Raw genomic sequence first — 72089 nt, 5'->3', positions numbered from 1 at the left:
TCTTTTTGCTTTGCTTCCTTGAGGACCAGGAACATATTCCAGTATTTCTATAGATCACAGTCTATTCACCTCTTTATGACACCTAAGTTTTTGTCACATATATCCTACCAAATGGTAAGACCAATAATGTTATGTAATTGCAATTTTATTTTAAAGTCTATTTCTACAATGTAAAAACATCTAATTACTTATTTTTTTATTTTAGTTTTCATTTATCACATTTTTACTTGGATGGAATTTAGATCTCTATAAATGAAGTTAACAAAATGTTCTCAAAAGAATAATTATTTTAACATGTGAAAAGGAGCATATGCTGTTGTAAACTTCTAACTATAAATTCCTCCAGCTAAAAAGAAATAATTGAGTATGAAATATAAGTAATAATTAAACTGACATAATAGAGTGATTAGTGTGCATAGCTCTTATGATGAGGTCAGAACTTTGAAGAAGATGTAAGCAGTTTCTCAACAATTGGGAAAAAAATAGTATGCACAATTTTAAACGTATTTGTGCAGTGGTGCAGTGGGTGCAGTAGCTCACACCTGTAATCTCAGCACTTTGGGAGGCCGAGATGGGTGGATCACGAGGTCAGTAGATCAAGACCATCCTGGCTAACACGGCGAAACCCCATCTCTACTGAAAATATAAACAATTAGCCGGGCTTGGTGGCGGGCGCCTGTAGTCCCAGCTACTAGGGGGACTGGGGCAGGAGAATGGCGTGAACCTGGAAGGCGGAGTTTGCAGTGAGCAGAGATCATGCCACTGCACTCCAGCCTGGGCGACAGAGAGAGACTCCGTCTCAAATAAATAAATAAATAAATAAAACAAAAAATATTTGTGAATATCCCAACTAGAGGAGATCAGAATCTAGAGACGTTACCTGGCCACTTAACATTTCATGGATTTCAGGGGATTACGACACATAATTGTTATGAACTCCATGTTCGTGTTTCTCTAAAATTCGTATGGCGAAACCCTACCTTCTAATGGGATAGTATTAGGAGGTGGGACCTTTGAGATGTAATTATGTTTAGATGAGATCATGAGAGTACAGCCCCAGGATGGAATGAGTACCCTTACGAGAAGGGAAGGAGACTTGAGCTTGCTCTCTTGACCGTATAAAATATTACAAGAGAGCAGCTGCCTACAAAAAGTTTGAAAAAGTTTTATATACCTCTAGTAGTCAACCAATGAATATATTGATGTCTGCATTATAATATCCAGGAGCTGTTCAAAACAAATGTTTAAATATTTTACAAGAATCTTATAGAAAATTTCCATGTTTGTCTTTCAAGGGAGTAGTTTTATCTACCATCGTAAAGAGAGATTCAAAAAGCAAATATTGTGAATCTAGAATAAAAAAGACAGTCGACAATGATCTACATCTGTCCAATAATAACTTGTGTCTTTATTTTTCTATTGTTGTTTCAAAGCCTTATCTCCATAATGACTATCTAAAACCTAAACATAGTAACCCCGCTTTGGGAGGCTGAGGCGGGCTGATCATGAGGTCAGGAGATGGAAACCATCCTGGCTAACACGGTGAAACCCCGTCTCTACTAAAAGTACAAAAACAAATTAGCCGAGCGTGGTGGTGGGTGCCTGCAGTCCCAGCTACTCGGGAGGTTGAGGCAGGAGAATGACGTGAACCCGGGAGGCAGAGCTTGCAGTGAGCAGAGATCGTGCCACTGCGCTTCAGCCTGGGAGACAGAGCGAGACTCCTCTCAAAAAAAAAAAAAAAAAAAAAAAAAGAAAGAAAGAAATTTAACCTGTTTTCATCAAGTTCTCTTAGTAATCCTCTGTTCTGCAGTTCTTCATCCTTGTTATTCTCTTGGTGGGTTTAATTTACAGTGGTTTTCCATTTTCACTCTGGGTTTGGAATATTGAAACTTTTATGGCAGAAACAGAATTGCTTTTGAATGCCCCTCATAAGCAGAAAGAACAGAGAATGATACAAAATAGCCATTGGTAAAAGAAGTCGAAAACAAAATATCTACCTCCTAAATCTACTTCCTAAATTCTGAAGGTAGATATTGCTCCAACCTTTGTTATATATGCACCCCAGTACATTGAGAATTCTTAGTGAACTTTAGTAATGGCAACAACGTCGTAAGTGCAGAATGCCTATGTTTTATTTCTTCTTGGTAAATTCATCCTTATATTTTTATGGCTAAAATAATTTGCTCTTAGATTAAATCTTTCTCCTTTGATTGGAAGAGTATTAAATCTTTATTTTTTTCAGCAGTTTGTGCCTATTAGCATATTTGAAATGAAAGAGAACTGTGTGTTGTTTCCTCTGATATTGTAAAAGGTAGATGATTTACTAAGAAATAAGAAATTACTCTTACAAATTAACTCTGTTCATGGTTATTATTTTTCCCTTCAGCAGAACTGAACTCTTTTAATGGGCTTCCATATAAAACATATACAAATTCTATGGCAGAATGATTCAATGTTTGTACAAGTAAAACTTTAGAAACCGAGGGACAGTTATATATGAATTTCTGGAAATTGAAATTCTAGGAAAAATCCTCATCTTAAATTATCCTCATTATTTATAGGGTGCTGCAGTTCTCCTGTGGTGTGAAAGGATGTAGATTTTTATTAGCTCTCTAAACTGAGAGTGAGATGCCATCCATACAGGGACATTGACAGAATATTATTGATTCTGTCTGTAATAAAGCCAAGTCAGGGCAACTATTGTGTGCTGAGCCACCTTACTCTTCCACTGCTGCCAATTGTTTTCCTAGAGAATTGGGGTATAAAGTTGATCCTTATTAAGATTTCAAATTAGTGTAGGCTTTTTTTTTTCACTTGTTAAAACAAACTGCCTCTGTGTCTTCCACACTAGCCTTCTTGACCTGACCATGTTTTGCCCTTCTTTTTCTGCTAAACATATGAAATCATTTTAAAATGAACCATTTTCATAATTATGCAAGAGAGCAAAATCCCTTTACATTCATAAAAATATGTACTATTCCTTGGGGTGGAATAGTGAAACTGAACCCAGGTCCTGCGCAACCAATGCCTACCGCAACTGTGAGATGTTGGTGGAAGATGTCTGGATTTTTCCTGAGTAGCTGATATTGCAGAAGTGTCCGGTTGCTTCTAGGATTTTAAGTATAAACTTAGCTTCAGGAGTACAAGCATTGAAAAACTGATGTTAGCAGGGTGTCTTCCTAAGATGTGTCATCAGTCTTAACATTTTGGTCTTCCTAGTGTTGTCTGTGGATTAACAACTTGGCTTCTAGGTAGACATGGCTTTAAAAATATAGGTGTCTTCATACACACATTTTCCTCCTGTGCTTATTTCACTCTCTAACCCTTCAGCATAATTCAAAGTATATTATGCTAGCTTATGAGAGATTTTATGGATTTGGATGGGAGTAAATATAAAGCTTAGTGTTATTTACCTTCTCACTTTGATACTTTTTTTTGACTGCCATGCAGAGGTGTGGGTGACATTTAAAGTACAGTTAACTGATTTGGAAGAATCTTTTTTAATATAATTCTAGAGGCTTTTAAAAGTATGAGTGGGCTTTGCATAGCAGGTGGTGAATGACAGCTGTTTGGGCAGAATACAAATGAGAATATGAGACACCTCCACATTATAAAAGTTTCAGAAACAAAATATGTTGGGTCTGATATGCGACAATGCATGTAAAATTATATTTGCTTTTTTCCTTTCTTTTTTAAGTTCTGGTTATTTTTTCTTTAGTTTTAATTTAATATAAAAATAAAATGGTTTAAATAAAATTAACCATTTGAATTGCAAACCCTATACGATGTTTCACCAATAATGTAATTGTAGTTTTAACTATTTCAAATTTTGTGCATCTTTTTTGTTGTTTTTGTAAGAAAATAGGCGGAAAACATTGTAATTAGAACACCTGAATTTAACGTTTGGATCTGACTTCTGATCTCATTTCAATTAGTACCATTTTAAGGGAGTTAACAGATGTGAATACTTAAAACTGTTTTTAGTATAAAGTCTTAAAATCAATTTCTTCTTTTCAGCTGACATTTATTCATTCATTGATTTTTTTCCAATTTCTGAATATATATGAGACCCCTTGTATCTAACATATGGTCATATATATGATTTATATATCATGTTAACATTTTCAATGAACTTTCCATCCTTGGAGAGTGATACTGTGTGATATGTTTCACTCTGTGTCCCCACCCGAATCTTATTTCAAATTGTAATTTCCAAGTTCGGGGAGGAAACTGGTGGGAGGTGATTGGATCATGGGGAGCAGATTTCCCCTTTGCTCTACTCATGATAATGAGTGAGTTCTCATGAGATCTGGTTGTTTTAAAATGTGTAGCATGTCCCCTACGTGTAAAGACATGATCACTTCCCCTTTGCCTTCTGCCATGATTGTACTTTTCCTGAGGCTTCCCTGAGCCATGCTTCCGATAGAGCCTATGGAACCATGAGCCAATTAAACCTCTTTAAGAAAAAGAAAATTACCAAGTCTCAGGTAGTTCTGTGTAGCAATTTGAGAACAGACTAACACAGTATGTAATGTAAATAACTGTAAATATATGTAGAGGATGATTGCATCATAATGTGGTCATTATGTTTTTAGAATTTGGAGCATTTCTAATTGCCTGTAGTTGAAGTGTGGAATTGGGAATATATCTGTACTGTATTTTGAGGAATGGCCAATATTTCTACAAAAGAAGAGTTGGGAATCTTCAAAGAATGGTTTGAGCAAATATTTGAACAGTGGAAAGTATTGAGTATGTGCAGAGCACTAAAAGATGCTTAGCTCAGCAACAGCGATTATTTAACAAAGGGCGGTTGATATGGTTTGGCTGTGCCCCACCCAAATCTCAACTTGAACTATAGTTCCCATAATCCCTACGTGTCATGGGAGGGACCCTGTGGGAGGTAATTGAATCACCGGAGCAGTTACCCCCCATGCTGTTCTCACGATAGTGAGTGAACTCTCACAAGATACGATGGTTGTTTTTTTGTTTGTTTTTGTTTGTTTGTTTGTTTTTTGAGATAGAGTCTCACTCAGTCACCCAAGCTGGAATGCAGTGACAAAATCTCTGCTCACTGAAACCTCCACCCCCAGGTTCAAGCAATTTGCCTGCCTCAGACTCTCAAGTAGCTGGGACTACAGATGCCTGCCACCATGCCCAGCTAATTTTTGTATTTTACTAGATATGGTGTTTCACCATGTTGGCCAGGCTGATCCTGAACCCCTGACCTCAAGTAATTCACCCACCTCGGCCTCCCAAAGTGCTGGGATTACAGGCATGAACCACCGCGCCTGACCAAGATCTAATGGTTTTATAAGGGGCTTTTCCCCCTTTGATCAGCACTTTTCTCTCCTGCTGCCTTGGGAAGAAGGATGTGTTTGCTTCTCCTGCCCTGATTGTAAGTTTCCTGAGACCATCCCAGCCATGTGAAACTGTGTGTCCATTAAACTTCTTTCCTTTATAAATTACCCAGTCTCATGTATTTCTTCATAGATGCGTGAGATGCACTAACACAGTAAATAGGTATGGCAGAGTGAGACACTACTGTAAAGATACCTGAAAATGCGGAAGTGACTTTGGAACTGGGTAACAAGCAGAGGCTGGACTAGTTTGGAGGGCTCAGAAGAAGACAGGAAAATGTGGGAATGTTTGGAATAATCTAGAGACTTGGAGCATCAGAAGACCAGAACATGTGGGTAAGTTTGAAACCTCCTAGAGACTTGTTGAATGGCTTTGACCAAAATGCTGATAGTGATATGGACAATGAAGTTCAGGCTGAGGTGGTCTCAGATGGAGATGAGGAACTTGTCAGAAACTGAAGTAAAGGTGACATTTGCTATGCAAAGAGACTGGTGGCATTTTGCCCCACCCTAGAGATCTGTGGAACTTTGAACTTGAGAGAGATGATTTAGGATACCTGGTGGAAGAAATGTCTAAGCAGCAAAGCATTCAAGAGGAAGCACAGGATAAAAGTTTGGAAAATTTGTAGCCTGATAGATGTAATAAAAAGCAAAACTCCATTTTCTGGGGAGAAATTCCAGCCAGCTGCAGAAATTTGCATAAATAATGAGGAGCCAAGAAAATATATCCAGGGAATGTCAGAGACCATCATGGGAGCACCTCCCATCACAGGCCCAGAGGCCTAGGAGGGAAAAATGGTTTCCTGGACTGGGCCCAGGGCCCCCCTCTTCTATGCAGCCTCGGGACATAGTACCCTGCCTACCAGCTGCTTCAGCTCCAGCTGTAGCTAAAAGGCACCAATGTACAGCTCAGTTCGTTGCTTCAGAGGATGCAAACCCCAAGCCTTGGTGACTTGCACATAGTGTTGAGGCTGCGAGTTCACAGGAGTCAATAATGGACATTTGGAAACCTCTGTCTGGATTTCTGAAGATGTGTGGAAACACCTGGATGTCTAGACAGAATTTTGCTGCATGGGCAGAGCCAATGTGGAGAAACTCTGCTAAGGCAGTGTAGAAAGGAAGTGCCCTAGCAGAGCCCCCACACAGAATCCCCACTGGACCACTGCCTAGAGGAGCTGTGAGAAGAAAGCCACCATCCTTCAGACCACAGAATGGTAGATCCATCAACAGCTTGCACTGTGTGTCTGGAACTGCCACAGGCATTCAATGCCAGAATTTGAAAACAACCAGGAGGGGGACTATACCTTGCAAAACCACAGGGGCAGAGCTGCCCAAGACTGTGGGAGCCCACCTCTTGCATCAGTGTGACCTGGATGTGAGATATGTAGTCAAAGGAGATCATTTTGGAACTTTAAGTTTTACTGACTATTCTGTTGGATTGCGGACATGCATGGGACCGCCCCTTTCTTTTGGCCAATTTCTCCAATTTGGAACAGACATATTTACCCAGTGCCTGTACCCCCATTGTGTCTAGGAAGTAACTAACTTGCTTTTGATTTTACAGGCTCAGAGGTGGAAGGGACTTGCCTTGTCTCAGGTAAGACTTTGGACTTAGACTTCTAGGTTAATGCTGGAATGAGCTAAGACTTTGGGGGACTGTTGGAAAGTCATGATTGTGTTTTGAAATGTGAAGACATGAGATTTGGGAGGGGCCAGGGGCAGAATGATATGGTTTGGCTGTGTCCCTACCCAAATCTCATCTTGAATGATAGTTCCCATAATCCATACATGTCATGTGAGGGATCCATTGAGAGGGAATTGAATCATGAAGGTGGTTACCCCCTTGCTGTTCTAGTGATAGTGAGCAAGTTCTCATGAGATTTGATGGCTGTATAAAAGGCTTTTCTCCCTTTGTTCAGCACTTCTTTCTCCTCCTACCTTGTGAAGAAGTTTATGTTCACTTCCCCTTCTGCCATGATTGGAAGTTTCCTGAGGTCTCCCAGTCATGTGAAACTGTTAGTCAATTAAACTTTTTTCATTTATAAATTTTCCAGTCTTGGGTATTTCTTCATAGTAGTGTGAGAATGGATTAATACAATAGGACTGATATAAAGGCTAGGAAAATAGGGGAGTTCCAGCAGTACATGGCAAACACAAAAATCAAGAGATGAGAGATAGTCAAGACAATTAAAAATGATTATGATAAAATTAAAAAGCTTCCTTTTACTAAGAGTACTTTGACTCTTCAACAGGGCAGATATCAAATATGTATTAATTGGAGAAATGTGTTCTTATTTACTCAACCATTTACATGTGGTAGAAATAATTATTTTTATTGTATATGGAAAACTGATAAGTGAAAAACAATTAGCAACTTGAGCACATCCTAAATTTAAAATAGCTGTTAAGTTTTAGAACTCAGATTTAAAGTCATCTCATTAGACTCCAGTTTTTATGCTTATAACCAACATACAATCCTGTGTATTCCAGGAAGGGAATTCAAATACAGACACTCATAGGCTCTAAGATGTACTTGTCATTAAATAACTAGAGTCCAAGCAGAGAAACGATTTGAGGGAAGTGATGTTCCAAATTCAATGTCAGATCTACCACAAGAGTGGCTTGCTGCAGAGTTGATAATTCACTGATCTGAGGTAGCCGTTCCACCTATTAGTCATAGCTAAACTCTGGGGTAGGAACAATAAACGAGATAGGCAATTGTAATATCCACCACTGTTACAAAAAAACTTCACACTATGTTCATTAAATGTGTTAATTTACATAGAAATAAAAGCTTGAGTCATTATTCCCTAGTGGATTCTTCTTACCTGGTCTGTTCAATCTACTCTTAACTGGTCTGTGAGAATCCACCTCATCTAGGTATAAACCTATTATTTCATCCTGACTCATGACTTTCAGAACACAACAAAAAGGTAAACTGAGATAAATAGAAGCCATGTTTTGAATAAAAAACTAGTCTATTTAAACAGTTAAATACACATAAAAATGTATGTATATACCATATATAATTATTGTGCAAATGAGAGATTATTCATAAACGTATGTATAAAATCTCAATATATACATCTCAAGCCACCCCCCGCCCCATCTGAATGTGGGTCATTTTAACTCAGTTAGCAATAGCTCAATACAACATGTTCATAATTCTCTTGATATTATTCAATTATATTAATGCCAAATAGAAGCATGCGTATTTTGTTTTAAATAGGCTACTCAATGAAATATATGATTGGGAAAATCTTCTTAGTTCTAAACATTGAGCACAAATGAGCTGCTAAAATTCAAACCACATTCCTGATTCTGATCCCCCACACCAATAAAACAGCAACAACAACAGCAACAACGACAACAACAACACTATTTCAGCAAATGCTTTTATTTCTATATAAATATATTCTGTGTACTCAGGTGACTGTTATTTACTTTTTGTCGGTATGAGTTTTAGGCACTATGGTAAACTTTTTATATATATTATATCATTTAATTGTCATCCATTTTAAAATTATAAATTTGAAATCTCAGTATCCTCTGAAGCAACCTGTGGCCATATAACACAGTTTTGGCCAATGTGGTCAGGCAGAAGTCCCTTGGGAGGAGTCTGTTCAGAAAAGAGGGCAGTGCTTCAATAGAAAGCCATCTTTTCCACTTTTTAATCAACTCTCCTGTCTGTTGTGAAAGCAGACATCATGCCTATAGTTGATGCAACCCATTTCAATCATGAGAACAAAAGGCACACAGGAAGAAAAATAAAGCAAAAACATTAAAGGCATCCAGGCCACTGATGTCATATGATGCTAACAGAGCAACCCTGGCCTGCTTATTATGTGAGAAAAGTGATGCTGTAAATTTTTAAAGTCACTGTTAATTTTTGGTTAATAAAATTACCACACAGACAGGAAGTTAAGGGCTAGGATAAAACATGAGTATTAGTGACTACAAAGCCAGTATTTTTTTCCTATTTTGCCGAAACTGTCTGGGTTCATATCCTTAAGGAACACATGGATTTCATGGAAAGGTCAATAAACAGCTAAAGTAATAGTAGCTTGGATATCACTACAATAATAAGTATAGCTTCATTAACACTTTATGTCATGTAATTCTTCTTGACAGTGTCCTGGATTTTGGAGAGCTAACCGTGGCAGAATTAATTTGCCCTTCCACCACCTTTTGATCTCTCTGCACTCATCCTCCTAGAACGTGTCTCCTAGAATGTAGGAGAAAATGTTTTTCACAAAGCAGGAAAATGTTAAAAAGAAAAACTAGAGAAAACTTTGGGCATTACATGAAAGATATTTTCTTTCTAAATTAATGTTTGTTTATATTCTCAGAGGTCATAAAATTATTTAAAATTTTAATATGTATTAAAGAGTTGTTCAGAAGTTTAAGTATTTAGTGTCACACAAACTGCTTATAAAACAGTTTTTACTCTGCATCAATCTGCAAATCACAGTGGCAGTAAATGTTTCTGGAAATGTCAAATACTTTCTGGTTTAAAATCACTCCAGAACACCAATAGTAGCTCCTCATTGACATTTTACTATTCTGCTTCAAGCTAAAGACAGATGGCTCTTTATATGTGTGATATGAAAAGCAATATTCTTTTTAAAATCAAGTCATAGTAAGGTTTCACTAAACTTTTTGAAAAGGTGTGTGACTTCTTGTTTACATGTTTTCCATTCTGAATTGCCCTATAACTCAACAGTTTTGCTTCTTTCAGTCTTGAAGTATGGCAGAAAGCAATTAGAAATAAGAATTTCAATATAAACATTATCTCTTTTGGAGGCCCATTGGAGTTAGTGGTAAAGCAATAATAATGATTAGGTTAAACAATACTCCAGTCTGTCACCTGTCCGGGGAATTCTAAATTTGAATATTAAAGTTTGTATTTTAACGTACTACACATGCTACTTGAAATTATAAAACTATAATTAGCTGTAAGTGTGACACCTATTGAAATTAAGGTTAAAACAATGCTTATAAAATGTCGTTATTATCCATTTTTAAGCACAAGTCATTGCCTAGCATGTTTCAAAAGATGGGGGAAGCTATTTGATCTGGTAAAGTAACTAAAAGTTGTCAGTTTTTAAATAAATAGGACACCATGGCAGTGTATTTGGAGAGGAGTGATTTTGTAAGTATGATCATTAAAGTGGCTTTGTTAATACCAATCCTCTTTTGCATTTGCAAAGTATGCTTCCTTCGAGAGGCTTAGAGTGCTTTTTTAATATCTTTGTACTGCTTCACAGTAACTGTAAAAAATGAAACAAATCTCCTCTCTAAAAATGTCATTGCATAAAGAATTTTCTCTATGGGAATAAATGACCTAACATTGAATAAATAACCAAAAAAATCTATTGCTACCTTTATCTGTCTCAAAGTGTGTAGTCAGATCAATGATCCCATTGAACTTTGCATTAGTCTGAAATCATTTGATATATTTGATCAATTTAGGGTGTAATATTTTGAAAAGGAGTTGTCGATTGTGTTTAATTTATCAGTTTGTGTATTCTCAGTACTGCTTATATGCACGTGATATATAAGAGTTGTTTAATACCTGAATTAAAATCAGATGTTGACTATATACACGCAGTGAAAGATGCAGAGGTTTTGAGGTTTAAAATGTATTAGTTTTCTTTTTATTGCTGTGTAACAAATTAATACAAACTTAGAGGTGGGCCAGAATTCTGGAGAGGGCTCAATTTGGTTCTCTGCTCAGGGTCTCATCAGGCTGAAATCAAGTTACTGGCCGGGGTTGTGTAACTATGGGAGTTAATATCCCATCACACTTTGCTATGTAATATGACCTAAGTAAGCAAGCGAGTGACTACTGAAATATGAACATGTTAAGCCTACACTCAAAGATACATGGTTGTAAGTCCTATAAACCAGGGAGTGAGCATCCTGGGAAACTTGGACGCCATCTTGGAATTCGGCCTACTGTAAGAAGGACACACACACACTCACACACACACACGAAGGCAGCATCAAGGGAAAACCTCATTTGAATTTTTTTGTTGTTGTTGTTTCTTCACTGTTATCTCCTATCAGGAATAGAGATAAGGGAGAGGATTAAACATTCTCTGCTAGTTGTAGTTCAGCTATCTGAAAACTGACATGTTTGATGAAATAACAGCTAACATGGATTGAATGCTTATGTGCCAGACACTCTTAAATTTTAGCTACATTAGCTCATTTAATCCTACAAAAACTGTGTAGAAAAGGTAACATTATTGTAACCTTTTTCATAGTTGAAAGATGTGAGGCACAAAAAGATTAAGTTGTTTATCAGGTTCAGAATGCTGGTGAGTGGCAATGATAGGATAATATGCCAAATATTTATTATATGCTCAATAAATGTAGTCATTAATTTGATTGACTATTATTTAGGATCATTAGAAAAGGAAATAGTATAGAATAACCTAAAGCACGCATACATTTTGCTAACTAGCACTGTTGGTCTTTCATATTAGAACTAGTGGAGGATTGTAGCCATCCTCATGCCAGAGAAGTACAAAATCAAATTTGAAAGAACTTCTAATTCAAAATCACTTCTGTTTAGCAGTGCCCATGACTTCTGTTTAGAAGTTCCAGCACTGCCCACCTTCTCAGTGTATGGACCAAGGAAATGCAGGGAAAAAAAAGACAAAATCTTATAATGATCATAAAAATTAAAACAGAATGGCCAACCACCACCGGGTAGAATCTTCATTATATTGAAGAAAGAAGATCGATGATGAAGAGCATTCAGCCCAGGTTTGATTCAGTGGCATAACCTGACTTTGACCTCATGGAAAAAAGCTAACAAAAATAACGTGAGATGTGTTGTTTCTCTCAAAGCTTGATTTTGGCTTTTCCAAAATAAATAGCCACAGTACTGTTTCTTTTCTTTGACTTCTACCCCGCTGTCCTCTGCCCTCAAATACCGATTGTATCAACATATTATGTTCATCTAAGCAGAGGTAACAAAGCCCAGCAAACAGCTAGGATTTGGAATCTGAATCAGAGTTGCTCTAGGGGGTGAAGGTGGTTGTGGAAGGAGAAAAGAAGCTGCAGCAGACAGAGGTGTAAGAAATTTAATGCCAAGACCCAATGCTACAGGAAGAAATCTGAGAGCAGAATATTACTTGCAATGTGGTTTTTCATACATTGCAGCAATTCAGATCAGCAGGGAAACATGCTCACGTCCATGAATTATTATTTTGTAGGACTCATCATAAAATTTTAAGACACTCTTTTACATGCTCAATATGGTTTCAGAAAATCTGACTTTCTTTGTTAGGAAATGTAGAGAATTACTGTTTATTTTGATTTCAAGAGAATAGGCCAGGTATCAGTTGAGACTGTAATTCTATGACAATTTTACTAAAATAATTTTATTTTAAGATAAACAATGATTCAGCAGATGTCTGCCACACTATTGTGAATAACAACGAAATTTTAATCTTGTTCAAATAGGTAAGCATGGGACATAGTCAATAGAGAAGTATGTCTTGGTTGCCAGAGTTAAAAAATATTACTTATACAATTGATGAGATGCAAAGAGATAGCGTAATTATAAAGTTGACTTGGAATTACTGGATTAGTAGAACTATTGGAACTGTGTTTGAAGTTGAAAACTTGCATTGATACATTTTCTGAAGGCAATGAACATATTAATAAGGTAATACAAAGGACTGCTAATTCTTAGAGTTTGTTATTATTCTGCAGAACTGTCTCTTCATGTCTCTCAGAATGAGAGCATATTAGTTGACATCATCAAAGAAAAAGTTTGTTGTAATCGTTGAGTCATTCCTTATAATAATTGCTTTTAAAGTCCTGAGGTTGGCTTTAGAAGCTTGAATTATGAATATTTCATATTATGTTATTTTCATATTCCATGTGCATAGCTCATGCAAATTAATTTTCTTATAGCTTCATACTGACCTTTACTTCATTGAAGGAAATTAAATTGTAAAATGAATCTGCTTGGGAAAATCTTTTTCAGGAAATATCCTTTCCTCTATTTTGTTGAGGTTTAAAAGAAGCCTTTAGCATTCCAGGTTATTGATCTTATTATATAATATAATGAAATAAAAATTTAGATATTTAATAAAAATTATTTGTTTAAAGTTTAAAATAAAATGCTAATGTTTAAAATGTTGGAATACAGCAGAAATGAAATGTAGCTGTTACAATTACCTCCTAATATTTTTAGGATATGAGGGTAATTTTCACATCATATAGTGGTTTATTTGATGTTTTTCCAGACTGTTTGAAATTGATAAAATACACATTAAGACATAGATATTCCATAAATATCTAAAAATCTTTAATTTGTATGTCCGATAATATAGTTACCATGAAGAAATTAAAATATACCTTAAACACCTAGAAACAAAGCAGATGCGTTTTTTACATGTAGTTATACACAATAAGCTGTTTTTTGTTTTATCTGAGGATGGCTTTGAAGAATTTTTTACATCTTTGATGATCTCAGATAGAAAATAGACTGAGGATTGTGTATTTTCTCTTCATAATATCTCAACTACCTCCAAAAATTCACAAATGTAACCTTACAATGGCTGGTGACACTGATGTTTTGTATACAAAAGAAGGGGAAAAACTTTGAGCTTCCCATGCATCATTTATTTTAAATTCACATTGCATTTTATTTTCAAAACTCTAAAATCATATTACATGGACATTACCTCCTTTATCTAAACATTATGATTCAATTTTCATATTAAAGTGTTTTTCAATGTAACATTATGCATGGAATCAAAAATAGAACTTTGGTGTTTATTCTTACACCAAAGAATAGTTTTGTTTATAAGACAAATTTAAAGAGAATATATTTATAAAGAGAGAGTCTATGGACTTTAGAATAATCTCAATAAACAATTAGTTTGGGAAGATGAAGCCTGAGAGATAAAATAACCAAATCCATAAAATCACGAGTATGAACACAGACTTGTTCACTGAATCCAAAGTAAAACAAAGACCTAATTAGTTCTTTAAGAAATTTCAGTTTTAGAAGAAGTAAAAGAAAGAATAATAATGTCTGAGGTAGTAAAACTATTAAGCTTGTTAACTTGAGGAGCTGTCAAATACAAAATATAAACAGATCTAATAATGGTTTAATAAAGTCTATGATGTCAGTTACATAAAATGTACTAAGACACGTACAAAATTCTTTCTTATTTGAACACATTTTCATAGGGATTATGACTTACATTCAAATACTATGCCAACTCTCTGGTTCTCCCAAAACCTCCCATTCCTACCCCACCCCCACTGTAGTATTTCTGTCAAAGCTTAAATTTTCTTCTCTATAATTCACTGTTTTGCTATATTTTTATAATTCTTTTTTTATGTAGCACAATTTAAACTTTAAAAAAGAATGTTTATAAAAACCTGTAAACGTGTCATCATAATTTTAAATTTGATATCAACCTTTTTTGTTGTTGTTGATGTCAAGTCTGGTCTAAATCATTGCTTACCTTTTGAAGGAACTTGATCAACCAAACCATTCTGTATCTTTGCCAAAGAGTCAGCCATATAATGTGGAAGGGAAAAATTATCCTCTGTGCTCAAACTTACTAATATAATTTAAATGTTCACCTTTTATACTATCGATTTTAATCAGTATTAGTAATTCTAGTATTTATTTTATAGATGAACTAGAATCTTGGAAACAAGCAAATACTAGGTATTTTTCAATATTTCAGTATATGTAGCATATATAAAACATTAAAGAGAAGCAATGAGGCATTTTATAAAACAAAAAAATAGATTAGCAGTGCTCATTGTTATAAAAGTATTTAACCTAATATCTAAAAATGAAGGTAGCTTGTAGTTATAAATGAACATAATAGACATAGGAATACATATCTTTGGCTTTTGAAGCCAAAGACAGAAATAACTTGGTGTTTAATAATTGAATATTTATTCAATTAAATATGCAATTTTAACATAAAACATATTATTAAGTATCTAAGTTCTTATAAAACTCTGAAACTCTGAAATTATATACACAGGATATATGTGTACATATATGACTAACATTTTAATATGGATACGTGTCATGCATTATGTCTTACATTCAAATTTATGCTAATAAATATAATTAATGTACTTCATTTCTTTCGTGAAATAAAATTCTCTAAATGTTCACTCTCCCAAAGATTAGCATTCAGTTAAATGGTAGTGTCCTTAGTGTTTTATACGTAAAGTTTAAAAATATCAATTTTAATATAGCTTTCATTTCTTTCAACCATTATGTATGTGCATGTTTATGAACATATGTAAGCATAACATTAGCAAAAGTAAATTTCAAGGAAATATGTAGTTTTATATTGAGTTTTGATTAATGTTTAATTCCCATGAAAGTAAATGAGATAACTCTTGTGGCAGAATAATGAACATACCTAACATTTTGCTTTATTAGAAGATAATCTTGATACTTTGTAGTTACTAATAAATTAATGGTCGATGAGAGGAATACATAAATGATATTGGTTGATATCTGAGTGACATTTTTGCTAAAATTCCTTCTTTATTAATGTTTTAAATTAGTCTAGAAATGACTTCCTTATTCTACTCTACAAAATGTGAAGGTTTGTTGGGACATGAGCTCTAATTTCTTTCCAGCACCAGTGTTTAAAGATCAAATGAAATTTTAAAAATCTGCAGAGTGTCTTATTCAGACTCCCAGTAATGAAGTAGATTTCCCTTATTAGAACAGTGTCATGCTTTTAATAGACAATTCAAATATTGCAAATGTTTTATTATTCAAAATATATCACAACATGCATTATTTGTAACGAAACACTGCATTTTAGAATCATTACTGTATCAATATTGTCTGGTTTTGGACTCTATTTTTTCTCATTCTTTACCTTCATATCTTTTATAATCCAAGTTTTTAATATACTCTGTCTAGGATTTACCTCAAATATATAATCACTTTTCCATTTTGAGATTTGAATATATTTTATTCTTAACTTCAATCTAGTTCTAGTTCATATTGATACCATACAATACATTTGAAAAATTAAGTATTTTTTCACACATTAATACTAGCTTAAAAACTTGATTTTTGTAATTAATATAATTCTATAAAAATTGATATTCATATTCATAATCCATTATTTCAATGACAAAAATTTGTAGATTTTTGAAATATTAGAAGAATATAAATGTTAAAATGTTTATTTTTGGAATGAAAAATTAGACTTATTTTTTATTCAACTTATGCTCCTCACATGTTGTTTTAATTTATCTTTAAGTGATATGTAGAATTAATCATGTTAAATCTTCAATATGTACACTCTATAACCCTTTATAGAAACCATGGTATGATTTTAAAGTAGAGATGGTGGTTCAGAATATTATAATTTTCACTTTTCTGTAATCATTTTTCCAGAATATATACATTGTTTTTATTGGCAATATATATGTCCTTGAAATGAAAGAATTTCCCCCATGTAACCTTTTTTTGTTATGTTAAAGATAATTTAGACATGTGTCAATCATTTGTTGAAAAATTAGGTTTGAAATATTATAATATGCTATAATAATTACTGAACTCTGTCTCTAGAGATATGTTTGTTGACTCAGCCATTCAAGAAAATGGGACTTTCTATCTAAAATATTTTTAAGTTTCTGAAGGCCTCAGAGACTCTGTATGAAAAATGAGAAAAATGAATGTGAAATACTCTCTTTTTTCCTCAGAAAGATAATGGCAGTTGCTAGAGTGAACTCCATCAATAATTTGCAATATTCAGTGATCAAAATAATGCTTAGTTTTACGTGATTTTAAAATCACTACAACTACTATTTCGTTGATTTCTCCAATTACTATTATCAGTTATTTATAATCCCAGTTTTCTCATAAAAGTCTTCTGAATGATATAAGTGTTGTCTTATTACATCACTCCAAACACTTCCCTAAAGATTTCTTCAATGAGGAGGAAATACTGATATTCCACAGCAGAGAAAATACACTCTACCCAATTGACTGAAAAATGATTGTAATAATTATACATTTCCTTTTAAAAATCAAAGTGTGTGTGTGTGCATGCGTACACATGTTACTACATGTGTAACACGCTGAAAACTTCTTTTATTTACAAATTTTTGTCAAAGTAGCTGCCTGGAGAAAGGATAAAACAGACAAAAAACAACAGAATAAAATATATGGTGAGGTTATTACCAAAGAAAAAAATATGTAATGGGACCAAACTGTAAGATTAGTGTTCTCTTCATGATCATGTGAACTTTTTAGATAATGTGTTTATTACATTTTTCAATAGAAGTGTTGAAGAATAATACAAATAAATAGAATTTCATGGGTTGAATCATGATTTTCCAGTGAACTTATTTAGTTGTCTCAGTTATCATACATGTATGATCTTTTGGTTGATACTCATTTATCAGTATCTCTTAACATTTTTTCACAATTCCACCAAAAATTTACTTCCAAATCCTCTGTGTTAAATAATTTTCCATTAATATAGCTCGAATACATTTCTGGAAGCTTACATTCTAATGTGAGTGATGCCCATTTATGAGATCAGTTTAGGTTTCTAGAGATTGAGGTTTTAAAGCAGATTTCAGTATGAATATAGCAATTTAATACCTAATCCCATACTATAAAATATACTCAGACATATGGTGAAGGCACAGGGGCATGACTCTGCTGTTTAGCTACCTTGTGTGAAATTGTCTTGCCATTTTTTAGATATAAGGAGTCAAGATATATATGTGAATGTTTCACACGTCATAGTAAAACAACTGATTTTTGTGTTTGCCTACATAGGAACACCATTCATTGTAACACTACATTGATAGCCTTTACATTATTTTATTTGTCTTTGTATCGCTACTGTTCCATATAGTGACTGGGACAGAGGTGAAGCATGGCAAACATTTGTTGAACTACAGGACTCTATGATTAAATAACAATAAATGAAGTATAAGATATTCCAAACTATGGGTTGTTAAATACATTTATTCCTGCTATCATTGATACTGATTTGATCTCACTTGGATTCATGTTTCAATATTTCAGTTTCTTTACATGTAACAACAATTCCACATTGAAAAAAGTGATTGCTGGGTTTTACATGTTGATGTCAATCTTTCCAAATGTTTTTTATTCACTTTCTTGCTCTAGTAAATAGCATCTAACAAAAAGAATTTTGACATTTTTTAGTGGATCAAAATATAACAATGATTCAGTCTTCATTTTTCTCACAATTATCTTTTTGTTACAGTTAGATAACAAAATCAGAAATAATAAGATTGTAGACAAAATATCTAAAATTTAATATTGTTATTTTAGCAAATGTCTGACATTTAAAATAGTTGCTTTGCTTATTACTTCTAAAAGTTTCATTTTGACTCTATAAAATTTAATTAGTAGGTAAGATTCCAGGTAAATATATATATTTACTGTTAAATAATTACGTCTTTAAAAACACAGCTTAATCTCATTTTTTTAATTTTCCAAATGTAATATTTTACTACCTGTGCTGCTAAATTTGTATTGTTTCCCAAGTGATTTAATTTTTTAAATGTTTCTTAAACTTTTTGTTTTTTCATCTTCAAAGGACCCCTCTGTAATTGTTTGATTTATAGGGCAAAACCAATAAAATGAAATGACCAAAATCTTCAAACCCTTAATAAAATGTATTTATACATACATATACTTTCCGTTCTGCTTTTGTTTTACAAAAGATGCACAAAGATATGCAAGTTAGTGAATCTTTTGTATTGTCCTTAAATGAGGAAATTAGCTACTTAACTCCCAGCTTCAAAAGATAAGTGGTAATCTGCACAATTGGTTGTAGAAGGATTTGCTATTTGGGATACATGTGAAGAAAAGTTTAAAACATGGCTCTCAGCTGCGGATTGCAGAATGCAAACTTTATCAGAGAATATACCAGGAAGAGAGTTTTTCTTTCTCTCACTTTCCCTGTCACTCCCACTGTTAAATTCACTTTTGGATGCCCAGAAGCTAGCAGTAGCAATCAAACACAAGTGTTCAATAAATGCTTGTTCATTTATTCAAGTTACAGAATATGAGTTTTGATAAGTTGCACCAACTTTTATTTTCATTGCTGAAAAGGCTTCAGATGACATAGCTAAACAAACATGGTTAAATTTGTGTTGGTAATTTTTTTCCTTTTTAGACAGATGATAAAGAGTCAGGAAATTAAATATAAGAACAGTCAATGTGGCACAATGAAAATAAATTAATCTTTTTAAATTTAGTTAATGCCATAGCTAAGACTTAGCATTTGATGAGGTGGGTCGGGGAGGGTATACATCCTCACCATGCTTTGTCTTTTTTTTTTTTTTCCCTCTTAACGAAGATCTGCACTGCACATAACTAAAAAGTTAAGGGTTTTTTTTTTTTTTTAAAAAAAGCTTTTTCTTTAGAAAAATGCTTATGCTTAAAATGTTCCCATATTTTAATTTAGCTGAAATATCATTTTTTATGAAGTAAAAATTATAAAAGTTTTGAGGAGAGCAATAGTTATCCCCATACTTTAGTCAAGAAAAATCTCATTATTCTCAAAGATATTTTTTGATTTGCAACCAAGACATTATTAGAAAAATTTATGTTAAAATTAAAATGTGACAGTTAAACACAGGGAATAATTTTTAAAATCCATCCACACGCTGAAGTCAATTAATACTGTAGTTGGCACTTTGCAAATGCTTACAATTGAATCACCATAAAAACATTGTGAAAATTTTATTCCAATATTACAAATAAAAAATTGAAGATAAGAATTTAGGTAGCTTTCTCAACATAGTACACTTGGTAGATAGTAGAGACAGAATTCAAATAAAAATGCACCACAGATTAAAGACTTTACTCTGCTGAAATACGACTCTAACTTCCTTATAATGCTTCCTTTTGATTTCACCTGACTTTGCAATCACTTATTGATCTTTTATTATGTTCATAACTTGACAGCCTAGGTATTTACTATTGCTTATGGACTTCAAAAAATGCCCCAAATTATCTAATTCAACCCAATTTTATTTATCATCCAATACTTTAAAGACATTGTTATCATACACTGGACTGGTCAAAAAAAATTCAAGCTCTATTTCCTGAGGCTTCTTTCCTTCATATATTTCTGGGTTTTCTATAATCTTGTGCCCTATTCCTAGACAAACATCCCATGTTAACTTTTAGTCTTAAGTTTTCCTTCATTAATTATACTTATTTGCCTCTTTTCCTTGGATATACGTCAAGAGTTGCTTTGGAGAATATCAAGTGAACAAATTAGAATTAATGAGTGTGGGGACCGTAAAGAACACTAGAAAGTAGAAATCCTGAGTCTTTATCTTAAAACGAATGTGGATGGAGAGAGTCCTTAGAAGTTATATAAACTTCTGAGGATCCCACATCCAGTTAGGGGAACTCGCATACTGAGGCTCTCAAGTCTAGTTTCAACTTGTGCATTCTGTCATCATTCAGCCAACACTCAGTGCTTTCTGTGCATCTGTGCTTGGCTACTTTCAGTTGTCCAATTATTTATTTTGTTTCTGTATTTGTCCATGTTTTCTCCTCCAGAGAGTGCAAAGTTTTTGAAGTCAGTGATTAATTTTATGAAGAAGTCCTGGTATGTTTTTGAAGCATCTCATTGAATATTTTATAATTTAGCAAAGAGATCAGATGATTTTGAACAGCATTATATATGGAAAAGCTACATGATACATATTTGTGGTACCTGAACAATGCTATTAAAATCAGCCCATGATGTTTCTGATGAGATCACAAAGTTTGTATCAAGTCTTAACTCTGTATATGAAACAATTAAATTCTATACAGAAAAAGAAAACAGGAATTAACCAAGGAAACATAAAAATCACCTTTTTAGTTGATTTCTGAAATGCAAGATACTTTGTTTTTATATTCACAACAGTTTAAACAACTGATATAGCATTAAGATCAATGATACAATAACTCAATACTTTCTATCCCAATATTACTCTAAAAAAAGAAAATATGTTTATTCCTTGTTACATAACAGGAAGGATAATCAACATTCAGTGAAAGCTTTTATTGTCAGATAAACTTAACTGTATGAATGAAGTTAAAAATATTTATCACTACAAACGATCTAAAGTTTTTACATTTTACATTTCCACTAACATTATGTTTCCAAAGCCTAATGCACGGCATTTTTAAATACAAATATTTACAGACCATGTAACACATTTAAAATTAAATATCTCTTTAAAACAGTGACATATAAATGCATTAGTATAATCTTATTTGAATAATAATTACTTAAGCAGATTTGTTTAACAAGAATATAATCAATGAGATAACACTTTCTGAATATGAACCAATGCGGTAGATGACCAAATCGCCAGGGCCTTAGACTCCTTGCTGCTTCCCCTCATTTTGTTTCTGATTTCTACCCACAATTCCAAAGGGCCAAACATGAGACCTCCTGGGCAAACCCTTCTCTGGTTTTTATTCAAGCCATTGATGGCCTAATAGTTTAGTAGCAAGTTTTCTTAGCAGGTGATAAGGTAGTCTACTCGGTTCCCTACCTGGAGATATGCAAAATCTAGTCATGTTTCTGTGACCAACAGAAGTGCTTTTTGTAACTGGGTATGTCAATGCTCACTTAGGAATGAGTTCATATGTGGATCTTATTCTCAGTCATTAATCTAGATTATATTTAAACTGAAGTTCTGTAGAGATGAATGTGTCTTCACAAAAGTTCCTGTTGCTGTTTTATAACTAGAAGTGATGTTACTATTCTTGGGACAGGGTTAGTAATAACCCAATAATAAATGTTCTTCCTCTCCCATTGTAAGAATCAGATCACTTCTGCACTAGTACTGAAAAAAGAGAACATTCATTATGGAAGATGCTATATGAACATTTGGATATCTGAGTATTATTTTGTTTATATAACACATATTATGCTGCTTTTGTAAAAAAATCCCAACTAGATTTTTGTTTGAACTGTTGACAACTTTGCAAAAGCTTAACTTTTACTTAACTCTACAATCTTATAAAACATTATTACTTTTTTCTACTGCCTTTTAATTAAGAAATAAGTTTTTTTCTGATTATGAATGGAATGACATCAAATAGAAGGTTTTATAGAATATACTGGCAGATACTGTATTTTGTTAACAAAAAGTTTAGTTTTTACATTTTTAAAATCATTTCACATGACATATTTCAGTTTAAAGGATGGGACCAGATCTTAACATAAACATGCGATATGTTAGAAGCAGATGTATAAGTTTGTCATAAAAATGAGCAAAATAAATTTTCTTTATAACCAAATGGCAACATCTGATTGTACATCTTGGAATTCATTGCAGGTAAATGAGCGTGATCGTCTCCTAAGATTTGTTGGTCTCTGAGGTCTTCCTTCAATCAAGTCTAAATAGATGTCAGATTTCAGAAAACGTGTATAACTGTCTTGTTCCATGAGCTGATATACTCTGCTTTGTGCAGCATCAAAACTGTGGAGGGTAGGTTGAGTGATGCTCTTTGTAATGACTTCTTTGGTGTGAAAATCAAGGTTAACCTGGATAAACAGGAAAAAAAGTGATATTATAGTTAATATGCTTATATAAACAACTTTGAGAAACAGTACAGGACTGATGCAATGTTGGAGTGGGCATAGTGGACTTAGAAGCTGATATAGTTTGGATGTGTGTAGCCTGCCCAAACCTCAGGTTTAATTGTAATCCGCAGCATTGGAGGTGGAGCCTGGTGGGCAGTTATTGGAACATGGGAGTGGATTTCTCATGAATGGTTCAGAACCATCCCCTTAGTGCTGTCCTCACGATAGTGAGTGGTTTCTTGCAAGATCTGGCTCTTTAAAAGTATGTGGCACCTCACTCTCTCTCTCTTTTGCTCCTGCTCCTGAAATGTGAGATAACTGCCCCTCCTCTGCCTTTTGCCATGATTGGAAGCTTCCTGAGGTCTTCTCAGAAGCAGATGCTGTTAGGCTTCCTATATAGCCTGCAGAACCATGAACCAGTTAAAGTTATTTTCTTATAAATTACCTAGTCTCATGTATTTCTATTTTTTTTAGCATATACCAAAAACTTTATTCTTTCTGTGGCTGAATATTCCATTCTATGGGTATACCACGTTGCATTTATCCATTCATTTGTTGCTAAACAATTGGGTGGTTTCCACATTTTGGTTATTGGGAACAATGCTGTTGTGAACACTGGTGTTTATTACAGTGCAAGAATGGCCTAATATAGATGCTTGAGTGTTTTCCTCTATTCTTGACTAGCATTTCATCTGGTTCTTCTCTCCTGGAATTCCTGGTCCTTCTTACTCTCTACGAATTTAGAATAATGGCATATTGAACTGCTAAAGATCATTTAAATAATTAAAGCATAACTCATTTTCAAAATAGGTAACTAAACCTCACAAAGGTTAAATTATTTGAGTCTTGGGAAAAAATGAGCTGGGGCATATTCGAGATTTTAATATGGGACTTCTACTTATTCCAGTGCTTATTTCATTACATTATGATGCTTTCCTCCAAGCAAACATATGCTGCAGTATGAATGTCTTTTAAAGATATAAAATTCTTTAATGTCTTGTATCATAGCACTGCATATATATATGGTTCTGATGGTGGTAGGTTTTCAGGTAGAGGCTTTCTTTCCCCTTGTCCATAACACAATGCAACTAGTTGCCTTTTTAAAAAACCAAAAACAAACAAACAAACAATAAAATGATGTAAAACGTTGGTTTTGGGAGAATCACTATTTATAAAACACATATTAGAAACTTTGAAACTCTATTTAATTAATATTTGAGGGCAGTCAAGTCATATTTGCTAGTCTTATAACCATTTTAGCAATTGTTTCACACAATTACTTCACACTGAGTTTGGAGTAAAAGAAAATCTCAATTGTTTTCCACTTGAAAACTTGCCTAGTTAGGTTTACCTCAACTCTCTATTGTAAGATTTTTCTTTTAACCTGTCTTTAAAGTAGCCCTAAAGCAAACAAAAGTCTGTATAAATAGATGAGCCAAAATTAAAATGGTACATGATACAAACTTCTTGATGTCTCTTGACTTCATCACTTATAGAAATCTTTAGTTTCTATGAGAGGTTGCTTGTGCTAAAGTGATTAATTAAGTGAATGAATCAAAATGTTTCAATTACTCATATTCACTCTTAGCCTAGAAAGAAAATAACTCTGAGAAGTGACTTTAATTGTACTTTTTCTTCTATGATAGTATTTTACAATGTCTTCCATTTGTATGGATAAATCTGTATAAATATCTTCACTCCAGCAACATCATGAACATTCTGGTAGAATGTATGAGGGTACAAATTTGATAAAGGCAGATTACCTAAAAAATTTAGCTCTGAATAGACATTTCTCAAAAAAGACATAAAGTGCCATTTTGGACAAAATGTTCAACATCATTACCCATCAGGGATATGCAAGTGGAAACCGTAATGAGATATCAACTCACTTCAGTTAGAACGGCTATTAATGAAAAAGACAAAAAATAACAAATGTTGGTGAGGATGTGGAGAAAGGGAAACTCATGCATTGGTGCACTTGTGGTGGGCATGTAAGGTAGTTCAGCCATTATAGAAAATAGTATAAGTATTCCTCAAAAATTAAAAATAAAACTATCAGATGATCCAGCCATTCTACTTCTAGGTATATATCTAAAGGAATTGAAATCAGCATGTTAAAAAGATATCTATACTCCCATGTTTATTGCAGCACTATTCACAGTATACAAGAGATGGAATCAACCTAAATGTCCATCAAAGGATGAATGTATAAAGAAAATGTGGTACATAGGGGACACTATTGAGGTATAAAAAAAAACAAAGAAACTCGGTCATCTGTGGCAACGTGAGTGAACCTGGAGGACATTATATTAAATGAAATAAGCCAGGCACACAAAAATAAGTACCACATGATCTGACCTGTATGTAGAATCTAATAAAGTTGCTCACATAGAAGTAGAGAGCAGAATAGTGGTTACCAAGGGCTAGGTAAGGTAGGAAGGATGGGAGGATGAAGAAAGGATGAATCAACAGGTACAGAGATAGATAGGAAGAATAAGTTCTGGTGTTACATTACCTAATAGGTGATTATGGTGAGTAATAATACATGGTATATTTCAAGAGTGCTAGAAAAAAACATACTGAATATTATCAACACAAAGAAATGATAAATGTTTAATTTGATGAACATGCTGTCTGATTTTATTATACAATGCAGTATATATATTAAAACATGACAATGTATTCCATTAACATGTATAATTATTACATGTCAATTATAAATAAAATTAATAAAAATAAGTTGGGAAAAATATAATTCACAATTTTAAAATAAAATTATTAAAAAATTTTGAAAGCAGTTATGCCTTTTTACAGTTATCTTTACTGTACCTCTTTTGGAGCATCAGTCTTTATAAATTTCTCATATATTGCTTTTGCTTTAAGGTGAATTTGTTGAGGTCCTTTGCTTTTCTTGAAATCTTCACAGGCTATCCAAAATTCAATATTTTCCTCACTGAATTCAGTTTTAAGAAATCTGGTAAAAGCCTCTAGTCCATCTATCAAGAAAATAAATAATATAACTACAAATATTATTAATGTTGGAAACATTTACTGATTGATAATAAATAAAACGTAGTTGGAAATATTAACAGAAAAGCTACATCCTCCCTCTAATGCAGCACCGCAGCACACATCTTGCACAATACACATGAGAGACCGCATGTAGTTTTCACAACCATAAAAGGAAAGTATTATTCCCACTGAAATAAGGCCAGTATCTCACTCAGGCTTAAGTTTGACTTTAGGACTAAGATTAAGAGGGACCCCCTACAGTGGACCTCACTTTGTGTCTCTTTTATCCATTCTCCTCCCAGAGTGTGAGGGGTGATTGCACAGAGTCAAGAAGCCATTACATTTGGAATGGATCCTACCTACTTCTACACCATGCCTTTGAATTTCAGGATCTTGAGACTCCCTGACTAAAAGCTCTATGCTTCCAGCATTTACACAGCCTTTTCTCCAAGTCCATCTACCAAAAACACACTGACTCACTGGTAGGTATACCCTTAGGCCTGACTATGAACAAGGCTTCAATTTGCAGGCTGAAGTGTGTACTCAAATGTGCGAAGAGCTGCTCACAGCGTGAAACCAAACCTTGGGGGAAAAGATAAAGGTGCTAGGTCATGTTTACAGAGCGGAATTGTTAAGTGTCTGAAAATTTTAAATTCAAACATCATCTTCCAAGTGGCTTACAAAGTATATTTGTCAAAGCAGAAGGATAACATATATATTTATTTTAAAGTTATTAGTTTCTATAGCTCATAAACATTTAGACATACAGCATGGGACCTCTTTTTCACATTTTGTCTTGCCCTATAAATGTTAGAGGCAGGTATCAAGTCTTGTGGAAGACAGTCTGGGCTCAAATTAGTGTTCATTTAGTTACTCTGTGGCCCTTAGCGTATTACCTTTTCTTTGTGTGTCTTAGTTTTTCAATATTTATTTATTTATTTATTTATTTATTTATTTATTTATTGAGGCGGAGTCTCCGTCTGTGGCCCAGGCTGGAGTGCAGTGGCCGGATCTCAGCTCACTGCAAGCTCCGCCTCCCGGGTTTACGCCATTCTCCTGCCTCAGCTTCCTGAGTAGCTGGGACTACAGGCGCCCGCCACCTCGCCCGGCTAGTTTTTTGTATTTTTTAGTAGAGACAGGGTTTCACCGGGTTAGCCAGGATGGTCTCGATCTCCTGACCTCGTGATCCACCCGTCTCGGACTCCCAAAGTGCTGGGATTACAGGCTTGAGCCACCGCGCCCGGCCTAGTTTTTCAATATTTAAAATTAAGATAATAATGATCCCCACCTGATAGGGCTGTTGAGAAAATTAAATGTGTTAAAATACACAAGGTGTTTGAAACAGTAAGTGGGACATATTAAGAACTCCATAAGGGCTCTAATGGTGGCTGTGATGATGATGGTGATCTTGATAATTTTTATTTAAGGCTCACGAATATGACATTTACATAACTAAAAAAGTGGCAGACTTTGGATTCAACCCTAAGACAATGTGACTTCGAAACTAGGGCTCTTTCAACTATCCTTTTTAACACTCTACTTATTTTTAAGCCTTTTAAAAGTTAAACTTTTTTTATTTTGAGAAAATTATAGATTTACATGAATTCGTAGGAAGTAATGAGAGAGACCCCCATGTACTCTTTATCCAGTTTTCACCAATGTAACAACTTGGAAAACTACAGTGAAATATCACAGCTAGGATAGTGACATTAATTAATATAATCAAGATACAGAAAGTTACAAGTATAACTCATGTTGCCCTTTTACAGCCACCTTTACATCTCCCCACATATAACTCTTTTTAACCCCAGGTAACCACGAATCTGGTCTCCATTGCTATAATTTTGTCAACTCAAGGATGTTATATAAATTAAATCATACAGTATATGTTGTTTTAGATGTTTCTGTTTTCCACACAGCATGATTCTGTGGAGATTTATTCAGGTTGATGGATGTATCAATGGTTTGTTTCTCTTTGTTGCTGTATTATATTCCATAATATGAATATACTATCATATGTTTAACCATTCTGCCATTGAAGGAAACATGGGTTATTTCTTTCTTTTTTTTTTTTTTTTAGTTATTACAAATAAATCTGCTATGAACATTTATGTATAGTTTTAAAAAATGTACACAAGTCTTTATTTATCTGGAATAAATTCCAAGGAGTGAAATTGCTTGGGTGTTTGGTAGCTGCACCATAGAAATGTGGAGGGAAGGGAAATATGTTCCTAATGGATTTTTCAGATAAACTTTCTCAGAATAAATCACATTCGAGTTGGATTTAAATGAGTTTTAGCAATCTTTCTTTAGATTCACTCTCACTCTCTAGTTATAGCCCATTTCTCTTTCTGCTGTGCTTATGTAAGTTATTGCATAAGGAAATATCATGAGTCCCATCTGGACTTCCCACTTGGTAGCATCTGATAGTACTGACCCCCTCCTTTTTCAAATACTCTTCCACATAGGATTGTAGGATGCCATATCTCCTAGTTCATACTGTGTGATCGTTTCTTTGTGTGTTGTCTGTTTAGGTTTAACTCCCTCTGTTCTCCATTAAATGTGCTATTTGCTAAAATTCTGTCCTTTACATTCTCCTTTTCCTTCTTCTTTCCTTTATCTTCCCTATTTGCCCATCTTCTCTCCTGACATTTTCCTGAACTCCTTTTTTTCTGACATCCAACTGTACTTTATGCATATTGTTAACACCTACAGACAAAATGAGGCATTAGAAACAATTCTGAAAAACAATAAACTTTTTCTTTTACATGTTGATATCATTAAAATATTTTAATCTTCTTACAAGAAATTTTTTTAAAAAAATCTTAACTTCAAATATTCCTCTAGCTACTAACATATCTTTTTTCCTTACAAATATAAAATCTTTGATTAAGTTTTCTACACTTCGTCCCTTAATCCCCTCGATCTCATTTACTTTCCAACACACAAAAATGTGGTTTCTATTCAACACTTTACTCAAATTATTTTTGCCAAATTGACTTAATGTTATAGTTAGTGAACATTTTGTTTTCAGTCCATATGTTATTTCATCTCTCCACAACAGCAGGCACGGTAGAGAATTGCCTGTAATTCTCTTCAATGGCAGCTAAACTCCAGAGTTTCCTATTACACCTCTGACTATTGCATCCCCAAATCCTTCTCAGTTTATCCTTCTTCATCTTTCCCTTAAACTCATTTCCTGAAAAATTACTTCAACACCCAAATACAATCAATATGCAGATGATTCTTAGAACTTATCTCAAGCCTCTTTTTCCTGAGCTCCAAGTTCATATCAAGCAACATGTGAGAAATATCATTGAATTGGCCATTGAATTAGTCATATGAATGGTGCATTTATCATCTTTACCCCAAACCTTCCCTGCATACATTTACCATTTATTGACTCTATCCACTCAGGGCTATAAATGGGAACCCTGGCATTTATTCTCAGGGATTTTTAATTTTCCTCTTATCTCACACATAGCTGATAATCAAATCTTGTAAAATTTCCCCTTTCATATATCCTACGTCTGTCTTTTTATTTTTGTGCGATCTGTAATTACTTTTATTTAGACGGGAACTGTCTCTCACACAAATTATTATAAAAATCTCCTAACTAGTGACCCTGAATTGAGGTTTTCCTTGTCTCTTCCTCCAATCTCCAAGTGTATTATCCACATTCTGGTCAGCAATATCTTTCTGCAGTACAAATTTTATTATGATTCTTCACCGTTTAAAATGTCCCAATAGCGTTCATCTCTTCCTACCATGTTTTTACACTGATTTAAGCTCCACTCACAGAGAAACATGTATAGTTCCATTCATGTGCCATGTTCCTGAATCTCTTAGTTTTAGCTCCTGTTGAGAATACTTTTCCCTTCCTATTCTAAAACCATAAAGCAATTTTATTAATCTAATCCATACAGCCTATATTCATTGAGGTTGAAATTACATTTCATCTTGTCTGGAAAGACTTCACCAATCTCTAAAGAATGAGTTGGGTGTCCTTCATATATGGCCTTTTACTGTGCTGAGTAAACTTAAAATATTGTACTGCAGTTGCCTGTTAACTTTTGTTTTCCAGGCTACACTGTAACATACATAAAATGAAGACCCTTGTCTAATTTGGTGACCCTTGTCACCAAATTTCCAGTACCCAACATGAGAAATAACGTAATAATTATTTAATAATACTAAAATAAATTATCAACAAATAATTGAATTAATGATAACAATACAGAATTATATTTAAAAACATGAAACAGTTCTAGGAAATATTTTGTGTACTAAATGAAATATCAGACCTATCATATTTACAAGAGATATGGACAATCAGAGCTAGTAACATAAAGCAAAAAATAAAATAAAAATCCACAAAATTTTGTCCTATTGTGAATATGGACAAAAATATGTAATTAAAAATAGACCAGTTTATTAAAAAAGTTAATTCTTAGCTTGATGATGTTAAACAATTAATATTCTAGTTTCATGCTTGGCAAGCAAAATTTTTAATACACTTTGGCGGCTTCTTTGGTCATATGAAAAGGTAGAGAAATGGCTATCAGTGACAGTTTTATTTCTGAATCTATATTATTAGTTTGGAATTCAACCTTATGAGTTTTGCCAATGTGAGCCTTCCACTGAGAGCTGGGTCTTTCCTGGCATGCCAACAAGATGACAGCATCAATTTTGAGAACTTGTAAAGCAGAGTTCGTGGTGAATGCCAGTCTATATGACTTTGGACAAGCTGGCAAACATTTCTGGAGGTACACTGCTCTCTGTTGGATATCACTATAAGTTATTCAAATATATCTTATAATGTATTCCTTATTTTGTTCAACCACTTTATTAAATATGTTTGTTTGCATCCTGAACTCCCCACTGAATAATTCATTAGTTAATCTAAACAATATTGATCACATGCTATGTTCCAGACACTGGTCTAGGTACCAGAAGTGGACAAAGCCCTTGATTTGATATTTAATCTATAGAGCCCTACCTTAAATAGAAAAACAGATTACTATTACACTATTAAGAAGAGGCGAGTCATTACAAAGTAATGGGAACCAGACTTGTCCTCCTACCACAAATAACTATAAAACTAGAAAAAATATTGAGGCTGTAGTTTTCAAGCAGAATACAACTGGCAACAGGGGAGAAGAAAAACACATAAAGTGAGTGCTAGGCTTGTTCTGGCTTTCTACCTGGGGGCATTTTTAAGACTGGAATGCATGAAGACGGAGGCTATACAAACTAAGAAGTCTTGCTGAATTGAGGAGGCAGAGATACGAGTTTGGGCATTATGATGTATTTGGAATTTGTGGGTCAGGCTACTGAAAAAAGGAGACATGCAGAAGGGTGTGGGACAGTTTGAGTGACCTTGTACCAACTTGTTCTCTCTTTTTCGTCACTTGTAGTTCTCAAAAATAAATGTACAATGCGCTGACAATGCAACATCCTGAGATAAGAAGAAACTGACCAGAATAACCCTGCCCTGCTCCTTTGCCACCCCAAAAGAGGATCTTCTTTAACACTTTAGTCCAGGGATACCTGTATTCCCTCAGACACAAAAACCAAGACAGGCTGCTTTCTGGGATCCCTCAGCTGCAGTGCAATTGGAACATCATAGATAAGATTTAATTCACTCTTAACAGCTTTTCTGAGTGTTGAGGGAGCAGCTCATTATGAATACTAGGCTTCTATTATCCCTTGCTGCCTATTTGCAAGTACTAAAGTTGCTTTGCCCAACTAGTTGTATCAGTGTTCTATCATAGTGGATTTGTGCAAGTAATCAAAAATTGTAGCCCAAGATATAGGGGGCTTAATTGGTAACCAGTGCACAGTGAATCTGCTTTATAAGGGGACTCGGAAGCCTGCATGCAGTTTTCCTGCAGAGTCTTGACTGAGGGCTAAGCTGCACATGAGCAGGGCAAATTTTGTGAAGTCTAGAAGAGGATAGATGCTATGGGACTGAGGCAAATGGAGATAGGAGAGTTTTGATAAGTCTGGATGACTTTGGATTTCTGGCTCAGCCATAGAAGAGATACCAAAGAAAGGTCATGTTTCTGGTATAAATACTATGTCTTGTCCTACTGCTAAGAAAGCTCTTGTCCTCATGCTAAGACAATTCTGAGAGACACCAGCCTTAATCAGAAAAAAATCAGGAGGATACAACAGTGATTTAATTCACTTCCAGAAAAATGATTCAATACTCTTTAAGGGAAGAACACATAATTTAGACTTCTATGTCTTCCTCCATGCTCACACGCAAAAAAAAAATTAGTCATGTAAGGAGATTTTCATGACTCACTATCAATATTTTGTTTGTTGATAAAATATCAATAAAAACTGATCATGAGGTATCTAAAATGTTAGAAATAGCAGACAAAAACTTTAAAAAAGCTCATATAAATGTTTTGAAAAACACAAAGTTTAAAAAAGACTTAAGACAAAATTTAAACTATAAAAATAATCAAGTTGAAATTCAGGAAATAAAATGTAAAGTATTTAAAATAAAAAAATATTGGATAGTCATGGCAACAGATTAAAGACTGCAGAAGGGATGGGTATGCTAGCAAGCAGTTGGATAGAAGATAGATTTACTTAATCTAAATAAGGTAAGAAAGGAGAAAAAGAAAAAGAACAACAAAATGAAGAAACAAATAGAAAATAAATAATAAGATACTAAATCCAATTCCATATATATCAATGATGAGATAACATTTAAATGAGCTAAACATTCCAATTAAAAGTCAGAGATTATCTGACTGGGTTAAAAAGTAAAAACAGACTACATATTAGCAATAAGAGACACATTAAGTGAAAAGAATCAGGAAGACAAAGAAAATGGATAAAAATGTTACACAGTGCAGAGGTTAAGCATAAGAAATCTGAATAAAAAATCTTCACATGGCTTGAAAAAGTAACTTCAAAATAAGGAGTATTTCTATTTTGTAATTTTTATGTGACCAATTATTACTAGTACATAACAATCCTAAACATATATGAACTTAATTTAGAGCTTCAAATTACATGAAGCAAGCTAATAGAACTAAGAGAAGTAGAAAAATTCACAATTTAGGTATAGATTTTAATTCTGCTTACTCATTAATTCATAGAAAAAAGGAGACAGAATATCAGTGACAATATATAAAACTTAAACATCATTAATTCGACTGAATTGAAAATTACAAAATGATCTACCAAACACATCTTTTCAAATGCACAAGGAATATTATCCCAGATAAACTCCGTGTTAGACTCATAATATGAGCCTAAATAAATTTCAGAAAACTTGGCACCTTACAGATATGTCCTTTGCCCACAAGGGGTTTGAATTAATAACTGACACTAGTAACATAGATAAAAACAAAACAAAAATAAACATTTTAAAATAAGCACACAATAACCAGTGTGTTTGTGATAAATATGTAATAAACACAATAACCTACATGTTAAAGAAATCACAAGGAAAATTAGGAAAATATTTATACTTGAATTATAGTGAAAGTACAGCAGATCAAAAATTTGTGAGATGCAGCTTAAACAGTGGTCAGAGATAATTTTATTACACAAAATGGTGGTCTAGTAAAAAAAAAAAGAAAGAAAAAAAGAAAAAGAAAAAAAAAAACAAGAAGGGTATAAAAATTAAGATCTAGTTTCCACCTTAAGAAACTTGAAAAGAAGAGCAAATTAAATACACAGTCAGTAGAAGAAAAAAGTAAAAATAAAAACAAGAGGAAAAATATACGTAATAGGAAAACTACAGAGAAGATTAACGAAGTCAAAGTTGGTTCTGAAAAACATTAATACAATAGAACCCCTAGCAAGAGTCTTTCACATTAGGAAGCAAACCATAAATATTAGTATAGATCTTACATATATAACAAATAAATGAATATTATGAATGACTTAATGTCAGTAAATATAATTTATATGACATAGGGAAATTGTTTAAAAAAACAATAAACCTATACCCAAACTGACACTTGAAGAAGTAGAAGATCTGGTAGCCCTAATTCAATTAATAGATTTTGTAAGAAAACATTTCTCTCCCCCCCAAAATACCTGGGACCAAATTTAGTAAATTCCATCAAACATTTAAGAAAAAAAAATGTATTTTAATCTTACACACTTGCTTCAAGAAAATTGAGAGGGGGTGAACACTTTCCACCTCATTTTATGAGATGAGGATAACTCTAATACCAAAACTTGACACTCTCCCCCATAACAAAATAAGTAAAGACTAAGAAAGAAAGGAAGAAAGTTACACAATATCTTTCATGACTATAGCTGCAAAGATTCTATACCAAGTATATTTTTTAAAAATCCAGCTATTTATAAAGAAGGTGCAAATATTCTGGCATTATGGCTGAAAAAAGTTGAAATAAATGTAGCTTTGTCTGTTCAACTCATTTTAACTTAGATTGCCACATTTTGTTTTAATGTTTACAGCTCTCTAGAACTATTCCTCATGGTCAATGACTATTACTAATATAAAAAGTTCCATATAAAATGAAACAAGAAGAATACATTTCTATTGGTAGAATTACGGTAATAACTAAGAGGTTTTACATTTATAACATGTTTAGAGGTTTTGAAGGTTAAGTGTTATTTATATACATTACCTCATTTAATTTTTATAACAGATACATGGAATATGTCTTATTTTCATTTTCTTAGATGAGAAAACTGAGATTCAGATAAGTTCAATTGCCCCAGATTTCATACGTGTGTGTGCGTGCATATTTTTTCTCAGGACAGCATTGTCCCCTTTGGTAGGCAGAAAAATAACCCTCCAAAGTTGTTCATGCCCTAATCTGCAGGACCTGTGTGAAAAAAAGGAACTGAATATAGTGCAGGACCTTGAGATGGGGGAGATTATCAGTGTAGATCCAATCTAATCACATGAGTCCTTAAAAGTAGAAGATGCAAAAGAGTAGATCAGAGAGATTTGACCTAAGAAGGACTTGACTCTGCTGCTGGCTTTGAGTATGAAGAAGATGGACATGACCCAGGAAATGTAGTATATTCTACAAGGTGGGTGTCTTAGTCTGCTTTGTGTTGCTATAAAGGAATACCTGAGGCTGGGTAGTTTATATAGAGAAAAGGTTTATTTTACTCATAGTTCTGCAGGTGGTAAAAGAAGCCTGCTGGCATATTCTTGGCTTCTGGAGAGGGTTTTGAGTCAAAACATGGTGAAGACCAAAGAAGAAGTAGGCATGTGCAGAGAGGGATCAAACCCGCGGGGCATCCTGGCTTCATAACAACCTACTCTCGAGGGAATGAATCCATTCCCCTGAGAACTAATCCAGTCTTTCAAGAGTGAAAACTCACTATTGCTGAAACTGCACCAAGCCAATCCTGGGGGAACTTCTCTCATGCTAGAAACAAGTCCCCTAGGTGCCCCCTTCCAACATCACCACATTGAAGATCAAATTTCAACCTGAGATTTGGGGTCAGGGGACAAACAAATCACATCCAAACCACAGCAGTGGGAATGATCCTCTGTCTGTAGCCAGCAAGGGAAGGAAGTAGCTGGTCTATAACTGCAAACAGCTTAATTCTGCCAACAATCCAAATGAGCAGAAACGGGATTCTTCCTTAAACCCTTCAGAAAAAGAACAGCCTGCTGACATCTTGATTTATTTTGATCAAATCCATGCTGGACTTCTTACACAACTATAAGATAATCAAATTATGTTGTTTTAATCACTGTAGTTGTGGTAAGTTGATACAGCAGCAACAGGAAACCAATACAATCCTGAAATTATTCTTTTTGCATCACCATTTATTCCTCCTTTATATAGACCTTATCTTCTTTGTCATGAAGCATCAGTTTTTAATGTTGTAAGCAATCTTTTTCATGTATGAGAGTTCCAGGAACTTACTGTTTAGGAAATCAGTAGTTAGACAAAGACATGACAACCTACAGAAATCCCTAAGCTTTATAGTATGGAATGATTCCAGCCACTACCACGAGAAAAGGATGACATAGGGTCTCTTCTGCACCATGGCTTCTTCATTGGGATGTTTTCAATGGGACAAAGGGAGATCCATTTCTTTTCCTCAGTAAATTGACCATGAGCAACAGATGTTAGTAGTTACATATTAGTTAAGAAACTAGAGAGACAAGGGAAGGTTGGGCTCAAAAAGAATTTGACAAGGCATTGTAAAACTGACAAGCAACTTAGAGAACTTGTCTGCAGTGGTGAGATGCTGATAAGATAATTTCTAGTCAAACACAACTCTTCAATGAAGGCCCTATTGCTAAGTGATTCCTGAATGAGTCAGCAAACTCTGACCACTGAGAAGCAAGAGTGATCAAGTTGCTCTTCTTTCTCTAGCTCAGTTAGTGTATTATTTTTAAGATTGATTTCTCACCCTGAGTGATATGCTTTTCTCAGACTGTAAAAGGGAAATATAAATGAACAATGGTTCTTTGAGGCATTTTGATACATTGTACATTTCCTTCGAATACCTAGAAATATATAGGTTTTCAGAGTAAAGTTAATGGTCTAGCTACAAAATAATTGCCAAAGTGAACAACAGGGTGTCAGATTTGCTGGTTGTACTGTGGCTTATTAATAAGCGCATAAGCACCCACAGGGATTATTGTTCCTTAGAACGTTCTTATTTGATTTTCCTTCCCATAATTCCTTTCACCATCTGCATTTGAGAACTTGGGCTTGTATAAAAACAGTTTGTGCCATGAATTGTCCAAGACTATATTCCCTTAATTTTTGAAAACGAAATTGCAATATCCTCTCAAGACTTCACGTAAACCTGGAGCCTTAGACTGATGACTTTAGGAAATAAGTTGAATAAGTATTGCTTGGCTGCTGATTGACAGCAGTTTGAGAATTTATTTCTTTTCCATTATGTAACTGGAGGGATGGTTTTACTACTTAGTCTATGGTTTTACTTGTCTTTCCCCCCCCCCCTAATTTCCCCTCCTCTGTCTTCTATAATGATCTTGGAATAAAATAAGGAGACAAAGACAAAACATGCTGACATGCTGTGTTAGTTCATTTTGCATTGCTATAAAGGAATACCTGAGGCTGAGTAATTTATAAAGAACATAGATTTATTTAGCTCATGGTTCTGCAGGCTGTACATGCATGGCAGCAGCATTAGCTCAGCTTCTGATGAGGCCTCAGGAAGCTTTTACTCATGGAGGAAGGCAAAGGGGAAGCCAGTGTATCACAAGATATGAAGCAGTGAGAAAAAAGGCAAGTCTCAGGCTTTTGTAAACGACCAGCTCACATGTTAATTGAAAGAATGAGAACTTGCTTATTACTGCAAAGACAGTACAAGCCATTCATGAGGGATTTGCTCTGTGACCCAAATGTCTCCCACTGGGCTCACCTTCAGCTTCAGAGGTCACATTTCAGCATGACATCTGGATAGGACACACAACCAAACCATATCACATGCCTTTCAAACACTAAATTGTAATTGAAGTATAATTTGAAACGTGGGACAATGTTTAGGTATGTAAAAGAAAGTCACAACAAAAAACAATAATCTATGCACTAACTGGCCTGAACTAAACTTTAGGCAGTTAGCCTTAGCCTCTGCCCAGAACTACTTAAAACAAATTCTTCTTGAGAACTTTCCCCTTGATAAATAAATTTAAGATAATGGAAACCAGCTATTTACTACCTATACTTACTTAATCTTGCAAGTTGCTAAAGTATTTGTCCTTTTTCTAAGTTAATATCCATTTTTTACTAGACTTAATTCTAAACAACATTCTCTTAATTTATCTGATAACTATCTTCAGAGCCGACAGATTCTTTCTAAGTTTTTAAATATAATTCTAAAATGTCTTATTTCTTATTGCAGGGTCAGTATCTTAGTATGCTTTGCTTGAGAGTTGCTATAAAGTAGATTTCTGAAGAGAATTTCTTGGCTAGATATTAAGAAATAACTGGAAGCAGGATAGCAAAATAATTGTGAGAAGATTTTCAGGTAATCTTAATTAAAAAGAAAGCAAAAAGTAGTCATATGGAAATGTGCCCTCTGCTGATATTAAAAAGCATACCATTGGGTGTTATTGATCTGTTTGTTTATGATAGAGTCCTGCCTTTCCCCATTTCACAATAAGAGGCATTTGTATCTTGTCCTTCCTTGTTCCTCAGTCACTATTCAAATGGAAATTAAAGCAAAGTTTGCACAATAAAATGCCAGTTACATTACAAGGAAAGAACAACCTGTTTCAAGGTCATATTTCCAAAGAGGAAAGTAAGTATGTTTTATTTGGCTTATAAAGTTGCACTGACCCAGTGAAAGCATAAACGTTTTCAATTTTAATCTATTGCACTCTAGCCATATGTTATGCATAAACATGGATTGATCAGTTTTTAAATATCAAATTATTCCTAAGGTGAGTTATTAAATAATCTTCATGAATTCAGGAGAATATGACCATTACTTCTATAATTAACAGATCAGAATTATAATAAATTTTTTGTACTGTCAGCTAAAAGAAAATGCCAAGAAGCCAGATAGCTGAAATTGTTATTTATTAAAATAACTTTTTAACCTACCTTTTAATTACTGATTTAAAAAAAAAAAAAAAAAAAAACTTAGTCTGAACCTGAGAACTGTGTTATATATTTAAACAGTATTTACACAAGTTAGGAGTTTTGAGTGTTCATTAAGGTCTTAGCACATGCTATAGGCTTTTTATTGGCACAATTCCATTTAATTTTCACATCAGCCCTATGGAGTAAGTCTTGTGCTCATGTTTATAGATGAAGAAGTTGACGTTCAGAGAGTTAACTTGCATTAAATCTTACAGATGGTAAAAGATAGTGCAAGTTCTTGAACTCAGGTTCATCTTATTTAAAATTACAGGACCTTTACAAGTAAACTGCCGTAAAGAAAAAGTCCCTACTGTTGAGGAATATGGAGATTAATAGGCAAGACAGGCATGTATGAACCAAGGACTGAGGAAGGACAATTGAAAGAGTGATTTATTCTGTCCAAAGTAGCAGAGGAAAATCAGCTTGCATAAAATTCAAGTAGAGGTCTTCCAGAAAATAACATAAACATTATTTCAAATAGAGTCCTTCACTAATTCACAAGCATGAGTGTCGACTCTGTGCCATCTGCTGTGCTCTGAAATATTATGCAAAAGCCCTTTGTTACCATGGTTAGTCTTGTGCTTGATACAGATACTCAAAGTGAAGTCAGCGTACTAATATCAAGAAAAGTGCTATGTATGTTCTGAGTGCTCACGATGCATTAACTAAAGTGAATGGATTTTGTTGGCATAATATGAATATAATAGTAAAGGAAAAATACGAATTCAAGAAATGAATAAAGGATGGATGAGAAAGAAGTTTATTAATTAACATTTTAGGTAAATAACTTTTTAAAAAGTAATGTGCAATGCTGTGCAAGATTATCCCAGCACGTTAGTTACTTCCTGTTTCTCTTACTTACTTTGGGCAGCTGCATTAAGTCAGTTCACAATGGAACCATTTCTCATACAGAGGCAGTAACTTACTAAACAGTCCTTTAGAAGGCGGCAGTGGTGAATGCAGCTGCCAAAAGTGCTTGATAGAACCTGGGATTAGAATTCACACTGGAAGAAGCTGGCTCAATGTGTCATACAAATATGAAATGCTTGTAATTGCATGTTTCTAAATTGAAACTCTGGCATCTGTTGGAGTATTTTTCTGATGCCAAGAAACCAAATGAAACAAAAAGTCAAGAAAATCTGAAGTTGGAAACCCAAGTACCGTATAATATCCGAAGTACTAAGTTGCATTGTTTCTTCTGTAACATTAGACTTTGTAGGTCTGATTTGCCATAGAATGTGGTTTCTTTTGCCATAATGAATGGTTTATGTGATCCGTTATAATTTGGACTGGATTTTATTTATTTTTAACCTTTAGATAAATTAAGGAGTTGAGTGCTTGTTGGCCAGGCATGGTGGCTCACACCTGTAATCCCAGCACTTTGGGAGGTCAAGGCAGGCGGATCACGAGGTCAGGAGTTCGAGACCAGCCTGGACAACATGGTGAAACCCCGACTCTACTAAAGATACAAAAAATTAGCCGGGTGTGGTGGTGGGTGCCTGTAATTCCAGCTATTCAGGAGGCTGAGGCAGGAGAATAGCTTGAACCTGGGAGGCAGAGGTTGCCGTAACCTGAGATTGCGTCATTGCACTCCAGCCTGGGTGACAGGGTGAGATTCAATCTCAAAGAGAAAAAAAAAAAAAAAAGTTGAGTGCTCGTTATGGTTTAGCTTGAGTCAGAAATTTAAATTTTTAGAGCACTGGAATTCTTTATCTTGCAGAAAATTGGTAACCAAAAATTAGGAACTGTAACTTGAAAAGCCACAAGGTAAAAAGTGTAAGAAAAAGTACTCATTTCCTTTCCCAAAAGTGAATTACACATTTCCTTCTAGTCTTTACTCAAACTTAGCAATACGTATTTTCCAAAGTATAGTCAGTTTGTAGTTTTAAATCCAGGATGTGCAATGACTTACATATTCTACTTCCATCCTACATGTTACAAATTATTTTCAGAAATTACTTAGAACCACAATTCGGAGTGTAAAAAGTTCAAGTAAATAGTTATTAATAAAAAGGTTAAAACTATTGTAGTTTTTAGCAATGACTGGATAAAAGGGTACACACGGAAGAAGAACAGTTATGTGGTAGTGGAAAGATTTTCTAATTGAAATTCCCCTCATGAGATATAACATTTTCATTCAGATAAGCACTTATCAACAATGTGAGCTGGTTAGAACATCTTTCCATAAGTCAGCCTTCCATATTCTAGGTGTGCACTTACAAAAGCCTGCAAAACTTTTGATAAGGTTTACGGCTGACAAAAAATGTTCAAGGCCCGGTGCAGTGGCTCATGCCTGTAATCCCAGCATTTTGGGAGGCTGAGGCGGGCGGATCATGAGGTCAGGAGATCGAGACCATCCTGGCTAACACAGTGAAACCCCAGCTCTAATAAAAATACAAAAAACTAGCGTGGCGTGGTGGCGGACACCTGTAGTCCCAGCTACCCGGGAGGCTGAGGCAGGAGAATGGCGTGAACCCGGGAGGCGGAGCTTGCAGTGAGCCGAGATCGCGCCACTGCACTCCAGCCTGGGCGACAGAGCGAGACTCTCTCCCAAAAAAAAAAAAAAAAAAAAAAAAAGTTGAAACTTTACTCTGTTCTTTTTTTACAAGTCTCGTTCATCCTCCTCTGTTTTGCATGTATTACAGGCATCATTATCTTCCTATTACAATTAAAAGGAAATCTAGAAATCTTTGGCTCATCCTTTTTTGTTTCCTATTCCTTCATCTTGTCACTCTATAACATACATACACATTGATTAAGTCAATAAGTTTATCCTTTTTTTTTTTCCTAAGAGGGTCCTTACTTTGAGTTTAGCTTTTATATAACAACCTTTTAGGTAGTTCATATTACATGCATGGAATTTTACCTTTCTAACCATCAGTTATCTTTTTAACAAACAAAGGCTTCCAAAGTTTGTTCCCAACTTAATTATATAATGTGTTTATTACTCTTTGCCTCAAAGTAAACTTACTGCTTTTCCAGATCATGTCAAAATCTCTTAGTACTCTAAGCGTTTCCTTGCCTTTATCTCAGGAATTACCTTTTCTTTTGCCAATTGAATTATTGCATACATCTATTTGATCACTTTTAGTGATCTTCTAAAGCCTACATGATATACTGCAAGTTCTATATAATATTTTAAAAACTATTTAGCGAGTTATTTTAGAAGTTACATATTATACAGCAGTGTCATTTTACTTTCAAGGGTGCCTTACACAGAGCCATATACATATATGTAAACAAATAGAAACACATATGTGTGTATCATATACCTCTATATTTTATTGGCATCAATTGATTTTATAAGTTCAAATTGATAAAATTAACTTTTATAAAGCCAATCAAGTGAGAAGATTGATAAAACTAAATTAAAAATTTATGATTATGAATAACAGATATAGTTTGATATTTCATTTTTGATTTATTACTACTTTTTAAATTTAAATAGCCCTTAGAAATTACTGGTTTATATATATGTAGTATTAAACTACAAATTTTTATTATTCATTTTGAAACTTCAGACAAATTTGACAATAAATAGAAATAGCAGAAAAAATATAGACTTATAGCTCCATCGAACCAAATAAGAAACAGAATTTAAATTATTGATGGACTTCATTGTGTTAAAATTTACTATATAACATTCTTGAGATCATTTTCCAAAGTATTTTATTCTACAATACATTTGGATTTACAGACATATTTTTCAGAAGGTAGTACAGAATGTAGTACAGATTCAGAAGAAGGCAATACGCTCCCCATTCAATTTCCCCCTCTTATTAACATCCTACATTGGTATGGGACATTTGTTGCAATTAATGAACCAACACTGATACATAATTTTTAACTGAAGTTTATACTTTATTCATTTTTTTAATTTTAAAAGAGTTAAACTATGTGACTAAAATTTGAATAAAATAGAATTATCAGAACACCTCCCTGAATCATTTGATTTTTGTGGAATAGAGCAAAAATCAATGACCTTTCTGTTTTGGTCTCATGGATATACTGTCTGTCTCCCTAACCCACCATCCGTTTTCAAATTGTATTTTTCAGTGGAGAGTTATTTTGGTTTTAATTCCCTAACTAAATTACATTGTTTAACGCCCCATTCCTATACTGATTCTCTGCATGGATGGTCTCCTTCTCTCCTTGTTCAGCTAGTGAATTTTGATTAATCCCCTAAAATCTAGGGTAAAAACCATCTATCATGTGGTTTCATTCCTAAAACTGCTAATAATCAGTTTATGATGGTTCTAGTATTAACTGTTTTTGTCAAACTGAACACCAAAATTTCCAGTGTATTTGGTTTGATTTATCACTTCATTTCCCATTTGACTAAACTGAATAAATTTTGTTTCCTTTTAATAGATATACAGAATTTGAGAAAAGTATACGTTTTGCAGCATTTTATAAAAGAAAATTTTATAAAAGGAAATTTTGTAAAATTTGATAGAGCAAGGTCTTTCTTGAAGTGTGTGTGTGTGTGTAGGATCTTTCTCTTTAAATACACACACACACACAAACACACACACACTCTTCTCCTAGAGTCAAGTAAATAGAAATAAACTGAATTTAACAATTGCAACCAAAAGACTTGTTTTAGGTGATTATTTTAAGCTTTATAATTTAATATTATTATAAGCATTGTAATAAAAAATAATTTTTTTTTTTTTTTTTTGAGACGGAGTCTTGCTCTGTCGCCGAGACTGGAGTGCAGTGGCCGGATCTCGGCTCACTGCAAGCTCCGCCTCCCGGGTTTACGCCATTCTCCTGCCTCAGCCTCCCGAGTAGCTGGGACTACAGGCACCCGCCACCTCGCCCGGCTATTTTTTTGTATTTTTTACTAGAGACGGGGTTTCACCGTGTTAGCCAGGATGGTCTCGATCTCCTGACCTCGTGATCCGCCCGTCTCGGCCTCCCAAAGTGCTGGGATTACAGGCTTGAGCCACCGCGCCCGGCCATAAAAAATAATTGGATTAGGAAAGATTGAGTAAAATAATACTGGTAGTATAAATTTTGTGAATTCAATATAATATATTTAGCGTTGTAATCATGACAGGTGGTAATATCCAGTGGGTTAGTGCTGATTTCTTTAAGCGTGTCTCTTCTTGATTTAAATTACAGATAGTTTGCCGCTCTTTAATATTATTGGTAGAGAAAAGAGAGAGTAGCAGATTCGATTTTGTCCTTTTGCTTTTTAGCACTTTTAAAGAAGAAAGATTACAGAATGCTAGATGAGGATTTTCTATAGGACTAATTACCCTGCTAAATCTTTCTATGCTTTGAATGAGTAATGAAACTATGATGAAATTATTATATACCAATTTATTAAGTGAAAACAATCCTGTCTATATGTTATTGTCAATTGAAATTTTAACCCTCTAATTGATCGTCATCCAGTTGTAAGTAGACTGGAAACAGAAAAAAAGATTATTAAGCTGGTTAGTAATTATTATTTTTTATAATAGCAGTTATCATTGGCATTTGTGTAGTGTCCAAAATTTATTGGCTTCTTATTCATCATCTCATTTAATCCTGACAGGAATCTATTTCTGTTGGAGCTAAAAACGTTATCTTCATTTACAGTCGAGGAAGCTAAAAGTCAGAGTGATTAGGAAGCTTAACTGAGATTATACAACCATTTATGTTTTAGGAGAAACCTAAAACTCAAATTTCACTGGAATTCTGGACTAACTTCTAGAAACAAATTCAGTTATATTATTTTCCAGGGGATGTGCTAAGTTTAGGAATCCACAGATGAAAAGACGTATGTTTCCTTCTAATACTTACATTATAAAGAAATTAATCCCAGTCCTATTTGTTTTTGTTGTTTTGTTTTGTTTTGTTTTCTCCGTCTCTGACTGGTGAAGAGTCTAAAGGGCAGTGTGGTACCAAAATGTTGAATATAAGAGGAGATTTTAAAATAAACACCTTTTGGGGACATGAATTATGGAAGCGAGTTTTACACCAGTTATTGTAATTAATCTATAAAGAACATATCTGAAACTGAACCAAGACAGTGGGAGCAAGAAAGTGAGTACGGGGGAAGTTTGACATAGATTTGGCAAGAATTTTAACAACAGTTTAGAAATTGTTGTATACGGGGGCTGGACACAATGGCTCACACCTGTAATCCCAGCACTTTAGGAGGCCTAGATGGGCGGATCACTTGAGGTCAGGTGTTCGAGACCAGCATGCTAAAAATACAAAAATTAGCCAGGTGTGGTGGCGCATGCCTGTAATCCCAGCTACTGCAGAGGCTGAGGCAGGAGAATCCCTTGAACCCAAGAGGTGGAGGTTGCAATGAGCCGAGATCATGCCAGTGCACTCCAGCCTAGGCTACAGAGCAAGACTCTTGTCTCAAAAAACAAAAACAGAACAAAACAAACAAACCAAAAAAACAAAAAAGAAAACAAAACAAACAAAAAACACCAAAAAAGGAATTGTATACTGGAAATGAAGACAAGTGAATACAGAAGTTGAGGAAGGCTGTTTAAGTTACTTTTCCCAAAAATAGGAAGTGATAGTAGCTAGCATTAGAGTGAAATACAAGGAATAAATGTTAAACTGTGTCAGCACGAACTTTCTTATCACTACTCTCCATTCTCATTGATCACATCCTTACCTAAGTTTAAGCCTTGATTTCTCTACCTATAAATATTACAAGTCAGAGGCAGATATCTGCTTTCATTGGCAGAGGGAACGTTTTCAGGTATCATCTACTGATACAGAATTTTTATATCACTAAATTCAGGAGAACATGAAAAGGTCACCAAGACCTTATAAAGAGTTGAACAATTAAGGAAGGGAACAAAACAAAAAAAAATTACGTCAGAAAAGAAAAGTTGTTGTTACATTAAATGGAGCACAGTATTTGAGGCTGAAATACAGATATTCCACTCCCAACTGATCTGGCAACAGGAATCCTTTCTTCCAGTAGACACCTTAAAATTGTGAAAGGCACGGGCAATGTTACAAGGAGTAGTTAGAGTAGTCTGGCTAACCTCATCTTGGAAGGGTCTTGGAAGAACTGGGAAATGATTGTATTTTAGACAAAGACTAAGGTAAGAAACTGGACAAGTTGAAGGTACAAAAAAACAAAAGCTCTGGGCTTGAGGTGAATGTTTGTCAATGATAAAGCATTGCTTTTTTTTAGCAGACTCTGACAAGTTCAGGGCGGAGAATAATAAATCTGTGATTGCCTAGCCACATCACCTGCTCAGTTCAGTCTTTCTATCTGAAAGAAAACATAGAATGAATAAAGATAATAAAGTTCACTCATTTGCTACCTTATGTAAATTGATCCTAAAGAGTGACAGTCCAGGGGGCCTGCCTCCTAAGCCATGCTGTATTATCATAGTGTTCGAGAGTCAAATGAAGTCTTGATGCTTGTCCTCACCCTCCATCTCATAGACAAAGCTCCACCTTAAATACACACTCGATTCTCAGCATTTCTACAAAATTTTGCTTTAAAAGTAGACAATTGATGTGAAGTACAGAATGAAGAATTTATAAAATTTTTTAAAACTGTGTTTTTGTGGGTTTCCTGAATGTCCATCAAAAGAATTACTTTATATTTTTAATCCCTGAACAATGAAACTAACATGAATAGTTTGTTAATCATGAATTTAATGAAACCGAGGGTTTCATTCAAAAATCGGAAATATTTAACAATTGAAACTAGCTACAGTATAAATAACTAACATTTCATCCACAGTAGGTAATTCTAAACAAAAAGAGAACCTTAAAATTTTCCATTATTTGAATTTTCTATTATTTAGTTACTTCTGTTGATCAGAAAATTGAATTATTGAAAATTAACAATCAGAGAAAAATTTTGTGACTTATTGTTTCATATAATTACATGCACAGTTTGTGTCATTTTCCATTAAGCAATAAAGTATTTGGTGAAAGTACCACTAACCTCTATGGGAAAGCAGTTTGTCAAATGATTCACCCCATTTCACTGCCTCTTCAGGGGAGACTCTGTACGAGAAACAAAATGTTTTATAATGGAGTGTGCAGAAAGTCTGTTTATGAATCTGTTCTAACATATGCTATTGTACTGCTCTTTTCAATTTTATTTCACAGTTTCTCCTTTGATGATAATATAAGGAAACTTGTATTTACATTAGAAACTTTTAAAACATTGTTCAATTTTCGTTTAGAATTTGTCTGTTGAATAATGTGTTAAAATAACATTAATTTTTTTCTCACGGATATGTGAGTTGTTTTATTTTTTAATTAAAAATTAATCCTTTGTTAGGTTAAAAGGCACAGAGAACAAATATAAAGAAATCAGGTCTACTATCTGTTTAAATTCAGCAAGTAGAAGAAACTAAAGTGACAGTATCTTTCAGTTAAAAATAAAAGATTATACTGCAATTTCCTTGAAGTTGTAACCACACTAGGCTGCAATTTTTTTTTTAACGGATACAGGAAGTTTGACTAATAAAGTGTCAAAGGGATAAGAAATATAAGATATTTGACTACAAGAAATATTCTAGAGATGCTGATAATGTGGAAAATTGAATATATTTTCTTGGATTTTTTTATTATACTCAAATTTGGAAGAATTTGTATGAAACTAGTTTATACGGTTTTTGCATTTTCTTTTTGAATTAAATAAATGCCAAGTATTAAAAGACATTATTTGTGCTTTACTTGCTATAATGAGGGTTTTTTCAAACTACTGAAGAAAGAGATGAATAGATCTCTACTGTGACAACATTGCATTGTGAAAACTCTTAAATTAATGAGCATTTTATCAGGTTATAAGAAGTAAAATATATCATTGAAAACTGACAGGTATATAATTTTAAAAGAGCAGCTGTAAGTGTTCACGTGATTATTCAATGCAAGCGATTTAATTCAAGTGGTTTAATTGTATGACATATTTCTAGTCTCTTCAAATGAAATTTCTAACTTTCCTTATACTACTGTGTAATTTTCAATAAAACAGAAAGCCCTAATTGCATTTTTCTTAAATCGTTAATGATAGAATCAGCAAAATCTTCCTCAAAATACTGAAAATTTATTCACCTTGTTTCTTTGGCCAAGTGCCCAGATCTACTGGAGCAGGTGTCTTCATGAAACTCAGGTTTCTGCACAAGAAGACTTAGTCTATTTCTTTTTTCCTTAGCTCTGTAATAAAGAGGCCTTCGTGTCAGGACAATGTAGATGACAGTTAAAATCTCTTCTGTAGACTACCAGAAAATGTTGTAATTGGTAAATACCCACGCCTACCCAAACCCGCTCCCACACACTTAAATACTGTATTTGTGGAGGAATTAGGCTAACATATGGAAATGTTTCTCCTTTTGTTCACCGATAATCAAGTATTTGAGATTATATTTCAATAAAGATTGTACTAGTTCCTCTGTGTGGCTAAAATTGTTACACTTTTTTTTTTTTTTTTTTTTTTTAATGAGAACACTAGATTTCACAGTTAGTTGTTTACACCTAAGAAATAAGAAGGTGTTTTTTCCCCAATTAAAACAACGCAATCAATGTATTTTCCACCCAATAGTTCAAAAACAAGTGGTAATGAATCTTCAACCTCAATTATACTTTTAAAAGTATAAGACTGACTTAAAATTGTATAATTTTACCTGATTTTGGCTTCTTTGCTTGTTTCTTCTTTTCCTGAACCATGTATTAACTTGAAAAAAGTTTTTTCTTTTGATTCACACATATTTATTTGAGAAAAGAAAAGCAATGTTGTTTCCATCTTCCCTCTAAAATGAAGAGATGTCTAATTTATTACATCCTTCTCTAGTTCGTTTGTTAATGCTATTCCATACGTATACATAGTATAATAAAAAGTTATCACAACTCTTACCAGAGCTGTGTTTCTTTCTGCCTCTGCAGAAATGCAGAACTGAGGAAATGAAGTACAGTTTGGTCCTAAGTTGTTTAGGGAAATGATACCACAAATTTGCAAAATGACTCTTGGTCTCCAAGATAAAGACTAGTATTACCACAGTGCAACTTCTCGTTCAAGTTTGCGCAACCAGAATGGTTCTTTAATAGACTCAAAAACACTGTCATTTCCCACAGGAACTTTTCAAACAGTTAAGTGTGTGGACTGTGTGTTAAAATGTGTTATGACAAAGTATTATATCAAACACTAGGAGATATTTTCCCCAGTTCTTAAAAAAGTATTTTTCTTACTGTTGTTACATGAGTTAAGTAAATCACATTTAACTGACATAAGATTATGTAATGTTAATCACATTGGCTTAACATATTGTAACAAAATAAGACAATAGATCGGAATTTTATGGTTAAAAAAGATCGTAGAAAGCATTTAATTTAGTAGTGTTGGGCCGGGCACAGTAACTCACGCCTGTAATCCTAGCACTTTAGGAGGCAAAGGTGAGCAGGCTGCCTGAGCTCAGGAGTTTCAAGACCAGCCTGGGCAACATGGTAAGACCTCACCTCTACTAAAAATACAAAAAATTACCGAGGCATGGTGGTGCGCACCTATAGTCCCAGCTACTCAGGAGGCAGAACCACGAGAATCCCTTGAACCTGGGAGGCAGAGGTTGCAGTGAGCTGAGATCATGCCGGCTACTTCACTCCAGCCTGGGCAACAGAGCAAGACTCTGTCTCAAATAAATAAAAAAAGTTTTAAGCACAGATCTATAGAATGATTTTAGACATTTTTGAAATTTTTATCAGTCTGTGATGAAATGGAGAAAAATAATATGAAAAGGTTTTTTTCTTACAGCTTTATTTTAATTCCTTTGATATAAAGGACTTTGCTATTTTGAATTTGCTGTCCTGACTCTTTTGTTGTTAAAATGTTCCTTATAATGTAAAAATGTTCTTTATAATGACATGGATTAAGTAGAGATGGCAGTTTTTATGTTTTCTAATGTCTTTATTTAAAAAAATGTCGACAACTTCAAATTGGTTTAGCCTCCACTTCTTTCACTGTTTAATAGAATCCAAAAGTCTTACAAATGCAGTTATAGTCCATAATTCAAATTTTATTGAAAAATAAACCAAAGTTCACAGGTATTAGGCAATTTAATCTTACAAAGTTTCAGAGACAGGCCAGTGGAAAATCTGGAGTTATCAGAGCCTTTGATCACCTACTATGTTCTTTAGCCCTTCCAAGAATCTTTAATCTCCAGTAGTGAATGCTTTCATCTAAAATGGTATATATTGAAAGCTAAGTTATACAAATCTAAAAGAAAATTTTATTTTCAGTCTTTTTGAAGTATTGCTTTACCAAGACAATTTATCAGGGATACCTGCTAAAAGCTCAAAACATTTATTTATATGAATTTAAAGAATATCTAGTATACATTTATACATATACCCCCTGATTCCATGACTTGTACTTCGAGCATATTTTAAATCTCTCAACTTGGCTGATAATTGAAAAATATTATGTATGATGGCATTTTGCATCGAGTTTATGCTGGAACTGGATGCTGATAATGCAGATTATGCTTCCACCCTGCTGTGCCCTAATAATGGTTAGTATCCACTATGTTTATATCAGTTTAATCCTGTGAAGGTGAATGAGACCAAGAGAAAATCATAGGAGCATGGACATCAGCCGGTCACTAGGACTATAACCTAACTGTTAACTCAGAGAAGTTAAAGACGTAAAATTAATATATTTATTTTTCATACGATATGTTAAATTTGGCTGGGCATGGTGGCTTACGCCTGTAATCCCGGCACTTTGAGAGGCTGAGGCGGGTGGATCACGAGGTCAGGAGATTGAGACCATCCTGGCTAACACGGTGAAACCCCGTCTCTACTAAAAAAACCACAAACAAATTAGCCGGGAGTGGTGGCGGACGCCTGTAGTCCCAGCTACTAGGGAGGCTGAGACAGGACAATAGGCAGGAGAATGGTGTGAACCCAGGAGACGGAGCTTGCAGTGAGCTGAGATCGCGCCCCTGCACTTCAGTCTGGGCGACGAAGTGAGACTCCGCCACAAAAAAAAAAAAAAAAAGTTAAATTTGTGTGTGAAGTGTGTTATACACAATGCTCATAGAACTGTGGAGAAAGAAATTGTGAAAATACGGGCACAAGTTGCCGGGTGCAGTGGCGCATGGCTGTAACCCCAGCACTTTGAGAGGCTGAGGTGGGTGAATCATGAGGTCAGAAGTTCAAGAACAGCCTGGCCAAGATGATGAAACCCCATTTCTACTAAAAATACAAAAATTGTCTAGGTATGGTGGCAGGCACCTGTAATCCCAGCAACTTGGGTGGCTGAGGCAGAGAATTGCTTGAATCCGGGAGTTGGAGCTTGCAGTGAGCCGAGATCATGCCAGCCTGGGTGACAGAGTGAGACTCTGTCTCAAAAAAAAAAAAATATATATATATATGTATATATATATATATATATGTTTTTTAATATGTATATTTTTTCGCATGTTATATATTTTAGAATTGCTTATAAAATAATATATTTTGTATTCTCACCGTAAAACAATAAGTATGTGTGTAAACATCATTCTTTTGGGCATGGTCAGTTATTATTTAAACATTTTTACTTTTAATGTTAAGGTTTTTTTTGTGTGTGTGTGTGTGTGTGTGTGTGTGTGTGTGTGTGTGTGTATCTACCCATGTGTTTCCCTTTTCTAGCTCTCTTCACTCCTTTGTGCAGGCCTGGAATCCTTTTCCATTAGCATAAAGACCTGTCTTCAAATTTTCTGTAGTGCAGGTCTGCTAACAACAAATATATTCAAGTTTTGATTTTCTGAAAAAAAAAGTTTTGTTTATATTATGAAGTGGCTAAATCAAGCAATTTAACGTATGTATTATCTCACATACTTATTGTTTTACGGTGAGAACACAAAATATTTTATGAACAATTTTCAAATATATAACATATGAAAAAAGTGTCTTTTTCCCCATCTTCAGGTGGACGATATTTTCACCAGAAAGAATCCTAGGATGATTTTTCTTTTCTTTAGGACTTTAAAGGATGTTACGCTTTTGTCTTCTGAACTCCATTATTTCTGTTGAGAAATCAGTGCCAGTTTTCTATGTTCTAATATGTCTTTCTTCTCCTGTGACCACTTTTCAAATGCTTTTATAACTATTTTTAAAACTTTGGTTAAGATAGAAATGGTGTTTTTTCTACTTGAAATTTGTTGAGCTTCCTGGTCTTGTGGGCTTTAGTTTTTACAGCAGTTGAAAACTTTTAGGCACTAGTTGTCCCTTTTTTTGTTTCTCTTTCTCCTATCTTCAGATATTCCAGTTACAGTATGTTTGGCTCCTTAACACTGTTCCTCTGGTCACTAAGGACCATTTTTTCAGCCTCTTTTCTGTCTCTTTCTCAGGTTAGACAGCTTCAATTGCTATGTCTTCAAGTTCATTAATCTTTTCTTCTCCAATAGCTAGTCTCCTGTTAAACTTGTGCAGTAAAATATTCATTTCAGCTACATAACTTCCATTTTTATAGTTTGCATTTCCTTCCTTATTATACTATTGTTGGTTTTATATTCAAATACTTAAAAATATTCATAATAGCTGTTTTGAAGCCTGTTCCAAAAATGCATCGCTGTAATTCTGGATCTGCTATTATTGACTGATTTTTCTGCTAATGATGGCGTATTTTCCTGCTTCTTCAGATCTCTTGTAACTTTTTATTGGATGCTGGGCGTTTTGAATTTTATGATGTTAAATATTCAGGATTCTTTTATTCTCCATTTAATGATGATGAAGTTGCTCTTGGCCAACAATCATTTGTGTATCACCTCTGTCTTAAAGACCTGTGTTTAAATTTGTTATACTGGATCTACCGTAGATTTAATTACTAAGGCATAATGATTCTTAAATCTCTAATGCATTCCCAGGGTGTTCAATAAGGTTTTTCTACTTTGGAGGATAAGAACTTAAACGTACCTGAACGTGGTATGAGCTCTGTAAATTAACCCACATCCCTGGCAGGAATCCTTTGTCAGTACTTATGCAGTTTTGTTTTTCATCTAAGTTGCTTGGTATTCAGCTAGACTCAAAAGTACTCTGATATAGTATTTTTAGACTTTTTCTAGTACTTTGTCTTGTAAATTTCAGTCCTCTCACTCTCCTTGAATTTAGATCACTATTTCCTCAACTCAAATTAGTGTTTTTGCTCTATTTAAGGAGTACCCCTATAAACTTCTCAATTTCTAAATTCTAAATTTGAGATTTGTGTTCCTTCCCTGCACTGCAGTCTTTAAAGGAAGGCAGGGGCTTACTGTCTCTGGCTCTCTTCTGTTATGGATCACAGTTCTCTATGCCTCTCTTAGAGAGATAGAGAGAGTTTTCTATCTCTTATTTTCAGTGGCTAAAAGCCAGTGTATTGTGTATTTTTACAGTTTTCAAGCTGTTTATGGCAGGAAGGGATGTGTCAGTTGATCATAATAATCATCGTCATCTGTAAACATATATATAATATGCATATACAGTATTATACCCTGTTACCTGAATTCCATTAATACTGTTACTGTTCAACAAATTTATCGTAGTTTTAAAATTAATTTTCCTATATGTCTCAATAGATTTATTATAAATATTATTAATTTTAATAACCCTTTTTCAGTTATCATAACTATTTTCCAGCCTAATATCATTGGTTTATAACTTGAGTACAGTAAATTAATAGTTGGAATCTTTGTCTTATTTTCCTTGGCATTAGGAGAAAGTAAGGCTAACTTAAATGAGGCTAGGCTTCAGATTTATATTTTGTGTATGTGTACATTTATACAGTTATGTTCCTTATTCTCTTATAACATTGCATAGAAATTGGCCTTTGTACATTTCTATTATTTTCATGTGAAATTAATTTCTCTGTGTTTTTTTTTGAATGAGGTAGATTTCAAGAAAGTTTATTTGGTTTAATTTATTTTAGTAATCACAACGGTGGTAGTACTAGTAATCTAAAAACAATTTAAAAATGAATAATTAGTGGCAGTTCTAATTATCATATTCTGTGTCCTTGAGAAAAAAGAATTCTTAATATAGAATAAGGGACATGCAAATGCAATAGAGAATAGTTTAGTTAAAAGCACTTTAGTCTTGGAAATTTGATTGCAAGTATCAATGTAAACAGAAAATTGCTACTGTGTTGGTCATTGTTTCTAGTCTTTTATAGTGGACAGATCTAGGATATATATAATTCCTGCCTGTAAATGTTTTCTAGTCTTTTCCACTATAAATACTTAGAAACAGTGACTAATGCCATAGCAATGAGACCTAGATTATGGTCTTGAAATGTCACTTCTCACTCCAAGAAAACTAGGTTTGCTAAAGACATCGCTGATTCCAGGTCTCAGACAGGACATAGCAAAGTTGAGCCTAGCAAATATTGTCATATCAGTTAGCAAATAAGCCATCAAAGACTGATCAATTTAAAATTCTTCAAGAATTTTGTGGGTTTTCTACTAACCAAGATGACACCATTTGAACTGCAATAATTTTAATAAGTGCAACGGATTAAACAGATCAAACTTATTTATATCTATGAGTTCATAATGATATTAAAAAAGAATTGCCTACTTTCAGATTATCAATAGAAACTAATCCATTGTTATTAAAATTGTTTAAGAAAGGGAAAAAATTAAGCAGGTAGCCTGCAATTTTTATTAACTCTATCATGGGTAACGAAATACTAGATAAGATAAATTTTTTAATAAAAATACTCTAACAAACACATAAAAATAAAAATAAAATAATTACATTAGAATCTCATCATTTTAATCCCTAAAAAATGATTAAACTTAGGTATTGTGATTCAATGGTTGTTAAGATCATATAAAGACATGGCAAAATTTTGTGCTTTTTATAGCCTTGCTATAAAAAGTTTTTTTTAAAACTTATAGGTTTTTAAAAAGACCAAACTTAAGTCTGATTCATTCTCTGGACCCAGCTGTCAATGAGTAGAAATGACAGAGGACAGAAGATGGAAGAACATGTCGAACTGCACCATAAATATGCAATCACCAGAATCCAGACCCTGGGGGCAGCTACAGCACAGTTCTTCAACAGATAAATTGTAAGAAAGAGAAGCAGATTAAAATAAGAGGGAAATAGAATTGTCTCTGTGGATCAAGTGAAAAACCATAAACTTGTGAACCAAATAAATATAGCTTTACAAATAAAGGACTAATTGCCTAATGAGTTCTGCCTGAAAGTGTGAATGTTTGTTTTTATGTAGGAAACACCCATGTTCCTATACTTATCAAGCAGTCAAAATCAACATAATATTTTACTAGCTATTTTGAGAATAAATTTGATAAAGAGCATGAGGTAAGATAATATGAAAAGAATTTATATACCAGAAACCAACCAAGTTTCCCTTTTCACAGTTATCCCCAAACTATTCTCAATCATAGTAATTTAACTTTTTTTTCTTTTTTTAACACAGCAACACTGCAAATCCTGGATCACACTTGTCTTCTGAAATTTATAATACCCCAATGGAGTTTCACCATGTTGGTCAGGCTGGTCTTGAACCCCTGACCTCAAATGATCGGCCCACCTTGGCCTCCCGAAGTGCTGGGATTACAGGCATGAGTCACTGCGCGTGGCCATATCTTTTTAAAATATAAATCTGATCGTGTTAAAATAAAAATACTACTACTACTAAGAGTAACAGTAATGAATAAAATATAACAAAAAACAAATTCATTGTCTTTCTGTAATGCAAAGGTGAAAGGGACATACACAGTCCTAACATCACACAGTGAAAATGTTAAATATGATTTCTTAAGGTAGCTCACAGGCAGAGAAGCAGCAAAGCACATACTTTTTCTTTCACACTTGCATCATTCCACATAAAAGACTTGTCACGGGCACAGGTCTGCATGACACATTGTAAAAGGGCTATAGGTGGGAGACCTCATCTCATCCATTCAAAATATTTATAAGGAAAGAAGGATAGATAGCATCTGTGTAACAACGAGAGTGTCCTGGATTAAGAAAGGGAGAACTCCAGAGTTCATTATTAAGTTGGTGCAAAAGAAATTGCGGTTTTTGTCATTACTTGAGCACCAACCTAATACATTCTTCTACTGAGCTATTTCACAAACTGTTAGGCAAAATTCTTCCTAAACTACAGTTAAAGAAGAGGAAATGATCATCAGGGTCATTCAGATTTGCCTCTGCTCATTCCTTAATGACAAACAAAATAAAAAGCTTCACTCAGCTTCCTGATGTGGCCCCTAACCATCTTTTCAACCTCTTTTCTCGCCTCATCCCTTCTATCACTTTAACTCCAGCTGTTCCTCATTCTTACCCTTCTTAGGATGGGTCATGCTGCTTTGCAACACCTGGTCTTTATGCGGTCAGAAAAAACTATTCAAATACGTTGAAAGGGAAAAAAAGATTACTGAGTGTCCTATCCAGTATGTCCTTTGAAGTTATTTTCCCCTTTCATTGTCGTTTAGGTATTTTATAGTTCTATAAATCATTGAACACCAATAATAATGAGCATGCTTTTTTCATTTTTATTTTTTTAGACTGAGTGACAGAGTCTTGCTCTGCGGCCAGGCTGTAGTGCAGTGGTGCCATCTCGGCTCACCACAACCTCCGCCTCCCGGGTTCAAGTGATTCTCCTGCCGCAACCTCCGAGTAGCTGGGACTAAAGGCACCCACCACCATGCTCAGCTAATTTTTGTATTTTTAGTAGAGACAGGGTTTCCCCATGTTGGCCAGACTGGTCTTGAACTCCTGACCTCAAGTGATCTGCCCGCCCCGGCCTCCCAAAGTGCTGGGATTACAGTCGTGAGCCACCGTGCCTGGCGAATTAGCTATAACATCTTACTGATTCTCTCATTAATTAGTGAGTTAAATACAATTTTATGTTATTTCATTTTATTTTTTGAGATGGAGTTTCGTTCTTGTTGCCCAGGCTGAAGTGCAATGGCGCAATCCTGGCTCACTGAAACCTCCGCCTCCTGGGTTCAAGCGATTCTCCTGCCTTAGCCTCGCGAGTAGCTGGAATTACAGGCGCCTGACACCACACCCGCTAATTTTTGTATTTTTGGTAGAGGTGGGGTTTCACTATGTTGGCCAAGCTGGGCTCCAAATCCTGACCTCAGGTGATCCGCCCGCCATGGCCTCCCAAAGTGCTGGGATTACAGGAGTGAACCACCGTTCCTGGCCCAAATAAAATTTTAAATACTTAATATCTGCAAGGGAGTCATGATTTTGCCTGTGAAGATATACTTTAACAAAATAACCCATTTCTTCTCCATTGATTTACCTTCTTATCCATTGGATACAGTGGTTACTCTTTAAATATTAAGCTTAGACATTGCATTATTTCTTTTCTTTTTTTTCTTCTTCTTTTTTTTATTATACTTTAAGTTCTAGGGTACATGTGCACAACGTGCAGATTTGTTACATATGTATACATGTGCCATGTTGGTGTGCTGCACCCATTAACTCATCATTTACATTAGGTGTATCTCCTAATGCTATCCCTCCTCCCTCCTACCATCCCACGACAGGCCCCAGTGTGTGATGCTCCCCTTCCTGTGTCCAAGTGTTCTCATTGTTGAATTCCCACCAATGAGTGAGAACATGTGGTGTTTGCTTTTCTGTCCTTGTGATAGTCTGCTCAGAATGATGGTTTCCAGCTTCATCCATGTCCCTACAAAGGACATGAACTCATCCTTTTTTTTCTCAAGGATCTAGAACTAGAAATACAGTTTGACTCAGCCATCCCATTACTGGGTATACACCCAAAGGATTATAAATCATGCTGCTATAAAGACACGTGCACAAGTATGTTTAATGCGGCACTATTCATAATAACAAAGACTTGGAACCAACCCAAATGTCCATCAATGATAGACTGGATTAAGAAAATGTGGCACATATACACCATGGAATACTATGCAGCATTATTTATTTTCAAAGCTATTTATGACTTAGCTAGGCAAAAGTGACCACCCCATCCATGGGGCCCCACTTTATCAATGTAATTTTATCATAACAATTGCCAGATTCTGTTGCAGTCATTTTATCACCTATATTATATCGTACTTGATTCTAACTTCTGGCTATAGGAAATTTTTTTCATATTCATTTTTGTAAATGGAGTATATAGCACTCTGCAGCACAGGAATATTTAGTACACATTGTAATACAAAAAACATGTTGAAAACCACACAAATGTTTGCTATAAATAATTATTATAAGACTAGCACAGTTGCAATTATTACCCAGGTTAAAAAAAAATAGTACTTTGCCAGCCACCCAGAAGTCATGTGTCCCACTACAATGACAAATCCTCCATCTCTCTATGGGTAACTATTATCTTGAATTTTATAATGATCACTTCATTATTACAGATTGTAACCCAGGTATATATCCTTTGATATATTTCTCTTTTCCTTTTTTTTAACTTGATATGACTTTTAAGTCTCTTTTAATGGTGCCCTATCAATTTCTTTTTTTTTTTTCCTTTTTCTTTCTTATTTGTTGTTGTTGTTGTTGTTGTTGTTGTTGACAGTCTTACTCTTGTTGCCCAGGCTGGAGTGCAATGGTGCCATCTCGGCTCAATGATACAACCTCCACCTCCCGGGTTCAAGGGATTCTCCTATCTCAGCCTCCTGAATATCTGGGATTATAGGCACATGCCACCACGCCCAGCTAACTTTTGTATTTTTAGTAGAGATGGGGTTTCACCATGTTGGTCAGGCTGGTCTCGAACTCCTGACCTCAGGTGATCCACCCACCTCTGCCTCCCAAAGTGCTGGGATTACAAGCGTGAGCCACTGCATCGGCCCAATTTCTTTCTTTTTCTTACAAATTAACTGTTGGTGAACAAGGCTGTAGTTTCCTGTGCAGTCTGGATCTTGATGATTGTACATTAATGGTGCAGTGCAACATATTTCTCTGAGTGACTCGTCTGAATGATCCTTGCAAGTAATAGCCTATTGGTGTGGTAAATATTTCAGGAATTAAAGGAATAACTATTTGTGGTCATTGCAATTGACCATATGTACATACATTGTAGTTGTATGATAACTTATTTCCTACCACATGCAATGACTTGCCAAAATGAAAATTTAAAGCATATGTAATACCCAAAACTACTCTTACTTCCTTTTTACAACATATTTTAATTATTTATGTAGTTGTCAAATTTGATACTTCATTGACTATATCCAAAAAGATTGAAAAACGTACCTTTGTAAATTCATAGAATTATGTAATCACCTGATGGGTTCTTCTTGCCCACTGCACAGGTAAAGTTGATTCAATGGGACAGTGGTATTCCAGTAGAAATAAAGTTTAACAACTGCAGGGCTAGCCAAGAAGAAGAATGGGAGTTTATTACTCAACTCAGCCTCCTGGAAAATTCAGAGGCTAGGGTTTTTCAAGGACAGTTTGTCAGGCAGGAGCCTAGGTAATGGAGAATGCTCATTTGTTGCACCAGGGATGAAATCCTAGCGAGTCAAAGCTGTCTTTTTTTCACTGAGTCAGTTCCTGGGTGAGGTCACAAGACCAGCAAAGGAAGTTTCTTAGTATGAGTTACTACTGCAGGTGGTGCCACCTGGTTCATGAGAATACAGGGTCTGAAAAATACCTCAAACACAAATCTTAAGTTTTACAATAGTGATGTTATCTATAGGAGCAATTGGGGAGATTACAAATCTTGTGACCTCTGGCTTCATGATTCCAGAACCATGATTTTAACCTTGCGGCAAATTGGGATAATTTTACAAAGATGGTTTCGGTTCCTGAGTAAGGAGTGGGTTAGTTTTGGAAAGAGACTGTCATCATCTTGATTTTAAACTATAAACTAAATTCCTCCCAAAGTAAGCTTGGCCTGTGCCCAGGAATAAACAAGGGCAGCTTGGAGGTCAGAAGCAAGATGGAGTTATGTCGGATTTCTTTCACATTCATAATTTTCAGAAAGGCAGTTTCAATCGCAGCTGTGAATGAACGTCATCCCACAGTTCAGAGAGTTAAGAATGTGAAAAATTAAATGACTTGCTCACTGTCAGCATATTATTAGCATGGTTGAAACTGGAATATTTTCATAACTCCAATCCTTTCCTAAGCTTATCTGCAAGTGGCTTAAAACTTTTGGCTGAGAAAATAAATGTTTTAGTGGTTTCCCATGTTCAGCATCTCTCTCTTTGCTTGTGACTTTACTAGACCTCTGTGAGGTTCCTTTTCCTCTGAAGTTGACCTGGATCACCTGACTGCAATTGTGTTCGATAGGTTTCTCCCCTGAGAAGTTACTTTTCTGACCTTTACATACTATATTCATGGGAAGCAAGTCACCAAGTTCAACCCACACTCAAAGGCGAAGAGGGCAGAATTAAGGTTCATTAAGGTATTATTAGAAATAATATGCATATTATTTCTAATTTTCATAAGGTAGAATTATCTTTTTTCCTCTATTTATTCAATACTTTATCAGTAGAGACTCATGTATACTTATATTTTGAGTTATAATCCAGTACCACATTATTTATTTTCGTCTTCCAGCTTTGGACCTTGGTAATTCATTCAGATTGACTCTTTGTTGCAGCAACTATTAAAGTATAGAAAACGAAAATTATTAGATAGCAACAGGTCCTACAGAGAAAATTTTAACTTACTGTGATGTATTTCACTTATTTAAAAAAAAATAACTTGAGAAAAAAGTAATACAATTTTTTTTTTTTTTTTTTTTTTTAAGTAGCGTCTCACTCTGTTGCCCAGGCTGGAGTCCAGTGGCACCATCTCTGTTCATTGTAACCTCCTCCTCCCAGGTTCAAAAGATCCTTACACCTCAGCCTCCCAAGTAGCTGGGACCTTAGGTGCATGCTACCACTCTCAGATAATTTTTTTTTTTTTTTGTAGAGAGGGGGTTTTGCCATATTGCCGAGGCTGGTCTAAAACTCCTGGGCTCAAGTCATCCGCTTGTCTTGGCCTCCAACGTGCTGGAATCACAGGTGTGAGCCACCATGCCCAGTCTATGATACAATTTTCACTGCATTTTGAAAGTAGATAGAATAGCATATTGAGTCTCCATACAATTAACTCCTGACTTTAAAATTAGCAATGTTTAATTATTCCTTTTATACTTTTTTGATGAAATATTTCAAATACAAATCTAGACATTAATATTTATATTTTAAAACTTTAGGCCAGTTGTGGTGGCTCACGCCTGTAATCCCAGCACTTTGGGAGGCTGAGGCAAGTGGATCACGAGGTCAGGAGATTGAGACCATCCTGGCCACCATGGTAAAACCCCGTCTCTACTAAAATACAAAAAAATTAGCCGGCATGGTGGCTCACGCCTGCAGTCCCAGCTACTTGGGAGGCTGAGGCAGAGGAATTGCTTGAACCTGGGAGGCAGAGGTTGCAGTGAGCCGAGATCATACCACTGCACTCCATCCTGGCGACAGTGCAAGACTCCATCTAAAAAACAAAAAACAAAACAAAACAAAAAACTTTAATATGTATTTGTGAAAGATATTTTCTTAGATAACTACAATGCCATTATCATACAAAAAACTTTAATATTCTGACACCCAGTCCATATTCAAATTTATTTGATTACTCAAAAATGTCTTCATATAGTTTGACAGAATCTTAAAATATGTCCACACATTGCCATTGTTATGCTTCTTAAACCATTTCTAAATAGAACATACTTTGTTCCCTCACCCCCTCCCATTTTTTTTCATGGCATTAATCAGTTGAAGTAACTGGGTGACGTACAGATTTGTGTCCATCGCTTGTGTTCATATAAATGAAAGTTAGAACTAAAGGCTTAATTGCATTGTTTACCTCCTTTTAGCTAAGAATGTCTCACAGATGGTGATGTTCACCTCATAATGTGTCACATCAAGAATAATATAATGACTGGAGAACCTAAGTTAGTTAATTGATTTCAGCAGGCAATAGCACGGTTCCTTCATTGTAACACTGTGCTTGTTTCCCCACTGGTCAGCATGTAATGCTTTGGTGGTATATGAATACTGTTCAGCATGTAATGCTTTGGTGGTATATGAATACTGTTATCCTTTACCAAATATATTGACGATCGTTGCCCAAGTCTATTATTTAGATAGCAATCGCAAAATCATCTTTTCTAATTCTGTATCTTCCATTTGATTTACATGGTTTTGTAAAAATAACTTTTCCAAGCTGGGAGTGGTGGCTTATACCTACAGTCTCAGCTACTCAGGAGGCTGAGTTGGGAGGATTCCTTGACATCAGGAGTTTGAGGTCAGTCTGGGAAACATACTAAGACCCCATCTCAAAAGAATAAAATAAAATAAAAAGAATAACTTCCTCATTAACCAGGACTTTTTTGTTTATTCTGACATACAGTTCATTTGAAGGGCTAGACAAATAATTTGTCTCCCGTAATTACTAATTTTCATGGTATTGAGTTGTTTCTCTAGTACTCAGGGTATTTTGTCTTTATTTGATTTTATTTGCTCTCTTGCTTTTTGACTATTATTATGACTTCATGGGTTATTATATAGTCAATGTGTTAGGTATCAATTTCAGTTATTTCTCTTCTTAATACTCAAATCGCCTTATCCTGGCCCAAGCGAGCAACTTCAAGGTGGCTCCTGGGTCATTAAGGAACTAACCCATTAGCTTTTTTTATTGTTTCATTTATTTCTGGCACAACCAGATGCTCAAGCTCATCTGTACATTTCTTGTCCCAGTCCTAAAATCAGTCATATTTCCAAGGAGCTCTAATCCATTTAACTTGGGAATAATATTTACAATCCAAAATGAGGGTGCTATGGGTGTTCTTTGCTGTAGAGTTGTTGTCATTGCTTCTAGAATAAAAAGTGTATTTTCAAAAGAAGTAAAAAGTTCATACTTTGATTTTATGACTTTTTTTTACCTGGGAAATTATTTCCTAAAACCCTTATTATTTTCTATGCCCTACAAGGCACATGAAATGATTTAGCATTATCAGTATCAATATTACCACCAAAATAAGGCTACTGAATAACATTTAAATTTTCTTTGCTTTTCCTTTTGTTCTTACAATATATTCCACCGAGGATATGTATTCAAAATATGAGGTTCTGTTTTTTCGCTATATTATTATGTGACTTGGTGTTATTCAAAATATATAATAATATCAGGGAAATATTACTTTTATCCATGTCATCCTTCTCTTTCCATTCTCTTCATACATACATGTATACATACATACTTTATATATTTTTTTCTTCATACAGATATATGTGTATCACTTCATACAGATACAGGTATATATTTCTTCTATATCTGTGTATAAATATAGATATATGTAAAACTCTGGTTTATAAAAATAAACCAAACAATAATAAGTAAATGTATCTTTTAGTGTTTCTTTTTATAAGTATAAATACACCCACAAATATTTAAAGTTTCCCACCATAAAATACAAATGCAACATACTATCTGTATTTCTCACCTTACCATTCAAAATTTTCCATACACAAACTGTTCTGTAAACATTTTTATTTACCTTGCTACTTTTACTTAACAGATATATGCAGGAGATCATTGCGTATCAGAAAATACAAATCTCCCTTATTTTTCTACTAAATTATATGAGTATTTTATAGTCCAAGATTATATAGGTTGCTTTGAAACATTGCCAATATAAATAGGCTGTAGTCAATAACCCTGTGCTATGTCATTTAATTTTTGTGCCTGTGTATTTTGGGGATAGACACAGGTTTGATGAATTTAATGCTAAGTGATAAATACTGTGCTGAAAATCTGTCTCTCTAAAGGTAACCTATTTTGTGTTCTCACCAGTAATGAAGGAGAGTGTTTGTTACCCCAGGGCTTCACCAACAAATTGCATTGTCAAGCTTTTGGATTTTTACCGTGTAATAAATATGAAGTGATTCTTCATCATTTTCTTTTGTTTTGTTTTAGTGTTTTATGCTTGATTTTTGTTTAAAAAATAACCTTTTATTTGGAAATGATTATACATATAAAGAAAGGTTGAAAACATAATAAAGTGAATTTATATAAACCTTTCACCTCGCTATCTGTAAAGTTTATATGTCAAATAATCGTGGCACAATTATCAATACAAGGAAATTCATGTTGGTAGAATACTATTCACTAAATTATAGGCTCCATTCAGATTTCACCAGTATTTCCAAGAATTCATGTCCTATAATGTCTCTAACTGTGTATTTAATTTCGCTGTTTCTTATAACCGAGGGTGAGTATAGTTTCATATATTTAAAGTCCATTGTATTTTTTTTTCTGTGAACTCTGTTGTATAGCTCTTGCCCATTTGTCCCTGAGGTTTTGATCTGTCGCCTTTGATTTGTAAAAACTCTTTAAATGCTGGAGATGCTAACACTTTTTATATGTTCTGTGTTCTATTTGTCTCACGGTTTGTCTTTTGGCTTTTGCTTATGGTTTTCTAGTGTATGTTTTAATACAATTCTCTCTTTAATATAGTCAGATTTATCAAGTGTTTGAGTTTATTACTTTTGGATTTTGAGTTATATTTAGGGAGATTTCTATCCTCTATGAGGCTGAATGAAACATGCCCAAGGGTCCTGTTAGCACTTGTATAGTTTCATTTTTAATATTTAAATCTTTGGAGCATTTGGAATTTATTATCTCCTAAATACAAGGTAAGAATCTAGATTAATCTTTTTTTTTAATGGTTATTCATGTGTCACACCATAATTAATTTCAAAATTCCATCTTTCCCCACTGATTTGAATTCAACTTTCTTTTCTTTGATATCAAATTTCTCTACATATTTAAATCGATTTCTAAACTTTGTATTTGTCTTATTGGTCTATAAAAATGCAGGAATGGTATGTTTCAAGTTGTGGAGACTATAACATGTTACACACTTAAAAAACTCAGTCTTCTTCCTTTTGTGTCAGGATTTTCATGGCTATATTTGTTTATTTTGTTAATGTTATTGTTTAGGTCAATGTCTGGTACTGGATTCTGTGGCAGGAGCGTGGCAGAGACATTGTAGCTTTACTTTGATTTCATTTATGTTGTGTCTAATTTTATTTAATATTGTCCTATTTAAAATTGTCCTGTGTGTATTTCAGGTGTGTTTTAAAGTTTTGACTCAGGTGTATTTTATATTTTTGTGATTTTGTTACCCTTTCAAAGAGGAGGAAATAAGGATCTAAGATATTTTTCTTAAAAATCATCTCTAAATGGGAATGTTGGAAATTGTGTTACTGTAGTAATGCATGTATAAATCTTGTACATAAAAAATGACTCGTGCTTTCCAGCTTCAGCCCCAACAAATAAAATGCTTAGAAGTCGTCATTTCCATTTTTACAGCAACAGTAAAATAACTGAACCATGATGTCTTGGACTCAACAGAGAACTGAGGTCACAGGGCAAACCACCACCTGAAAATCTGGAGAGACAAGTGCATCTAGAGAGGGATAGAAACTGAAATCTTCTTACCTGGAACTAAAGCTGCTGGAACTATGAACTGATAGGAATACTTATGTGGCAATTTTAATGAACTGCTTGAGGTCAAGTGAAGACTAGTGTGAGGATGAGAGCCTCCTTGGGGCTACAGTCTTAGGAGCCCTCATATTTCTGTGGCCTTTCATTCCAGAAATGCCACCAGATTTTTATGACGAAGGTCCAAGAAATATCCCTTCTTGGCTCTGGCTAGGGAAGGAGAAGACTAACCGCTATGGGCATGATCATAGCCTTCTCCATAACGAATGCTTATTTTCCAAAGAAAAGGATTTTGCCAGTGTTCAATTCTGAAACTATCTCAGCTGAAGGAAGAGAACCTCCTTCTGCTTTCCTGTCTCACCTATGTGGTGGAAAAACAGAAACATCAGGAATCAAAGTTTCACAGAAATAGACTCAGAATGGTGTAGCCAGAGAAAGGAGTAGGGGGCTTAAGATAAAAACAAAACAAAACAAAAACAAACGAACACACAACACCTCTACCACTGAAGAAACACTTGTTTTTATTTTATTTTATTTTTTGAGATAGGGTCTCACTCTGTCACCCAGCCTGAAGAGCAGTGGCATGATCATGGCTCACTGCAGCTTAGATCTCTTGGGCTCAAGCTATCAACCCTCTTCATTCTCCCATGTAGCTGGGACCATGGATGCACACCACCACTCCTGGATAATTTTTTGATTTTTTTTTCTTTTGTTAGAGAGGGTAAGTCTCACCATGTTGCCCCATCTGATCTGAAACTTCTGGGCTCCAGCAATCCTCCTGCTTCAGCCTCCCAAAGTGCTGGGATTATGGGCATGAGCCACAGTTCCCAGTCTGAGAAACACATGTAATGTTTGTGAAGGTCACTGCCCCAAGACCATCTAACTACCTCATCAACAGGGTATAAAATAATCATAAAAATGAATTCTTCCTGAAAGAGCTGCAGGATCCAGACTTTCGAACAAGAGTACCCAAGGAAGCCCAAAGTCAAGTGAGGAGACAAAAACAAGGACAGTAGAAGAACTTGATTTTAAAACTCTCTCATGTTGTCTCATCATGTGAGATGCCGGATATGACTTTCTACTGTATAGAATAAAAGCTCTTCATGGGCAGAGACCATGTTGTATCATCTCGTCATCTTCTGTTCTAAGAAAGAATAGGCTGTCAGCGTAGCTTTTAAAAGTGGGAATATGGGTAAATAAAACACTCATGATTTCATATTTTGAGAATTTATACAGGAATTATAGAAAACTCAGAGACTTAAAATCCTGATTCTAGCATATTTATTATTGCATCCAAAATATCCATTTGCAAATGTTGATATTTCTTCCTGTACACATGGTTTACATTTACTATAGATGAGCGGGTAAATCAGAGGAGGCCAGTAATGACTAAGTGTGTATTGTAGCTGGCATCTCTGTTGGAAAGTTTTTCATAATTTTGTTATTTTTAATTTTACAAACATTTCACACAGAGTCCTGGAGTGTTTGATAATGAAATTCCCTCCCATCTCCACAGGCACATGTTCATTCACACCACTCTTTTTTAAAGATAAAGATGGTTGCTATTTTGTTGAGGTTTGTACATTTCCCTTCTGGTCTTGATTGAACTTTCTGACATTTATCAGTAATTACCTATGACTCCAAGTTTCCTTCAGTGATGAGTTACTGATTATTCTTAGGAAGTGTCTGCAAGAAATGACTTTTGAGAAAAGTTTTAGTTGAAACCTTCTTTGGTCATAGGTTTTATTCCGTTCGTGGAACCTGGCAACTTTCATGCCTATTTTCCTTAAGTGATAGTCAAAAAGGTTTTGTTTGTTTATTTGCTTTAAGAAATACTAGAATATACATAGCTAAAAGGAGGTAATTTAAGTTACAGTGCTGATGCCAAAATTAAGGAAGGTAACTATCAATAATCAAAATATGTGTGTGTGTGTATGTGTGTGTGTGTGTGTGTGTGTGTGTGTGTGTGTGTGTGTGTGATAGAGAGAACCAGAGAGAGAGAGATTTTCTTCAGAAATGCTTTTGTTTAAAATATTGCTTATAAGTGGATTACTAAGGAACACAGGAGAGCCTTAAATTCCACATGACTGAGTTTTATCCTTGGGACATAAATAACACTAAAATTTTCATATATATTGTTTTATATATATACATATATACACATTTATATATACATATTCACACACATATATGCATATATACATATATATGTATATATAACATATATAACATATATATGTATATATATAACAAATACATTGCATTGTTTTGTATTTGAAACCTGTTTCATAATTTTGTATTTAAATGTTTCACATGAAGTTCATAAAAATGATTTAAATACTAAAATTTGATATTTTTCTTTTCATTTAGTCCAAAAACTGGAGAGAAATAGCATTTCAAGTGACATTAGAGCTCAGCTCACTGGAAAGTTAGATTTAGATTTTCTTCAGGCATAGTTCATCACGCATTTTCATAATCTGGATAAAATAATTTTTGAGGCTGCTATGGTCTGAATGTCCTCCAAAATTCGTGTGTTGAATTTTTTTTTTTTTTTTTTTTGAGATAGAGTCTCGCTTTGTCACCTAGGCTGGAGTGCAGTGGCGTGATCTCACTCACTGTAACTTCCTCCTCTCTGGCTCAAGAGATCCTCACATCTCAGCCTCTCAAGTAGCTGGGACTACAGGCGAGAACTACCACATCCAGCACATTTTTAAATTTTTTGTTTGTACATTTATTTTAACTTCTGGCGTACATGTGCGGGATTGTTACATAGGTAACTGTGTGTCATGGGGGTTTATCATATGCATTATTACATTACCCAGGTATTAAACCTAGTATCCATTATTTTTCCTAACCTACTCCCTCCTCACACCTTCCACCCTCTGATAGGTCCCAGTATGTGTTGTTACCTCTATGCGTCCATGTGTTCACATTGCATAACTCTCACTTATAAGTGAGAACATGTAGTATTTAATTTTCTGTTCCTGAGTTAGTTTGCTAAGGATAATGCCTCCAGCTCCGTCCACATCCTTGCAAAGGACATGATCTTGTTCTTTTTTATGGCTGCACAGTATTCTATGGTATATATGTATCACATTTTCTTTATTATTATTACTATACTTTAAGTTCTGGGTACATGTGCACAACGTGCAGGTTTGTTACATATGTATGCATGTGCCATGTTGGTGTGCTGCACCCATTAACTTGTCATTTACATTAGGTATATCTCCTAATGCTGTCCCTCCCCTTTGCCCCCACCTCACAATAGGCCCCGGTGTGTGATGTTCCCCACCCTGTGTCCAAGTGTACTCATGGTTGAATTCCAAACTATGACTGAGAAAATGTGGTATTTGGTATTCTGTCCTTGTGATAGTTTGCTCAGAATGATGGTTTCCAGCTTCATCCATGTCCCTACAAAGGACATGAACTCATCCTTTTTCATGGCTCCATAGTATTCCATGGTATATATGTGCCATATTTTCTTAATCCAGTCTATCGTTGATGGACATTTGGGTCAGTTCCAAGTCTTTGCTATTGTGAATAGTGCCGCAATAAACATACGTGTACATGTGTCTTTATAGCAGCATGATTTGTAATCATTTGGGTATATACCCAGTAATGGGATGACTGGGTCAAATGGTATTTCTAGTTCTAGATCCTTGAGGAATCACCACACTGTCTACCACGATGGTTGAACTAGTTTACAGTCCCATCAACAGTGTAAAATTGTTCCTATTTCTCCACATCCTTTCCAGCACCTCTTGTTTCTTGACTTTTTAATGATTGCCATTCTAACTGGTGTGAGATGGTATTGCATTGTGGTTTTCATTTGCATTTCTCTGATATCCAGTGATGATGAGCATTTTTTCATGTGTCTGTTGGCTACATAAATGTCTTCTTTTGGGAAGTGTCTGTTCATATCCTTTGCCCACTTTTTGATGGGGTTGTTCGATTTTTTTTTTTTTAATTTGTTTAAGTTCTTTGTTGAGTCTGGGTATTAGCCCTTTGTCAGATAGGTAGATTGTAAAAATTTTCTCCCATTCTGTAGGTTGCCTGTTCACTCTGATGGTTGCTTCTTTTGCTGTGAAGAAGCTCTTTAATTAGATCCCATTTGTCACTTTTGGCTTTTGTTGCCATTGCTTTTGGTGTTTTAGTCATGAAGTCCTTGCCCATGGCTCTGTCCTGAATGATATTGCCTAGGTTTCCTTCTAGGATTTTTATGGTTTTATGTCTAACATTTAAGTCTCTAATCCATCTTGAATTAATTTTTGTATAAGATATAAGGAAGGGATTCAGTTTTAGCTTTCTACATATGGCTAGCCAGTTTTCCCAGCACCATTTATTAAATAGCGAATCCTTTCCCCATTTCTTGTTTTTGTCAGGTTTGTCAAAGATCTGATGGTTATAGATGTGTGGTATTATTTCTGATGGCTATGTTCTGTTCCATTGGTCTATATCTCTGTTTTGGTACCAGTACCATGCTGTTTTGGTTACTGTAGCCTTGTAGTATAGTTTGAAGTCAGGTAACGTGATGCCTCCAGCTTTCTTCTTTTGGCTTAGGATTGTCTTGGCAATGCAGGCTCTCTTTTGGTTCCATGTGAACTTTAAAGTAGTTTTTTCCAATTCTGTGAAGAAAGTCATTGGTAGCTTAATGGGGATGACATTGAATCTATAAATTACTTTGGGCAGTATGACCATTTTCACAATACTGATTCTTCCTATCCATGAGCATGGAATATTCTTCCATTTGTTTGTGTCCTCTTTTATTTCATTGAGCAGTGGTTTGTAGTTCTCCTTGAAGAGGTCCTTTACATCCCTTGTAAGTTGGATTCCTAGGTATTTTATTCTCTTTGAAGCAATTGTAAATGAGAGTTCACTCATGATTTGGCTCTGTGTTTTTCTGTTATTGGTGTAGAGGAACGCTTGTGATTTTTGCACATTGATTTTTGTATCCTGAGACTTTGCCGAAGTGGCTTATCAGCTTAAGGAGACTTTAGGCTGAGACAATGGGGTTTTCTCAATATACAATCATGTCATCTGCAAACAGGGACAATTTGACTTCCTCTTTTCCTAATTGAATACCCTTGATTTCTTTCTCCTACCTGATTGCCCTGGCCAGCACTTCCAACACTATGTTGAATAGGAGTGGTGAGAGAGGGCATCCCTGTCTTGTGCCAGTTTTCAAAAGGAATGCTTCCAGTTTTTCCCCATTCAGTAAGATATTGGCTGTGGGTTTGTCATAAATAGCTCTAATTATTTTGAGATATGTCCAATCAATATGTAGTTTATTGAGAGTTTTTAGCATGAAGGGCTGTTGAATTTTGTGGAAGCCTTTTCTGCATCTGTTTAGATAATCATGTAGTTTTTGTCTTTGGTTCTGTTTATATGATGAATTACATTTATTGATTTGCCTCAGCCTCCCGAGTGAGGGTACTACAAGCTTGCACCACCACGCCTGGCTAATTTTTTTCATTTTTAGTGGAGACAGGGTTTCACCATGTTGGTCAGGCTGGTCTCGAACTCCTGACCTCAAGTGATCCAGCCACCTCAGCCTCCTAGAGTGATTACAGGTGTGAGCCACTGTAATCTTCTAGGGAAGAATCTATTTTTCTTTATTATTTTATTATTGTTATTATTATTATTATTATTATTAAGACCAGGTATCACTCTGTAACCCAGGCTGGAGTGCAGTCGTGGCTCACTCTAACTTCAACCTCCCAGGCTCAAGCGATCCACCTGCCTCAGCCTCCTGAGTAGCTGGGACCACAGATATAAGTCACCATGTCTGCTGATTTTTTACTTTTTATTTTTGTAGAGATGGCTGGTCTCAAACTCCTGGGCTCAAGCCAGTCTTCTGCCTCAGCCTCCCAAAATACTGGGATTACAGTTGAGCCACGGTGCCTGGCCAAGAATGCATTTTCTTGCCTTTTCCATCTTCTAGAGGCTGCCTGCATCCCTTGGCTTATGGCTCCCTCCCAAAGCCTACAATGGGGGTTTCAGTTTTTCTCCCATGGCATCCTTTTAATACTGATTTTCTGCCTCTATCTTCCATGTTTAGAGACACCTGTGACTACATTGATTGCACATGAATAAACCATGATAATCTCTCTTTTAAGGTCAACTAACTAGCAAACTTAATTTCATCCATTACCTTAATTCCCCTTTGCCTTGTAACTTAACATACACATAAATTTTGAAGATTGAGGCCTGGATGTATTTGGAAGGTGATTCTTCTTCTTATATCCTTTTATAGCAAAAAAACAAAAAAAAAATCCAGAGAACAAGGTGGGGGTAATATTAAATCATGTTGATAGTTGAGATTTTGGTTGAATGACAATGTGCCACATCCAAGGTAGAAGTGATTTGGAGTCTACATGCATTTTGTTGTTCAGACAGATTTCTGCTACGGTCTCTCTGACTGATGCTTACATTTTAGAATTCAGATCTCTAATAAAAATGTAACTTTGGAAAGAATAAGAATTTTTTTTTTTTTTTTGTCTTCACAAGTCATTTACGTTCTTTACCTCTTTACCCCTGGTACAAAGTGGTTCTTTTAATATAGTGATATATTAAAGTTATTCTCTGAGTCACAGATGACTGATACATTCTCTGAAAAGGAAAATATGACTAATTTGCCTGATAGCAACAGCCTTTCAGAGCAGTTTTTCCCAACTATTTCAAACACAAATATGTTTTTATAGTATCAATATAATTATACACCATGCTTGTTGTGGTACTTTCAGCATCTGTTGATTGAGAAATACACCATGACAAAAACTACAGTGATTTTAGTATGCTTTTAAATAAGTATGTACATTATTCATCATGGCATATATGTGTTTCAGATAATGGAATATATAAGTGCATGATGTAATACTACATATTTATTTTACATCCATGACTTATATGCGAAAATATTCACCTTCACTTTGTAATCACTCTGCACTTCAGAAATCCGTGGTATACCAGGTTATAAACTACTTCCTAAAAGCCAAAACCGCTCAACTCTATCTCTCCAATCCTCATCACTGATTATATTTTTGTTCAAAAATGCCATTGTCTTATTTTTGACATGTAAATAGAAGAAGCAAGGTCCTAAACCTACATGG

General features: G+C 34.7%; 1 protein-coding gene and 1 long non-coding RNA gene across 2 annotated transcripts; one reads left to right on the top strand and one right to left on the bottom strand.

Annotated features, from left to right (window-relative positions):
* Window positions 1-20106: 20106 nt before the first annotated feature.
* RGS18 (regulator of G protein signaling 18) lies at window positions 20107-48465 on the bottom strand. The gene is made up of 5 exons (XM_005540262.5): window positions 48195-48465; window positions 47626-47727; window positions 46508-46569; window positions 25808-25974; window positions 20107-22939 (listed from the first exon to the last, which is right to left on the bottom strand). Exons 1-5 carry the CDS (start codon window positions 48311-48313, stop codon window positions 22682-22684), a joined length of 708 nt encoding a protein of 235 aa, XP_005540319.1. The 5' UTR covers window positions 48314-48465; the 3' UTR covers window positions 20107-22681.
* On the top strand, window positions 34936-54717 carry LOC141409222 (uncharacterized). Its single transcript, XR_012428570.1, has 2 exons — window positions 34936-35029; window positions 54420-54717. It is a non-coding gene; the product is annotated as an uncharacterized lncRNA (long non-coding RNA).
* The last annotated feature ends 17372 nt before the right edge of the window (window positions 54718-72089 follow it).

The sequence above is a fragment of the Macaca fascicularis genome, chromosome 1, assembly GCF_037993035.2.
Source record: "Macaca fascicularis isolate 582-1 chromosome 1, T2T-MFA8v1.1".
In the NCBI taxonomy this organism is placed as follows: domain Eukaryota; kingdom Metazoa; phylum Chordata; class Mammalia; order Primates; family Cercopithecidae; genus Macaca; species Macaca fascicularis.
The sequence above is the reverse complement of the archived record's forward strand: the minus strand, read 5'-3'. Positions and strand labels throughout refer to the sequence as shown.

Bases quoted from the DNA above. Each gene is read 5' to 3' on its own strand.
- RGS18 (XM_005540262.5), bottom strand. From the start codon at position 48,313: ATGGAAACAACATTGCTTTTCTTTTCTCAAATAAATATGTGTGAATCA. The intron at 46,570-47,625 runs GTGAATAAATTT...TTTCTCGTACAG, and splicing joins CACTTGGCCAAAGAAACAAG to AGTCTCCCCTGAAGAGGCAG. The intron at 22,940-25,807 runs GTACAGTAAAGA...CTGTTTATCCAG, and splicing joins AGACTGATGCTCCAAAAGAG to GTTAACCTTGATTTTCACAC.